The sequence below is a fragment of the Labrus mixtus genome, chromosome 21 (assembly GCF_963584025.1).
Source record: "Labrus mixtus chromosome 21, fLabMix1.1, whole genome shotgun sequence".
In the NCBI taxonomy this organism is placed as follows: domain Eukaryota; kingdom Metazoa; phylum Chordata; class Actinopteri; order Labriformes; family Labridae; genus Labrus; species Labrus mixtus.
Window position 1 is genome coordinate 11,772,259 of NC_083632.1, and position 53,869 is coordinate 11,826,127.

General features: G+C 36.5%; 4 protein-coding genes and 3 long non-coding RNA genes across 8 annotated transcripts; all 7 read left to right on the top strand.

The window, feature by feature from the left end:
- Positions 1 to 3,743: 3,743 nt before the first annotated feature.
- Positions 3,744 to 10,621, top strand: fkbp10b (FKBP prolyl isomerase 10b). Its single transcript, XM_061028854.1, has 10 exons — positions 3,744 to 4,148; positions 4,390 to 4,535; positions 6,663 to 6,852; positions 7,106 to 7,251; positions 8,126 to 8,315; positions 8,449 to 8,594; positions 8,811 to 9,000; positions 9,098 to 9,240; positions 9,884 to 10,047; positions 10,148 to 10,621. Exons 1-10 carry the CDS (start codon positions 3,952 to 3,954, stop codon positions 10,340 to 10,342), a joined length of 1,707 nt encoding a protein of 568 aa, XP_060884837.1. The 5' UTR covers positions 3,744 to 3,951; the 3' UTR covers positions 10,343 to 10,621.
- Positions 10,622 to 18,581: 7,960 nt separating this feature from the next.
- LOC132955300 (uncharacterized) lies at positions 18,582 to 20,144 on the top strand. The gene is made up of 2 exons (XR_009665918.1): positions 18,582 to 18,900; positions 20,046 to 20,144. It is a non-coding gene; the product is annotated as an uncharacterized LOC132955300 (long non-coding RNA).
- Positions 20,145 to 20,460: 316 nt separating this feature from the next.
- On the top strand, positions 20,461 to 38,351 carry LOC132955296 (mucin-13-like). Its single transcript, XM_061028093.1, has 11 exons — positions 20,461 to 20,662; positions 21,486 to 21,592; positions 21,804 to 21,862; positions 22,002 to 22,174; positions 22,530 to 22,658; positions 22,799 to 22,841; positions 23,010 to 23,047; positions 24,254 to 24,338; positions 24,584 to 24,848; positions 25,226 to 25,304; positions 37,416 to 38,351. Exons 1-11 carry the CDS (start codon positions 20,476 to 20,478, stop codon positions 37,523 to 37,525), a joined length of 1,275 nt encoding a protein of 424 aa, XP_060884076.1. The 5' UTR covers positions 20,461 to 20,475; the 3' UTR covers positions 37,526 to 38,351.
- LOC132955301 (uncharacterized) lies at positions 23,054 to 23,442 on the top strand. The gene is made up of 2 exons (XR_009665919.1): positions 23,054 to 23,256; positions 23,300 to 23,442. It is a non-coding gene; the product is annotated as an uncharacterized LOC132955301 (long non-coding RNA).
- Positions 31,028 to 37,411, top strand: LOC132955297 (mucin-13-like). Of its 2 annotated transcripts, XM_061028094.1 has the most exons (11): positions 31,033 to 31,178; positions 32,617 to 32,856; positions 32,978 to 33,100; positions 33,924 to 34,030; positions 34,242 to 34,300; positions 34,440 to 34,612; positions 34,972 to 35,100; positions 35,241 to 35,283; positions 35,452 to 35,489; positions 36,695 to 36,988; positions 37,367 to 37,411. In XM_061028094.1, exons 1-10 carry the CDS (start codon positions 31,124 to 31,126, stop codon positions 36,880 to 36,882), a joined length of 1,155 nt encoding a protein of 384 aa, XP_060884077.1. In that variant the 5' UTR covers positions 31,033 to 31,123; the 3' UTR covers positions 36,883 to 36,988; positions 37,367 to 37,411. The 2 variants fall into 2 exon arrangements, with proteins under 2 accessions (XP_060884078.1, XP_060884077.1); XM_061028095.1 differs by lacking the exon at positions 34,972 to 35,100 and having other exon boundaries at positions 31,028 to 31,178.
- Positions 38,352 to 42,974: 4,623 nt separating the features above from the next.
- On the top strand, positions 42,975 to 44,663 carry LOC132955852 (uncharacterized). Its single transcript, XR_009665957.1, has 2 exons — positions 42,975 to 43,185; positions 44,564 to 44,663. It is a non-coding gene; the product is annotated as an uncharacterized LOC132955852 (long non-coding RNA).
- A 459-nt stretch (positions 44,664 to 45,122) lies between these two features.
- LOC132955298 (mucin-13-like) lies at positions 45,123 to 49,562 on the top strand. The gene is made up of 9 exons (XM_061028096.1): positions 45,123 to 45,650; positions 45,772 to 45,894; positions 46,718 to 46,824; positions 47,036 to 47,094; positions 47,235 to 47,407; positions 47,766 to 47,894; positions 48,035 to 48,077; positions 48,246 to 48,283; positions 49,372 to 49,562. Exons 2-9 carry the CDS (start codon positions 45,831 to 45,833, stop codon positions 49,557 to 49,559), a joined length of 801 nt encoding a protein of 266 aa, XP_060884079.1. The 5' UTR covers positions 45,123 to 45,650; positions 45,772 to 45,830; the 3' UTR covers positions 49,560 to 49,562.
- The last annotated feature ends 4,307 nt before the right edge of the window (positions 49,563 to 53,869 follow it).

Genomic DNA, 53,869 nt, shown 5'->3' on the forward strand with positions numbered 1-53,869 from the left:
ACACTATATGTCTTCATGGCCGATCTTAGCTGTAAAAAAAAAAAAAAGGATGATCCTGGTAGATTATATGCAGCTTGTAAATCATTAAAGGCTCGTAACCCATTGTCGTTATACAAGTCTTTTAAAACATGAATACCCCTGCTCCTCCAACGTGGGAAAGAGAAAGGTATATTACCAGTAAGAAGCGAGAAATTGTTGAATATAGGTGAATGATTGTGCCATTTAAGGTCTGAGTGGACATGTCTCATGACAGTACGGCAGGTTGTAAGCAGAAATGAAATTATAGGTCCAAGACGCAATTTGGCTTTTTTCAAAGGAATGTTGGAATACACTAGGTCCTGCAACCTATGAGGTCGCGAAATATTCTCCTCAATTGGTCTCCAGGCGACAGAGGAGCTAGGATTGAACCATGTAGAGAGAGGACGTAACACTAAGGACCAAAAGTACACCTTAAAATTTGGCAGGGCCAGCCCTCCCTGTATCTTCTCACGCTGGAGAGTTGTGCATTTCAAACGGGGCCTCTTAGCTTTCCATATAAATTTGGAGACTAATGAGTGAAGCCTTTCCCAATACCCTATTGGGGGAGCAAGACGGACCATAGACGAGTAAAAGTTAAGACGAGGTAGTACATCCATTTTAACTATTGATATATGAGCTTGGAGTGAGTTCGGGAGATTAGACTAGCGTTCAAAATCTTTCTCTATACGACTGTATATACCTTGAAAATTTTTCATTGCAATGGTGGCTGTAGAGGGAAAGATATCAACGCCAAGATATCTGAAACTCTTAACTATTGGTATATGTGAAGGCAGTGGAGTTAGAGAAGTAACTGAGTTCAAATGCATTAACTCCGACTTTGTCCAGTTAATTTTATATCCAGATAGCAAGCTGAATGAATCAAATGTAGAGAGCAAATAGGGTATTGAAGAGCCTGCATTGCCTACATAAAGGAGAATGTCATCAGCATACAATGATATCCGGTGCTCTGTATTGCAAAAAGTAATCGGAAGCACTAATGGATGTCGTCTTATTTTCTGAGCCAGTAGCTCAAGGGAGAGAGCGAATAACAGCGGTGACAGGGGGCAACCCTGACGAGAACCCCTAGATACTGGAAATTGGGTGGAGCAAATATTTCCTGTGCAGACCATTGCTAAAGGGTTTGCATATAAGACTTTGATCATACTAATAAACTGTCTACCTAGTCCGAATGTATCCAATGTAGTCCAGAGATACTCCCATTCTAACCTATGGAAGGCTTTCTCAGCATCGAGTGATAGAACCGAGCAGGGAGAGTCAATACTGTCTGCTGCGTGAATGATGTGCAACAGGCGACGTACATTGTCAGAAGCCAGACGGGTTTTAATGAAGCCAGTTTGATCATTATGTATTAATTTTATCAAATGTACTTCTAAACGGGTTGCTAGAGCTTTAGCATACAATTTAATATCTGCGTTCAAGAGTGAGAGAGGTCGATAATTACTGCATTGAGTCAGATCTTTGTTTGGTTTGAGCAGAACTGTAATTATGGCTGTGTTGGCACTTGAATTGAATGCACCCTTATCAATGGCTGTATTGATCATATCTAGCAGAGGTGGACCCAACTCGTCCCAAAAGAAAATATATAACTCTGGAGGAATTCCATCCCACCCGGGGGCCTTACCTTTCTTCATATTAACTAGAGCCATCTTTAGTTCTTCTAGTTTAATAGGAGTACGGAACAACTCTGATTCATTGTCAGACAGAGAAGGCAGATCGAGTCCCTGTAGAAAGCGTGAGCATGTATCAGTATTGAGTGAAATTTCAGATTTATATAGAGTAGAATAAAAAGTTTTGAATTCAGCGTTGATATCACGAGGATCACTCAAAATACGGAAAGATGTTTTAATGGCCATTATATTTGAATATTTTTCATTACTTTTTAGTTGTAGGGCTAAAAGATGGCTCCGTCTGGCTCCGTTAAAGTATTATGTTCTTCTGGTTCTGTGCATCAGAAACTCTGCTCTACGTCTCAACAAAGAGTTCAATTCCGTCTTTGTCACTGCTATTCTCCCTTGTAAGGCCTCCGAGTATGTATGTGGCTTGCTGTTGTACCTCAAGCTGGGTGAGAGTATTCTCCAGCTCAGTTATTTTGCTCAGTCTTTTTTTTATTAAGGTGAGAAGAAAATGTGATTGAGGAGTCCCTAATACAGCCTTTTATGGCATCCCATAAAAACCTGGGGTCGTCCACTGAGCTTTCATTTAAATCTATGAAGGTGTTCAGTTTTTCCTTTAAGAAAGACGCAGAAATCTTCATTTTTGAGAAGTGAAGCATTAAATCGCCAATGCGGCGCTCTAGAGGGCATGCCTAAGAGTGTGAACTGTGTCAAGACAATACTGTGATCCGATAGAGAACAGGGTTTAATTACTACAGTATGTATCTCAGAAAAAGACGCAGGCGAAGCTAATATATAATCTATTCGTGAAAAACCTCAGAATGCTTTTCAGGAGTTTTGTCGAAGTCGGAAAGCACCAATACATACTCGAATCTCCTTGGAGGAACTTTCTGTTTGTTTAGCGCCCCCTGCAGGAAAAAGTGGACCTAATTTTGTCTATAACTTTTTGTTTGTTTGTTTGTTTGTTTGTTTTTAGAAAAAGTTTCATCATGTTGTCAAAGGTTATCACTCACAAAATCTTTGCTGTTGAAAATGTAATAGAGACTGTGCAGTGTTCAGTGAATTACTTTGTCTGGCGCCTACCCTGCAGCAGCAGTTTTAGGCATGAAGAATACTTAGTAAATCTTGGGGGGGGCCTGTTGGGATAGAGGTAAGCTTGCGTGCCCCATGTTCACAAGGTTTAAATTCAATAGCATACATTGAGTTCTGTGTAACTGAAAAACAGCAAACTTGATGCAAATCAATTCAATTTGAAATAACTGAAAATGAATATTCCCTTTACTGTGATTAATGAGTGATCACAGATTATGATACCTCCTTCATTTGTTTGTGTTTTTATATCTGGGTCGTGGGCATTTGGGCATTTCTTCTGTATAATAGTTTTGTACTCTTATTTTGAAGAGTTGCAAATATAATGCATTGTTCTGTGCTAGATAAGTGACACAGATGCTTTTTTCTTTTCAATTTTGGCTGTTTTTTTTTTCCTCAAGTAATTTGGAATTCTTAGAAACAGTGTTGTCCATTTTCACATGATGAAGTCTATGGCTGCTGGGCCGGAAGAGAGATTTTCTTCTGGCTTTATTGGGCCCCACAATTCAGTCTACTCTGCTACTTTAGAGCAGTTCACAACATTAATGAAAACGATGAAAGTTTGGGGCTGCCATGCTCCTTTACGGCTCCGAGAGGGAGAGGCGGGTCTCTGAGAAGTACCCTGAAGTTGTATACTTAACAGCGGAATTAGAGTCAAGTTACACTACACCATAGACGGTTTGCCTTTCAAAATAAAAGTAGAAATTTACAAATTTTAAAGGACAAAAATAGCTTACACTAGGCTATTTATTTTTGTTGTCACCAGAATTAAACTATCATCTACCCCAAATCCCATGTGCAGGCTGCAGTCACTTTATTGTCGGAAGTAGCACTAAGAAACATGCTCCAAATGATCTAACTTGATCCTTCAACGTAGTCCTGCAAAACTTCCTCTCTACTGGGATTGTCTTTTATTTTTTAAAGGAAGTAATGGGCTCTTCGTATTGTTGTTTCCTTAACAGCGGCGCTTCCCACTCCGAGCTCAGACATCCTTCTGGTTAAAAGTCCTCCCTGCAACCTGGAGATTGTCCACGTTTACAACCTTCAGACACAACTCTCCTGCTCCACATCAGCAGCCCAGCTCATCTGCGCAAGGCACGCAGAACTCTGCAGGACTCTTAATTTATTTATTTAGTGTCTATAGTTTTTTTTAGCCGTCTATTATTTTTTTTATCCCTAAAATCTATTTGACGTGTTTCTGCAAAAAAAAATGTTTGCCCGCTGCATTCTCCTTTTCCTCTTCTTTTCGTGGTCTTCCGTGGAGTGTAATCCAAGCCCTGTGCTTGGAGATGTAGTCGTGGACAGATACTTCATACCCAAAGTCTGTGCTAGAGAGTCCAAAAATGGAGATTATGTCCGCTATCACTACAACGCCTCATTTGTGGACGGGAAAGTATTTGATTCGAGGTAAGTTTGGTCCTAAATTCTTATTGCATTCATTTCAGTTTTCTACTTGCAAGATGAAACGGTGACGCAGAGGCCATTAAGTGATTGCAAACTTTGAGTGGACTTTCAGAGTTGTTTTTTTTTAGGAAGTCAGTATTACACATAGGATGTACATGCATGTCTGATATTATCCGTGCTTCGAACAGCTGACCCACTTCTAACGTTGCCTTTGTCCGTGTGAACATTCTGTTTCCCCTTGCAGCCATCAGAAAGGAGAGGCCAAGGTGGGCCTCATCGGGGAGGGTCGGCTCCTCGCTGGTATTGATAAAGGTCTGCAGGGCATGTGTGTGAACGAGCGCAGGACCATCACCGTCCCTCCTCACCTGGCGTACGGCAGCACCGGTGCAGGTAACTTCTACCGATGTCACACAAGTGAATGACGAGTGTTGGGATTTCTGTTTTAACAAACTTTTTAACTGAATGTTCCAGTTTATTCAGTGGTAATTAACATTTTTTTATTTTAAGGAGTCAGTCCTTATCAAAAACACTTAAAATACATTCATAGGACTACATTTCAGTAGACTTCATTTAATATGATCAAAATTATCAAACATAGTTATGGCAGTATTTAACATATAAGATATAAATGTAGATCTTTGGGGCTAAAAAAAAAGCCAAAACTTATTTTTATTTCAAAACCTTTTTATTTAATTTCCCATGCTCCTTCATTTTAGAGTTTGAATTTCAATAAAATGCAATGTGGCAATAAAAAAAACCTGTTAAATGACCATGGGGGAGGAGCTATAGCGAGGGATGATGGCAGTGATATTAGCCTCAATAGTGGTATCGTAAGATAAAGTGTTTATTCTACAAAAATAACACTTTTGCTTATGTTACTTTAGATAACAATATGTATTGCAATGGAATTAAATGTGAAGGGGAACACAGAGTTATAGTTAAGTTTCATGACAATTCAACATGCTATTAGTGAGAAAGTTTCAACCACAACCATAAATGCTAATGCTAGATTAAAGGTCACATATTATACCCCTTTTCAACGAATTTAAATAAATCTCAGAGATCCCTTAAACACGTATGTGAAGTTTCTTGCTAAAAATTCATGCTGATCCTTTATTTTATCATTCCTTTAAATTCCTCATTTTCAGCTCCACTCAGAACAGACTGTTTCTGTGTCTGTAGCTTTAAACGCAAGTGAGCTGTGTTTAAACACGCCCCTCTCTGGAAAGGAATGTGGCTTTGGCTTTCTCGCACATGTCCTATTGTTTACAGTGGAAAAGTGTACTCAGATGGCAGTACACACACCTATATGTGAGAGTGCCGCTCGGGGGAGGGGTGTCCTTTGTAATGTCATAAAGAGATAACCCCCAAATGGCCTGTTGTAGAGCAGGCAAAAGACAGAAAAAATGGACTTTTCTTATAATTGGGGGGTTTGTAGACAAGCTAGAGACACATTAGTGTTCGAAAAACATGATAAAGTGTACTTTGCATAATATGTGACCTACAATTCTACAATTCTACAATTCACTGAGCAGACGCTTTTTTCAAATAAGGAAACTTTTTTACAAAATGTAATGGATTGAGGGATGTTCCAAGCAAATCATTTCATAGTTGATGAAACAAAATTTCAGTTCTGACGAGTCAACTAGTCTAAGGATACGAAAATACTTAAGAAAAATGTGGAAATTCAGAAAAATTGGTTAGTGGTCAGTGCACGCGCCCCATGTACCGAGCCTACAGTCCTCCGGGCGGCCAGCTCGGTTTCGAATCCCTGTGCCTCCTTTTCCGGCATGTCATTCCCCACTCTCTGTCTCCCTGATATCTGTCCACTGTCCTATCTCTTCAATAAAGGCACACAAATGCCCCCCCATGTTGAAATGAGATGAGAAAGCCATCCAGATTGGGCAGACAATCATTTCATCTGCGGGCACTTTTTCAACTTTTTCCCAATTTTCTAATTCAAAATACTACCAAACCTTGCTGCTCCTACTAGCCGTTCAATGTGCTTGTTTACATCTGGGCAGTAGAGCCAGGAGGGGAAGTCCCATTGACCAGAGCTACAGCCCCAGCTAGTGGCGGTTTGCTGCATTACAGCTCAAACACCATTTAACTGGCATAATGGGTCTACATTGAAAAAAAATATTATTAGTTTAACCAACTAGTAATTCTGGTGCCGACTAGTTAGGGTGAAGACATTTAATTGGTTAGTTGACTAATCAAGCACATCCCTAATGGAAGTCCGATCAATCATTCTTATAACTTGGTCTTGACGTAATTTTGATATCTAACGACATACAGTTATCTTACTTACTTATTTAGAAAGCCAGTAGTCATGTATCTATTCAAAAGCAATTCATAACACATTTTGAGTGAGCTATAACCTCAAATTCTCCTTAATTTTCCAGCAGTTTTGCTCATTTAAAGAAACCCAACAATTTGGTGTGTTACTCATGGATTATAGTGTTTGTGTTTACCGTGAAAAAGCTCCTTTGACCTTTTATTTAACTTTGTTTACAGGCGAAGTGGTTCCTCCAGATGCCACCTTGGTGTTTGACATCCAAATGATGGATCTGTGGAACAAAGCTGACCTGGTTGTGACAAAGACCATCACCACTCCCAAAGATTGCAAACGCTCTGTGATGCGCACCGACTTTGTGCGTTACCACTTTAACGGCACTCTGCTCGATGGCACCGTCTTTGACTCCAGGTGAATTCTTGCTCGGACAAGAGTAGTTGACGGGATTTCCTGTCAAGAGTATTTAATAAATTGACAAGCTTTGATGTACCAATGAAGAAAGCTATGAAATTGTAAAACAAGTACCACTCTTTGTGCAGAAGTCATAGATTAAATCACATTCTTGTCTAGAATTGAAACCCTCTGTATGACAGCTCTGTGTTTACACTTGTGTTATCCAGGTGTGTTGTGTGTTTGACTTTGCGCTTGTATGAGCCCTACGTAGCTACACAAGGAAGCAGACCCACGACTCCCTAGTGGGCGAGGGCTGGCTGGTCAAGGGCCTGGATGAAGGGCTGCTGGGCATGTGTGTGGGAGAGATCAGAAATATTGTCATCCCGCCCTTCAAAGCCTACGGAGAGAAAGGATCAGGTCAGTAATAAACTAACTGCAGCAAACAGCAAAATTGAAACCATGGTTGAACTGAAAAAGCTTATGAAGGAGAGGCTAGATTATGTTTTTCTAGTTTGCAATCAAACCCTGCTTCTCCAATCAGCTGATAGATTGATAAAATAGTGTTAGCAGAACTTTCAAATGAAAGCGCCCCCCTGTGGAGTCTTTTGGGTTTGTTTACATGTATGAGGAGGACACACAAACATTTTTTATAAAGTAGTGGTAACAATTTAAATAATTTAAAAAACTTTGCAAATGATAAAAAATCTAAATTTATCATGTTCGATATGCCTTGAGGAAGAAGTGGTCAAAACACTGATGATGTAAACATGTGATTTTTGGTTTAAAAGTGACTTGATGGAAAACTTTTGTAGTATAAATACAGTATACTACACCAGGTTTGCAGGACAAGGGCAATGGCAAAATAATCCAACAAAATATTTATCTAGAAACCTGAGAAAAATACAATATGTTTAAAATGAGCAGTTCTTTTGTTTTTAAATACTTAGCAAGAGACACCAGCACAAACACAATGTAACATTAAACAAACAGAAAGTAAAAGGTTATCATGGGTACATTCAAAGGTATACTCTATGCATTGTTTTGCTCATCTTATGTGTTAATGTACATATCTTGTTCCATTATTGTTTTTAATGTTTAGCCTTTGGCTTTCTCAGATTTCCTTAAACGGCTGGAGAATATTTACCTTGTTCAATCAAAGTCGTTCAATTGTGTCCTTCCAAGACCAAATTTGGTGACATGATAATCATTATATTATGTTCTGTTAAGTGAATGGATCAAATACTCCAAAGACGCCTGGATGAAACAACTAATTGTTTAACTCTTCAACCAGGCACAGAGATCCCCGCTCAGGCGACCCTGGTGTTTGATGTCTTGTTGGTGGACATTCATAACCCCAAGGACAACCTGACCATTGCGGAGCAGGTCATCCCCGAGTCATGCACACGCAAGTCTGTGGTTGGTGATTATGTCCGTTACCACTACAACGGTACTTTCCTAAACGGGGTCACCTTTGATACAAGGTACAAAACTGCTGATGATATTTAATTTCTCAACACAACAGATACATTTTTTTTTTTTTTTTTTTAAACTCGAGAAGTGATATTAAAATCAAACCTAACCTTTTTTTTTGTGTGTGTGTTTGTCTGTCAACAGCTACCAGAGGAACAGCACATACAACACCTACATCGGGATGGGGTATGTGATAGCAGGCATGGACCAGGCTCTGATTGGAGTCTGCACTGGAGAGAGGAGGAGGGTCACCATCCCTCCACACCTGGCGTACGGAGAGCAGGGAGCAGGTACGTTACCGAGGCTTTTCCCTGCAGCCTGTTTGATGAAGGTCAACAAATTGCACTTGACTTGATAAAAAATACTCAATAAATAATATGCCAGAATAAATACATTTATGAGAAGTTCAATCTGTAGGTTCCTGAATGAGCTGTGAATCAAGATGCATGTAATTGAAAAAAAAACCGGAGTTACCATAAAGATGAAATATCCATCCCTCTGTTCAGGTAACGTCATCCCCCCTTCTGCCGTTCTGTTGTTTGACATTCACGTCATCGACTTCCACAACCCAAATGACACTGTGGAAATCCAGATCACACACAAACCTGAGCTGTGTAACGAGACGACGGGAGTGAACGACCACGTGCGCTACCACTACAACTGCACCCTGGTGGACGGCACTCCACTCTTCTCTTCGTGAGTCATCCACACATATTCTTAACGCTAATATTTTGGTACATTTCTAGAGCAGCATTATTCCAGCGGTCAAATATGTGGCACACTTCATCCTCAGACATGACTATGAGAACGTTCAGGATACAGTGTTGGGGGCAGACAAGGTGATTGACGGGCTGGATGAGGGCTTGAGAGGCATGTGTGTGGGAGAGAGGAGGCTGATAACGGTGCCGCCTCATCTCGGCCACGGAGAGAAAGGAGGTAAGATTTCTGCTTAGCTTCATAGAAACTTAGAGCTCTGACACACTGCCACACTGTGCTCTTCTCTATCATAAAGAACATTATTTCATTTTTTTGTCGAGAGAATACACAACCTGATTTACAATCCTCTGACAGCTAGTATGAGGCTGCATGTCAAACCTGCTAAAACCCTGGAGTGAAGAATGTATAAATATCAAAATCTTCTTTTGTTTGTAATTTATAATATTTTTAGTCAAAAGCAACACGTTTGCCTTGTTTTTGAATTTGTCCTTATTTGTGTCTACTTCTTTGACTCACTGTTTTGCATTTTACTGAAATATTTGATAACCTCTTATCAGCTGCCATATAGTTCTTTATTTGAACGTGTACATTTTTCACAAATGTTTCACATATTCAGCATTTTAGCACAGATTTGTTTACTTACAAATCAATCAAAGCAAAACCCCACAGAGCACCAAATAATGAGCTAATGACAAAAAAGTTCAAGCTCTGACTGAAAAGGTTTCTTACAATGTCTACCCTTCTACCAACAGAATTGTCACTAACAATAGACACCATCTAGACAACATTTTAAAAGGAAGTTGTGAAGATAATTTCACAGGTAATAAGACAAACAGTGTTTTCCTTGCTTCCTATCCACCAGCCAGTGGAGTGCCAAGCAGTGCTGTGCTGCTCTTCGACGTTGAAATGGTGAGCTTCGATAAGGGTGTGCCGCCAGGTTACCTGTTTGTGTGGCTCCAGGACAGCCCTGCTGACCTGTTTGAAGCTCTCGACAACAACAAGAACAAAGAGGTGGCCCAGGAAGAGGTTTGTTGATCTTTTTTAATAAAGAACTTACCATCAATGATCTATTGTAATTTTGTTTTTATTAATGTACTCTGATGTTGCTCTTTTATTCTTTTTTTAGTTTGGAGAATTCATCAAGCTGCAGGTGGCAGAGGGCAAAGGTCGTATCAGGCCTGGGCTGATCATGGATCAGGTTATTACCGACATGTTCCAAAACCAGGATAGAAATAAAGACGGCGTGATCACAGCTGAAGAACTCAAACTGAAGGTCGACGAGGACAGGGAAAGGGATGAAGGAAAGCATGACGAGCTGTGATGATCATAAATGCTTTCATTCTCTCTCAGGGAAAAACCCAAACACCTTAAAAACAAGCAACTTCCCCACACAGTATCATGGTTTAATACTTTCTGCACCACATTGAAATGTCTTCCGAATTTTTGTCGTATGAATTACCAAGAAAATAATGCAAAGAATTATTTTTATTGAGTTTTATATTGTATGTTTGTTTTTGATTGTTGTATTTTAGAAAACGAAACAAGCACCTTCATTTGTCCCTGAAAGATTGATTGATTAAAAGGTTTGTTAGAAAAAGGAGATTGTTTTCTTATTATTTTTCTATTCCCGCTAAATTCAAGGGGCTCGAGCAGCAGGGGGAATTTTTGTGGTTTAAAATTTCAGAAAGTTTCTGAAAATCCAGAATATTTGGGGGGTAAATTCCCAATCTTGTGTTCCCTACTTACAACAATCTTATATAATTGTACCCCCAAATTTCTTGTCAGAGTTTCTGAATAGTTCCTAAAACTTCTGAAAAGTTCTATTAAAAATGTGTATTTCCCAATGTTTAGGTGGTTAGCAGCAGGAAGCTTTGACTTGCAAACCTCATCCAAGTTTTATCTTAATGTACAGCATCATTACTACATGTTCACTACTACCATGTTGCAGGCACATGAAGTAACATTTACTCTGATTTTGTAAATTGCAAACAAAAGTTTTGAAAAATTTCAAATGAAAGTTCTATGAACATTTCAACGGTCTAAAATATTCAGTGGAAGGCGACTTACAAAATCAAATCAAAACATTTCTGTATGTATCCAAAAGTTATGTGCAAAACTTCCCGAAAGTTTCTTAAAATTTCCAAACAAAAAGTTTAAATTTCGAAAGAAAGACTCCCAAAAAACTTCCAATTAGAATTACCAAAAGTTTCAGGAAGTCTGGACCAACTTAAATTAAAAAACATTGTGAGCTCCTGAAAGTTTCCACAAAAATTCCCATTAAATTATGCTCAAAAATCAAAAAAATTACAATGAATAATTTTGATAAAATAAAATAAAAAAATTCAGAAGAATTTCCTCAAATTTCAGATGAAAGGCTCCTTAAATTCAGTCGGTCAGTCCCACTTTCCCCCCAGCTTGGACACCCATGTCCATGCATCCAATACGTCACATGACTTCACGTTCGTGATTTAGGATTTATCACCATAGAGATATGGCCTAAACGCTCATATTTTCATTTAAAGGTTACCAAACCAAAGCAGAGCTAGCTTACATTTTTAGCATTGCCTGTGTCCACTGCAGCAGAAGTGGTCTTGTGTCTCCTCTCTAGTTAAACTAAACAAAAAGTTTTGATAATCTTACAAACAATAATGCAAAGTCTTTAAAGATAAAAAAAAAACTGCATTCAGAACTTTGCAAATAAATAAATATAGTTAATGCAACAAAGTGTATTTGACTATAGGTTACATGAGTATTTTCAGGTGGACTACAGGACTTGAGTAAAAGTACTGGTAATTGGTTAATATACTTTGACATAATCAACAGTGGTATCTTGTTGCACTGTATAAAAATATTTTAAACCAGCTGTGAGCCATATTCTCTTTTTCACTATTTTTACTACTAAAGCTTCTCACCCTGACAGTTCAAAATACACGTCGACGTTTTGACGTTCAATGGAAAAACACTGATACACCATCAATGGGGATTCACATCGTTGTACTGTGTATGGCTCTAGTTTACAGTCATGTGATCCTTATCCCAACATTTAGTTACAAGGATCTGCTGCCAGAAGAGGGCGCTATTACATTGACATATAAATCAGTTAAATGAAGTGCCGTGCATGTTGTACAATAAATCATCTTAATCTCTTTTGTTTTGCTTGAACACACTTTAAAGTTACCTTACATTTGAAGAAGGAAGCAGACTGTGCTCTGTCTTTACTGGTGATGTTAAAGTCTGTATTGTATCCTGACCCAGACATCACTATTGTTGCCATGTGCAAAAAGTGTAAACAGACTAAAAAAGTGTTAAAACAATTGTTATTTTAATCAATGGTTTCCTGTAATTGCTTTACAGACATTACTGAACCAGGCTGTCAGCGGGTCTCAGCTTGACTCAAGTGACTTGTTCAGTCAAGCTGAGACCTGCTGGTTAGACTCGTGTCTCAGTTTATTCCGGCAGACTTTCAGATATTTGCTCTAAGCAAAGGGAGGACTGAATCTAATCTGCTCGTCAAATAGGGAAGGTCAGCAGCTCGGGCTGTAGAAGAAGAAATGTATCTCAGGGAATCCAAATGGGAAGACTTTCTCCTGTGCACATATCTTGCGTAGTTATGTTTTAAAAATATATTAATAATACAACATTTAACTTAAAAAATGATTGTGTTGTATTATAGATTAAGATATTCCAGAATCAAAGTAGTTTATTCTAAAGCTGGCAATTCTTTATAGGTAGTAACAAATTTAGCCACTTGTGTTGAGCTTTTAGCTGGTGATGTAACAGGCTGAAACTAATATTGATGCCTATTTATGATTTTAAAGCAAACAAGACCATCAACAACATTAATGATTTGTTTCCAAATTGTTTCATTTTAAATGTCTAAAAGCTGTGCACTGGTTAGTTGTCAGATGAAGTGACGCTGCCAAGACAGGCAGAGGTTCTTGATGACTGATACGTTTGACTGTTAAATTAAAGCAGATTGAAAAAACAAAACACTACTTTCAACTGTATTTTACAAAATCATCAACAGTATGAGTGGTACAACTTTGTCCATAGGGGCCGCCAAAATCAACACAATAAATGTTCCTTGTGTGAGCTTTTCGAAAATATTCCTTTTTTACAAAAGAGAACATTTAACATTTTTGAATGTATTATCTTTACAGTGATTTATTGCTGCCTTTAGTTAAATAGTACAAGTTAAAACCTTTTACAGCACAGCTCTGCACTTAACCTTGTTATTTTAACTCCTTTTGCATTTTTATACAGATACGTTTAGATGCATGAGTCTTGATGTTTTTGCTTTTCAGCCCTTCTGCTTCGGTGGTTTTTTCTAGAGGAAGCCCTGAGTCGAGGGTGCTGAGGGGAATGATTGGCACTGCAACCTTTGCTCAGTTGGCACAGTCTCCCTCCCTGAACACCCTGCCCTTACTTTAATAACAGACGTCGTTGTCGGGAACAGCAGGTTGGGTGGGGTTATGGACGGCCATATATGAGTGACTTTGGACTTACTGTAAGCAGGAGAACATAGAGGCAATTATTGCGGTGTGTTGCACCTCTGTTGACTCTCTTCATAGCAACATGTTCATAAAACCTGCTGCTGAAAAATGCTCTACCTTGTCGATGTCTTAACAAACAGGAATAGAGTGTTTCATAATAAGCTGCACTCCTATTCACATGTCAAACATTAACGTTTGGTGAAGTTAATATTCTTTAAATGATTTTTGTTGCTGAGTAGCCAAGCAAACAGTAAGCAGTGTAACAATTTCTATGTATGTCTATATTTTCATCCAAGAGGAGTTGCTGACAACAGACATTTTGACTTATAAGAGAGCACAGGTGAGACTCAGAACATTGTATCATTGATAGGTACTGGCAGGCTATGTACCAAAGTCATTTAAAGTAGCAGTAATCAAACCTCTACTCAAAAAACCTACTCTAGATTCAGGAACTCTAGCTAACTGCAGGCCTATATCCAACCTTCCTTTTATCTCAAAGATCCTGGAGAAAGTGGTAGCTAATCAACTGTGTGACTTTCTCCATGACAACAGTTTATTTGAGGAGTTTCAGTCAGGATTTAGAGTCCACCATAGCATTGAGACTGCACTAGTTAAAGTTACAAATGATCTACTTCTAGCTTCAGACAGGGGACTTCTCTCTGTGCTCGTCTTGTTAGATCTTAGTGCTGCTTTTGACACTATCGACCATCAAATCCTATTACACAGACTAGAACATTTACTTGGAATTACAGGGACTGCTTTAAGTTGGTTTGAATCCTACTTATCAGACCGATCTCAGTTTGTACATGTTAATGATAAGTCCTCTATGTACACCAAAGTTAGCCATGGAGTGCCACAAGGCTCAGTGCTTGGACCAATTCTCTTTACATTATATATGCTTCCTCTGGGAAATATTATGAGGAAACACTCCATACAGTTTCATTGTTATGCAGATGATACTCAGCTTTATGTATCAATGAAGCCCGATGGCACCAGTCAGTTATGTCAGCTAGAAACGTGCCTTAAGGACGTTAGGACCTGGATGACCAGAAATGTTTTGCTACTTAACTCAGAAAAGACTGAAGTTATTGTGCTATAGGCCCTAAAAACCTCAGAGAGACTTTTTCTAGTCCTCAATGACATCAGCCTGGCATCTAGCACCACTGTTAGGAATCTAGGAGTTCTATTTGATCAAGATATGTCCTTTACCTCTCACATCAGGCAAATTTCATGAACAGCCTATTTTCACCTTCGTAATATATCCAAGATCTGGAATATCCTGTCACAAAATGATGCAGAAAAACTAGTTCATGCATTTGTTACCTCCAGATTGGATTATTGTAATTCTCTCTTGTCAGGGTGCTCTGGTAAGTCTCTAAAGACTCTTCAACTAGTCCAGAATGATGCAGCTCGTGTACTGACTAGAACTAGGAAAAGGGACCACATTACTCCTGTGGTGGCTTCTCTGCACTGGCTCCCTATACAGTCTAGAATAGAATTCAAGATCCTTCTTCTCACCTACAAAGCTCTAAATGTCCAGGCACCATCTTATCTTAAGGAGCTACTAGTGCTGTACTGCCCCTCGAGAACATTACGATCCCAGAATGCAGGCCTGCTAGTGGTATCTACAGTCTCTAAGTGTACTATGGGGGGTAAAGCCTTCAGTTATCAGGCTCCTCTCCTCTGGAATCGCCTTCCAGCCGGGGTCCGGGAGGCAGACACAGTCTGTATTTTTAAGAATAGACTTAAAACTTTCCTTTTTGATAAATCTTATAGTTAGGACTGGTGCTAGTGTAGACCAGCTCCTAGTTATGCTGCTATAGGCTTAGACTACCGAGGGAACTGGCCTTGAGCTCCTCTCTCTCTCTCTCTCTGTGCATATACATTACATCATATTACTGCATGTATCTATCTGTAAATCTCAGTCACTAACCACCTACTTTCCTGGGAGCTCTTGAGCTCTCTTAGGCTCCTCGAGATCGTTGGTTGACGGCCTGCCAGAAACCCCCCCCCCCCACCTCCTTGCTCCCTGTCCCTCTTCCTGCATTTTATCCCATCTGTCCCCCTATCCCCTTCCAAGCTCGGCGCAGTCTTGGCTGTGAAGGCTGTTTCTTCATGAGCCGGGGATCCAGCCGAAGATTTCTGCCTTTTAATGAGGCAGTTTTTTCTTACCACTGTAACTTTTGCTGCTTTGCTAAAGTGCTCATGATGGATAGGCCGGGTCTTTGTAATATAGCAATAAGTAAGGTCTTTTACCTGCTTTTTGTAACATAACAATGACTATGGTCTTTTTACCTGCTCTTTTGTAATGTTAACAGACAAAGAGTAAGGTATTTTATCTGCTTTTTGTAAAGTTTCTCGAGATAACACTTGTTATGAGTTGACGCTGTACAAATAAAAATTGATTGATTGATTGACACCTGTAGTATACCCATTGTGACATGTTTATGTCTTCAGTCAAAGAGACCTTAGCCCCACTTTTACATCTCATACCTGACCGGCTTGATTCATAAAACCAGGATTATTCTCAACAAATTTCTTATTTCTTCACCATAAACATAAGGGAATCTAAGGAAGAAAAGTAAAACAGATGTTGTGTACAGTAAAGCAATGGGTCTCATGGGAATTGTGGTCTTAACAGTATTATTGATGTCAGGACATGGTCCATGTTGAGTAAGGATGTTTTTTCCTGCTTAATGCTAATAACAAATGTTTGCTATAATTATAGTATATTTGAAATTACAATGTATATAGCTGGAGTTTCAGTCTTTTTTCCCACAGTATTTTTTGAAAATGAAGTAAAGCCATCTGCGAAACCAAGCCTGACCCTCAATGTTTGGGAAAATGTTAGCTTTCAGCCAAATGAAGGGAGAGCGAGCAAATTCAGATTAGAAAATATGTAAAATAAGCACCATGATGTCTCCTTAAAGTCCTTCTTTTAAGGGGGAAAAAACCTTGAAACATTTACTGTAATCACTGCAGAGGAAGCATCTTTAAAAAGATAGTGGCATCCCAATTAAAATTCCATAAGAGAACTCATGTGTGCTATTCAATAGTTTGACATGAAGATTAAGAACAACACCATTTGAATTACACAACAAAACCTAAATCCCTAAAAGTTTCCCAGTCTGACATTAAAGCCTGGAGGGCCTTAAGCCTTTTTGAATTTTAATGAAAGTAAAACTGAAGTCATCGTGTCTGGACCCAGTGGGGCTGATGCCCCTCTTATGGATCTGGGCTATTTGCAACGTTGCCCTAAAAGCCACAGTATTTAAACTCTGGTTAAATCTAGTTTTTTACCATCTGAGAATACATTTCGTGAGTGATTCATGCTTTTATCTCAGCCCGTTTGGACTACTGTAATTTATGTTGGCATTAACCAGGCTTAATTCATAATTACAGTAAGCCCAGAATGCTGCAGCTCGTCTTTTTACATGTACCCTGTACATATACAACCTCACCTGACCTCCCTTTTTGTGCCTTGTAGAGATAGGACAGTGGACACAGTCAGAAATCAGGGAGAGAGAGAGAGTGGGGAACGACATACAGGAAAGAAGCCACAGGGCGGATTCGAACCTGGCTTTTATTAGTTTTATGTTTTTATGTGTTTTATATTTTTTAAGTGCTTTTATGGTTTTTTTTGGTGGTTTTTATATTATATTTCTGCTTTTTATGTGTACAGAATTTAAGAATTCAAGTTTAAAAAGTTTATAAATGAAGTGGAATGGATTGGATTAAAACAACGTGCTTATTTCACAATACAAAAAAACATTCCCTGTTTTTATCTATGAACCATTCTGTCATTTTTCCACTGATGCCCATGATGACGTTTAAATGTCGCAAGAGGGAAGCCATGTTAAAACAGACATATACGACCGGGATCAAAGTCAACTTGGAAACTTGGAGATAAAATCCTTTTATGGCTGTTGATAGGACGATAGCTTCATTCTTGTTAAAATGGGAAAGCATTTTAAAGCATGACTACAGACTACATTTCTTGTGAGGAAAGTATTAAACAGACTTTGATATATTTCACATTTGAACTTGTTAAAGTCTTGCTAACTTTTTTTTCCACAACTGTTTGTACTGAGATCATTTTATCTAACATCTTATGACGTTCATGCTGTCCTTGGTCCCACCCAGTTTTTATTGGCCCCCTCATTTCCTGATAACATTTGTTGTTGAATGTAGGTGAAGTGAGACATTGTTGAAGTTCTGAGACAATATGTTTACACCTTTGTTAGGTTACTTCATGGAAACAGCTTCTTCTGGGGTGTTGTGGGGGCCTTTTAAAACCTGTGAAAAAAACAGAGTATATGAGTTGTCTCAAGGTTGTTCAATAAATTCATAAACTCTTGGAGGAATGTTATCTTTGACCCTCCTTTTCCTCATTGCCCCATATCAGTAACTTATGCAGCCTAATGCGGAGAAGAACATTATAATCAGATATTTTTATTCTAAAAAGAAACTGAACCTTGGATGCAATACATATTTTTTCAATGATAAAGCTGAATTCTACTGTTTTTGTTTTGTTTTGTTATCTGTAGATTTGAGCAAACTCTGTTAAAAACGTTTACAGCTGTGGAGATAAAGTTCAGTCAGGAAATATGTTCGTGCCACTTGTGTTTAGTGTGTGATATCACGCTATCATAATAACATTTGTCTGTTAATGTTTTCCTCTGATTTGGAACAGAGTCTTGACTTGAGTGGACGTTTGCTCCAAAGGTGGTTTGATCCAGGCACACTGCAGATACAGGACATGACATATATGTGCCTATTCATATAATCTTAACATTTATTACTTAATGGCAGAGGCCGATGCTTCCTGTTGTGTTTCTCATCAGCTGGGTCCAATATAAATCCAGATATTAATATAATTTTGTTTAGCCTTTATGGTTTTCAAATTTATCCAAATTGGTCCAACTGTTGCTCTAACTGGTTGCATGAGTGTTAGCAATAACTGTGAACAACATTAATAACATGAATTTAAATAATAGTGCTGAATGCTATGTGAAAAATGACCATGATCATGCCCATATAAAAAAAAGCCTTGTGATCCATGACACACTTTCCTGAAATTAACACAAACAACGTGATTTAACCATGTCTATGTCATGGAAGACTACTAAACCCATTCTTCTTTTCTGGGCCAGGACATGTACTTTAGCACAGTGCCGCCCTCTGAGGAGTGGCTAATGATTAAAACATCCAGATGAGGACACCTCAGCTCTAAACAGCCAAGGTTTTAACGCGAGTGGTGAGCCATCCACTCACAGTCCTGATTGGCTTTTTTCCCCCTGTGTTTACATTTAATCCTTAAATTTTATTCCAATGGCTCCAAACTTCAAACTCTTCTCACTCATTTGGCTAGTTGCAGCCTGTCTTGGTAAGTAAGCCCTTAAGATTTTATTTAACCTTAAATGCTAAATTATTTCAAATCTCTGAAAAGGAAATTGTACAGGTGATTAGAAGTTGGGGGGTTGTGTGTTTTTTTAAATTACATCTTTAAAATCAAGATAACAATTAATTATTCAAGTAATTCCTGACAACCATTTTTACCTGACAGTTTGGTTTGGTGCACACACAACCAAATGTGAATGACTACAGTACCTTATTGTTGCAGATAATTTAAATTACCTTATGACCATTTTTGCTAACTTCCCTTTCTTTCTAAGTCTGTTGCAGTCAGGGAAGTCTCCCTCTCTTCCCCGTAACACCTCTTGTCTGGTTAATGCTTTACTTAAAGTCCTAAATGAGCTCAGGGAGACTGTTACAGGAAGGGTGAGGGACCTGTTTTTTGTTTCCAGGCTCATGAATGGGCAAAAATCATGTAATCTGGATACTTTAAAAGGACGTACACATACAAGTGTGTTTTAGTTTTAATGAATTGTTGGACAGTTTTCTCAAACAATAATTCAACCTGAATTTGGAAATTATTCATCTCCAACCCGTTTTGGCATGAATTACAGGATTGAGACAGTCCGATCATGATCTTAATGTCTTCCAAATCTTGATTTTTACCTCAGTACAAATATGTACATGTGCCTGTTATTGGGCAGAAGGCTGCAACGTATTAAAGGAGAAACTCTGATAACAATGAAACCAGTGGATCTGTTATTCGGGCTATATGTAGGAGTAAAACATAACATTCCACTATTCTCAGCTTTAAACACAGTGAACAGTCTGGTTTTTTTCTCACAATTTTTATATAAGATATGGCAGGGGTTAAGCCCCCCCAGGATCTGCCCTTTGTTAGACTGTACAAAATTGTACCTTGGCTTCTGTCAACAATTTAGGATGAGGCTAAACTTTCATTGTTTGTTTTCAAACTGATACATCAGTATAATTTCTTCCTCTCATCTATGATGTCTTATAGATTGCATTGCCAATGCAAGAAAAATCTGTTAAATATGTTATTTTAGTGCAGTAGTATTTTCCTTCTGTTTAATTTGTCAGTATGTCACATTCAGCAGTTGATGAAAAAACTATTGGCAGGTTATCAATGATCAGTGCTACAATTTGCTGCTATAGCCATCCTTTCCTCAAGCAACAACTGAAGCTGATGTGTGTCCATCCACAGCACCTCAAGAAACAACAGCCGCTGATGGTACACCAGTCCCACCAACTCAAGCAACAACAGCCGCTGATGGTACACCAGTCCCAACACCTCAAGCAACAACAGCCGCTGATGGTACACCAGTCCCAACACCTCAAGCAACAACAGCCGCTGATGGTACACCAGTCCCAACACCTCAAGCAACAACAGCCGCTGATGGTACACCAGTCCCAACACCTCAAGAAACAACGGCAGGTCCAGGTGGTTCATCGGCAACACCTCAAGTAACACCAGATGGTCCAGCCACAAAACCACCATTAACACCAGCTCCAACAAAACCACTTCCAGGTATATTTTCCATAGTCAAAAAACTGAAAATTTCAGTTTCCAAGGTGTCATTATTTTATGTTCTTATATAGCGCTGCAGACACTTATTGTTATCTGTATTTTTTCCCCTTTGCCTTCAAAGGCCCATGTGAGTCAAACCCATGCGGCGATGGTAGCACCTGTGAACCTCGTTTCGATCAAATGTTTGAATGCCTGTGTTTGCCTGGTAGGGTCTACAATAAAGACAGCAGCACTTGTGAGAGTGGTAAGTTTTTTCTTTTCTGCATACCACTTTTATGAGGTTGTTACTCAATGCAAAAGTTTTTAAAGAACACTTAATACAAAACCAAAGTGTATGTATCTTTGGGATATTAGAATATTTGGACAAACAGGAGAAGTGATTTCTCATATGTCCCCAGCAGTCATTTTGATGGAAGCTTATTTATGTGAACCTGTTGGTATCAGAATGTACAAAATTGAAGCAACTTTAGAGGACCTGTGCTACATTAGTCAATATCTTAAATACTGATGGTTATGCAAAATGTTTGGCAGTATCAAAAATTATTATTAAGGAAGATGTTAGACACAATTTTTCTGGTACATCTCCAAAGCCCAAGCTAGGAGACAGTTAGCCTAGTTTAGAATTACGGTGATAGTTTAGGTGTGCTTAACTATTGTGTTTACCATTTTATTTTACACTGTTACAAGTTTGGTAAAATAAAGTGCAATATCTTTGGTGATAACACTCCAGTGAGATGTCTTCATGTAATTGAAGGGGTTTTTGAGGCTTAGTGCAAGATAGCATACCCCCTTGTTGGAGTCTAGACCGGTGTTGGTGCTGGTGCGCTAAGACTGAAAAGAAAAACAGCTAGCCTGCCTCTGCTTAGAGGTCAGAAAATTACAACCATAATGCTAGGCTAAATTGCTGCTAGTTCTTGCCATATATAAATAGGACAGACATGAGTGGGTTCTTCTCATCTACCTATCAGCAACAACAAAAAAAGTGATCAAATGTATTTCCAAGTTGTTGTATATCCTTTCAAAAATGAATCTGACTATACTTCTTCCGACTATATTTCCTGTTTTAGCCAAGGTTTTCCCTGGACAACTGACCCTGACAAACCAGTACAATTCAAACCATGCAGACCCCACATCAGAAGACTTTCTGAATGTGTCTAAAGGCGTTGTTACAGAGGTTGGCAATTATTTCACTCCTCTTTAATCCACTGTGTGTTTATAAGGACAACCACTACAGTATAACAGTGCTTGTGCATCATACTTATCTGACATAGGTAGTAAACCTGATTTGTGTTGTGATAAATGTACCATGTTGCTGCACAATATCTATGAAAGTAATTTCATTCAAGTGAGCCTGAACACAATTATGTTTTCTTTCCAAAACACAGCTGGACAATGTTTTTAAGTCAACTACTGGCTACTCTAAATCTATAGTGCTGAAACTGAAGTAAGTGACTGATGATGGGTTTTTTATACCATCTGACTGTCTCTCCACCCAGAACAATACTTCTTGCATTACACTTAATTCCAAAGAACCTAAAAATTACAGAATATGATAATCATTACATGTATTTTTTTCCATAAAGGTCCACTAGTAGTGTCAGAGTGTGGTTCAGGGCGACGCCAGGTATCTTGGCTGAAGTAGAGAACATCTTTGAGCCAGCAGCTGTCATTGATACTAAAACAATTACAGAAGCATTGAAAAAGGCGATTAAAGACTCATCTAAAGACTCTATCCTGAATGGGGCAGCTTTTAAAGGTAAGTTTTTTACTCATATTCAGGTAGTAAGTCTGGGCATTTTGCTTGATGCTGGGAGTTATCTATGAAAAATTCAAGCAAGACATAGATTTTCTTTAAGAAAGACACAAATGAATAGTTTTGATGTGTTGTTGCAGTATAGTCTGAAATAAATTAACATTGACCCATATCAAGTATCAAACTAATTATGATAGGGGGGGGGGGCATTTTACATTGTTTTAACATTGTCAAGATATTTACTGTTTTTTAAATCACTATTTGAGCTAATAAATGCATTAAGTTTTTGTTGTGTGCGTATTGTATGCCTTATTTGCGTTAGATACTGTATGTTAATCTTATTTTCCTGTATTTAAAGAGGATGACCTGTGTACTTCAAAACCTTGTGATGTGGAAACCACTGATTGCACTGGCAAGGATGGATCTTTTGACTGTTCATGTAAGGACGGCTACATTAAGACGATCTACAGCGACAAAGTATGCGTTGGTAAGGAGGGCATTAGTGAGTGGAAGTGAGACAGAGAGAGAAAGAATGTGTCTGTGTGTCAGTGAGTGTGTGTGTCACAGAATGTAACAACCTTCCTTGGACTAAACTACAAACTATCTCCACTTTTTCTACTTTTGCAGCTTGTCCCAGTGGGCAAAAAGCTGGGCCCAGTGGTTGTGTCGCGTAAGTACTTCAGTGTCATATCATCTGTTCAAAAGGTTAAAATTATCTAGTCAGATTTTCAAAAGTCTTATGCCAAGCATAGTAAGGAGGTAAAAGCCAAGAGAGATGTTAATATGCTCTGTGTTTATAGAGAGTGAAATTGTAAAATGAATGATCTTTTTTTTCCAGTTGTACATTTGGTTATTCTGGCTTAAACTGCAATGAATGTGAGTATACAGTACAGTATGTTTGAATATGAATGAAAAAAAACAAAAACACAAGATGATATTAAAGTGAATCAGTTATGCCTCGTCATAAGGGACTTAATAACTTAAAGTTCCTGTGAGAAACTTTCAGTTTGTGTTGATTTTGGCGCCCCTTGTGGACAGAGCAGTATGTCTAATCTCTATGTTGATATTGTCCTGTACACATGAGTGTCTATTTTATTCCAAAAAAGTCATCCTGATTTATTTTAACAGTCAAATTTCTCACTCATTCTGTACATTTTCTGTAGATAATATAAAACAATGCTTTTTCTTCAGCGTGCTGTCAATTTTCCTGTCTGACATCTACCCTGTGTCAGCAGTTTCAGGCATTAAAAGTTACAATATAAGAAAAATAACCCCTGTCACTTATCGTTTTGTTTGTTTTTGGGAGCACATAAAGTGACATCAGTATTAATTTCAGTTTCTTTCATCACCAGCTATAATTTCCATATAGGAGCTTTAAGCTTTCCAAATGTAACTTTCTCCTGACATTCCCTAAAAAAAATCATGTTCATATGCAAAACCTGTCAAATGCAATACACGATCCTGCTGAAATATTTCAACTTATAAAATATCAAAATTGTCAAATTTGATCACATTAGAAGTGAAGGTTTAAATTGCTGTCAGAGACTTTTGCTCCTTTAGAACGAAGATGTTTAACATGAAAATCCTGGACTGCACGGGTCCTTAATATACAATTTTCAGTATTTCAGTGTAGGTCACATGGTTTCTACACTAATACACTTGAATAAAGGGAAGGTAATTTATCTACAAGTCTTCTTTGACTTTTAAAATAAACTCTCTTAAACTCTTTTGAGACCACTACAAATATTTAATGTGTAAAATAGAATGTCATATAAAACTTGGATCTCCTTTTTATGGGTTCTTTTTTAAACAGTTAACAGATTAAAATGAATTCTTGAGTCTCTTTATTACAATTACAAGAGCAAACCAGACCATCAGTGACATGATCAACTCTTTCTTAATGCCTTTTGATGCCTTAAACCACTGAAGCCAGCCAGACAAAGTGAATAACTACCAAAACAGCCTTCATTTACATTTAACTCTTGATTAGTGATACATTTGGCTGTTAAAAGAGAGCAGGATGAGATTGTTTTGAACCTGGCAAAGCCATGTTATTGATCTCCTTGTCTTGTGTTGTTTTAGCATGGCAACTTGCGCTGGTAGTCGTGTCTGTTGTTGGAGGACTGCTGCTCATCTCAGCCATTGTTATGGTTGTATTGGCACGCAGGTACGTTTTCCATCTACTCATTAAACAATTTGTCATTACTTTTTCATCTCTGTCATGTTTTTGTCATATTCTCTCTTCTTCATGCAAGTCATTAACCTTTTAAACCTTGACAGGGTAGCATTTATAACTAGTGTTATTTTCCATTTTAATTTGGACACATTAAAACACATCTTGCAAATATTTAAACTAAATTAAAATCTGTTTACCAATTTATCAATTATAAAATTATTGTTTTATCTTGTTAGATCTGGCAAGAAGAGCTCCAAGAAAATGAAAGATGAAGGCACGGCAAAGCCTAATGTCAGCAACTTTTCTGCAAAAGCACCATTGGTCAACAGCACAGCCAACACCCGAGCACCTTCGGTGAATGGATCAGCCAACGCCTATGCTAGCGCCGGGGTGCCTAGAATCCCTCGGGCCATGACAACAAGCAACATGGACCGCAGGACCCACCTGGAGATGACTCCGAGCAACAGCCGGCAAAACCTGGTCCCTAATGGGAGGAACCCGGTTAGTATAGCCTTTATCACAAATGCACAAAACTCCTGAAAATGTCACAAAGTTTTTGGATTGATATGCATTTGCAAACGTAAACGACCAAATCTTTCACCCTAACAGCTCTCTTGTACATTTTTTTTACAAGAAGTTGGGGTTACGCAATGTGAAAACACAGCAGGTCAAATTCAGGAAAATTAATTTGGAGTATGTGATAGCTGTGGCCCTGGGCCTTATAGTACATCTAAGCAATCCCCGCTCCTGAACATTTTGATATTTTCAGGAGCCTACGTGTGAAAAGTTATTTTGCCTCTGTTTGTGTTGGATATTGGTCGGTTAATATTTGTTTTGCACTTTACTAATCAAAACTAAATATACTCCTTTCATTGTAGCGGCTCTATGATGACCCTGACGACATAAACCCATACACACAGGCTCGATCCCAGAACAACCCGTACGCCCAGAATCGCCCTCAGAACAACCCGTACTCCGCCAAGGAGGGGTACACCAACCCTTACGTCACCAATGACAATGGAAGACGGTTATATTAATAAGGGTTAAATAACACAACCTCTTTAATTCCTTATTATAGCATTATGTATACAGAAACATGAATTAGATGTCCTTTCACCACAATGACTCGCAGAGCTTGAATGTAACTGTGATCAATTATAAGCTTCCAACAGTCATTTCAATTGTTTCCATGACACATGTACTGAACATCTGAAACTTTGGGATTTGGAAAAATGCAGGCCTATTCAAAGGTGTCAGTCAAACCTGAATTAAACTCAGGGACCAGTATATTTAAGATATAACTATTTTGTCCAGTTAATATCTTGCTCGTCAGTGAATTTACTAGATATCACTTTATATGTCAAATGTTTACGCTGTGTCATTATGTGTAACTCATTAACTCATCTTATTGTGAAGGAGACGAGTTTCTTAAAGTCTGATCAAATATTGTTCAAATGTTCATTATCTATCTATCTATCTATCTATCTATCTATCTATCTATCTATCTATCTATCTATCTATCTATCTGTCTATATATCTATCTGTCTGTCTATCTATCTATCTGTCTGTCTGTTTGTGTAAAAAGTTTATTATATTAAAAATGTTTGTTCTTCTTTTTTTGTATTTCTAAGATATATATTGTGTCAATTTTCATTTTGATTAATACTTAAGTATTATTCAACACCAATAAAATAAAGTTATAGGAAATATTTGATAGCTTATTGTACTGCCTTCAAGATAGTCATGTACGGATGTATTGATCAAACGTCAATATTTCAATTTAATGTATTTAATCAATAAATATGTCTTATTAATGTGAAAGGATAAGTGATTATTTGAATAAATTACTATCTCCATTACTGAGCAACTTGTCTCTCGATATGTATTATTATTAATATAGTAATAATAATGCTTATAATAGCATTATTAGTATCATTATTATTATTATTATTATTATTATTATTATTATTATTATTATAAGTATTATTAGTATCATTATTATTATTATTATTATTATTATAAGTATTATTAGGATCATTATTATTATTATTATAAGTATTTTTAGTATCATTATTATTATTATTATTATAAGTATTATTAGTATCATTATTATTATTATTATTATTATTATTATAAGTATTATTAGGATCATTATTATTATTATTATTATTATTATTGTTATTATGATAAGTATTATTAGGATCATTATTATTATTATTATTATAATAAGTATTAGTTTCTTTTTAAAATTATTAGTCAAATATGTTACCCTGCCCCAATCTGTCTATTTGATTGAAGAGTGAAGTGTGTCTTCTTTGTTGCTACCACTGGAGGGCGCTAACTTTTAACTCACAAACCGTAAAATAGTTCAAAGGAATGAGTAAAGGGTCGCTTTATGTTTATAAGTCTACATCATGAAAGAGTCTATAAACCTAATATCTTTCATTTCATGAAAAAACAGACAAACATCTTTTTAATTCATAAATTATTACTGGGTTTCTATTTTGGACCACTGTGCTTTTGAGAACAACAGTTTATATTCACAGTGTTCCAATGAAAAGAAGAGACATTGAGTCAAGTTGAGGTGATGTGTGACTAAATGCCCTTTAACCTGCTGCATCAGAGTAACACTACAGCAACCAGCAACAATAGCATGTTGTTTGAATGTTACATCTGAAATGTTCAACTTGTTGAATGTCTGACAATTTGTTTTAGGGATGAGGATAAAACTGACTGCAAAGAATTTTCATTATGCCCTTTACTCTTGCAGCATTTCCAATAAACAAGCAAAGCAGTTTTACTTTGGCAAGGTCACACGGGCTTAAATGCCATAAAGAGATAAATAGAAACTACTAATAAGGATTCTCAATATAATGTCTCAGATACATGGCAATGGTTTGATACTAGCATACCGCATATAGTATTTCTAAATTTATAACAGCATCACTGTCCACCTTAAACACATATGTAGCAGTTGTGAATAACATCTTCAACTAAAACAATGCATGCTGAATCAAATCAAAGATGAATCCTTTAGCATTTAAAAATGTATTTACAAAAAACTTAACTACAATAATACTATGATAAAATGATTGCAGGAATATTGTATTTGGCAGCAATTAATTTACAGCAAGTCAAATATGCAAAGCATGCTAAATGTTTCCAGAGCTTAAAACAATAAAACATTTGGATATAAATGGTTATCTAAGAAGTCTTTAACAAAGCAGCACTGATGGAAAACTGGTGAAAAACCTGCGTTAGGTTATCAAATAAAAAATGCAGGTCACTTGTGTGGAATTTCTATTCAAGACAAAATAATAAAACAATATTGTCTTGGTTTCAGAGAAAGACAGTTTGATCTTCCAGCTACATTGTTACACATAAATGAGTGGTTACTTTTTCTTGCTGATGTAGACAAACATAGCAAAAGGTGAAAGTTAATCTTAGATGAGTTTTATGTAAAGGAGTGAGCCATAAAAAGCTGTAATCCTCCCTGTCACATTGTTGGTCTGCTGGTTTCTCCATGGTCATACATCTCAATCCCAAAGTCAGTGTCTGTCCGAGAGCTCATTTGGATAAGCAGGCTCAGATTTAGCATGAGCGTACAAAATTTGTCAAACTAACACCCAAATTAATTATGGGCCTTAACGGTCTCCACCTTCTATGTCTTCTACTGGTGTCTCAAGGGATTCAGCTTACTCAAGGTGCTTATTCTTGATTTCACATTCAAATGTTTTTTTTCTTTACTTAAAACTTTGTTGAACTACGTATTGAGAGTGGAATAAGACTATAACAATTTTTAAAATAATGTGTTTTTGAACCATTATAGTGCTATTTCAAACACAATATGTACTTTTAAATGTTTAATAAATAACAAATAGGTAGATATAGACTTTCTGAGGTATAGTATAAGGGTTCATGCAAATGTGGCAATTGAGTATTTTGACACTCATTTTAAATAAATAATTACAATGGTGTACATTATAAAAACAATTAAGCAATCACTGGAAATTAAAATCGATTTAAAAAGTGTGCTCAAGCATGAAATGTAAATATGTATTGTGCAGAAAGTAATGGTAAAAGTGTTGCTATTTCAAAGTCTTTGATTACCGCTGTTATAGAAACATTACATTTACAGTACCTTAACTCATTTTTTCACATTTTAAGTCATAAAAGAAGCTATGAATGCAGAAAGATGGTCTATATACAAAGCACATCCCTGTATGCTTATTCAGACATATACTGTATTGCCAGTGAAGGGTTGTATCCTCCAAGGTCATAAGATTGACTGGGATTTCATGGTGAAGATTTAACTATCGTTTAATGGCCAAATCACATGTTTTAAGGTTCAAATGTTACACAGAGCGTGTCACTACAGGTGTCATAAACAAAGTAACTCATTTGTCAAGGAAACAGTAAAATACACTTTATTTTCAATTACATGGACATCTGACATGTTAAAGTGGCCCCCACATGATTTAAACCACTTTGGAGGTGTGAATGACCTCTTGGACTAAAACAATGAATGTTGAGCTTAATCAAAGTCCCTAAAAGATGAATGCTGATGTATGTTATAATGTACCATTCTGTCTTTGTGTTTGTATTTGTCAGGACGTTGTGGTAGTACAGAGTTTCAATGCACGAGCGGACAATGCATCGACATAGCTTGGAGATGTGATGGTACTAAAGACTGCACAGATGACTCAGATGAGCTGAACTGTCGTGAGTATTACAACCAATCAGCCGGACAGAAACTATTTTGTGGAAATTTAGAAACTCTATATATGTGTTTTTCTTTGTGTCAGCACCTCAACAATGCACCTCGCAAGAATTTAAGTGTGTGACGAGCGGTGAATGCATCTCTTCGGGATTTGTCTGCGATGGAGAGGAAGACTGCTCAGATGGCTCAGATGAACAAAGAACCTGTGGTACGCAGACTGTGCTGTTTAGGCCAGACTGAAAATATGAAACAATTGTCTTCAGGAAGATGTTATACACTCAAACACTTTGACTTGTCAATGAACAAGTAATGTGATTTTCAAAATCTCAATTCATTTCTCCTGGAAATTCGCTCAAAGTGTTAGGTATTTCATTATTTGTGTATCAGATGCTCAGTGCTCATGTTCACAAAATGTTCAGAGTTAAATCATCAGATGGTTTTTAAAATTTTAATTTTAAAATGGAGCATTATCTAAATAATTAAACAAATTGCACACAACATGATGCAATAAATATTTTCTTTTTTTAGAAAACAAATTAATGTAAATCCTAGTTATACTGTTATTTACTATTAAAACATTTTTAACAGGCAAACACATTATAATCCAAACATGGTCCTTTAATCCTTTGCTGAGGTTAAATTATGCCCTTATAGCACATTAAACATTCCATATAACAAGGATTATGCCCAATAGAGCCATTATATTGAAACAAAACCCACTAAAATGGTTTTTGGTTCAGGTGGGCGGACCTGCAGCCCAGACCAGTTCACTTGTCGGGAAGGCCAGTGTATCACCGGCAAATACAGATGTGACCATGTGAAAGACTGCGTGGAAACAGCTTCTTCTGGGGTGTTGTGGGGGCCTTTTAAAACCTGTGAAAAAAACAGAGTATATGAGTTGTCTCAAGGTTGTTCAATAAATTCATAAACTCTTGGAGGAATGTTATCTTTGACCCTCCTTTTCCTCATTGCCCCATATTAGTAACTTATGCAGCCTAATGCGGAGACGTACATTATAATCAGAGATTTTTATTCTAAAAAGAAACTGAACCTTGGATGTAATACATATTTTTTCAATGATAAAGCTGAATTCTACTGTTTTTGTTTTGTTTTGTTATCTGTAGATTTGAGCAAACTCTGTTAAAAACATTTACAGCTGCGGAGATAAAGTTCAGTCAGGAAATATGTTCGTGCCACTTGTGTTTAGTGTGTGATATCACGCTATCATAATAACGTTTGTCTGTTAATGTTCTCCTCTGATTTGGAACAGAGTCTTGACTTGAGTGGATTATATTCATATAATCTTAACATTTATTACTTACTGGCAGAGGCCGATGCTTCCTGTTGTGTTTCTCATCAGTTGGGTCCAATATAAATCCAGATATTAATATAATTTTGTTTAGCTTTTATGGTTTTCAAATTTATCCAAATTGGTCCAACTGTTGCTCTAACTGGTTGCATGAGTGTTAGCAATAACTGTGAACAACATTAATAACATGAATTTAAATAATAGTGCTGAATGCTATGTGAAAAATGACCTGAAGATGTATCATGTGAAAGAATAATTTCAAGCTGCAGATCTTTTGGTATATCTGGCGATTGCAGGCATTACAAATAATAATAAAGAAATAGTCATTGATGGTCTTGTTTGCTTTTCTGGGTCATAAAGAGGCTTCAGGATTCACTTCAGTCTGTTTCATAACCTTTTTAAAAACGTCTCACAGGAGCTTTAATATGATTATTTTGTCAACATTATCTCAACTCATATTTCATGGTAATTTGTAGAGGGTTCATGGGGATTTATTCAACAGAAAGTAAAGTGATTTAACCATGTCTATGTCATGGAAGACTACTAAACCCATTCTTCTTTTCTTTTCTGACATGTACTTTAGCACAGTGCCGCCCTCTGAGGAGTGACTAATGATTAAAACATCCAGATGAGGACACCTCAGCTCTAAACAGCCAAGGTTTTAACGCGAGTGGTGAGCCATCCACTCACAGTCCTGATTGGCTTTTTTCCCCCTGTGTTTACATTTAATCCTTAAATTTTATTCTAATGGCTCCAAACTTCAAACTCTTCTCACTCATTTGGCTAGTTGCAGCCTGTCTTGGTAAGTAAGCCCTTAAGATTTTATTTAACCTTAAATGCTAAATTATTTCAAATCTAGATTTGTTAGATACAAATCTCTGAAAAGGAAATTGTACAGGTGATTAGAAGTTTGGGGGTTGTGTGTTTTTTTAAATTACATCTTTAGATAGATAGATACTTTATTGATCCCAAGGGAAATTCAAAGCATCCAGTAGAAGGTACAAGACGTACATGACATGAAACATTTGTTACAAGGAGCTACTGGATAGGCGGCCACTCGCGTCGGCGCTGGAAGTTATAATATTGTTATATAATATATAATATATAATATAGTTTAAAATCAAGATAACAATTAATTATTCAAGTAATTCCTGACAACCATTTTTACCTGACAGTTTGGTTTGGTGCAGATAATTTAAATTACCTTATGACCATTTTTGCTCACCTACCTTTCTTTCTAAGTCTGTTGCAGTCAGGGAAGTCTCCCTCTCTTCCCCGTAACACCTCTTGTCTGGTTAATGCTTTACTTAAAGTCCTAAATGAGCTCAGGGAGACTGTTACAGGAAGGGTGAGGGACCTGTTTTTTGTTTCCAGGCTCATGAATGGGCAAAAATCATGTAATCTGGATACTTTAAAAGGACGTACACATACAAGTGTGTTTTAGTTTTAATGAATTGTTGGACAGTTTTCTCAAACAATAATTCAACCTGAATTTGGAAATTATTCATCTCCAACCCGTTTTGGCATGAATTACAGGATTGAGACAGTCCGATCATGATCTTAATGTCTTCCAAATCTTGATTTTTACCTCAGTACAAATATGTACATGTGCCTGTTATTGGGTTTAAAAAACAAAAAAAAGAACATCAGTGTGTTAATTCTTTCAATGCATAGTCTCAGCTTTATTGAATGCAACACTGGATTGTCCCATTACCTCCTGTTGGTGCCAGAAGGCTGCAACGTATTAAAGGAGAAACTCTGATAACAATGAAACCAGTGGATCTGTTATTCGGGCTGTATGTAGGAGTAAAACATAACATTCCACTATTCTCAGCTTTAAACACAGTGAACAGTCTGGTTTTTTTCTCACAATTTTTATATAAGATATGGCAGGGGTTAAGCCCCCCCCAGGATCTGCCCTTTGTTAGACTGTACAAAATTGTACCTTGGCTTCTGTTTAGGATGAGGCTAAACTTTCATTGTTTGTTTTCAAACAATCAGTATAATTTCTTCCTCTCATCTATGATGTCTTATAGATTGCATTGCCAATGCAAGAAAAATCTGTTAAATATGTTATTTTAGTGCAGTAGTATTTTCCTTCTGTTTAATTTGTCAGTATGTCACATTCAGCAGTGGATGAAAAAACTATTGGCAGGTTATCAATGATCAGTGCTACAATTTGTTGCTATAGCCATCCTTTCCTCAAGCAACAACTGAAGCTGATGTGTGTCCATCCACAGCACCTCAAGCAGCAACAGCCGCTGATGGTCCACCAGTCCCAACACCTCAAGCAACAACAGAAGCAAATGGTACACTAGTCCCAACATCGCAAGAAACAACGGCAGATCCAGGTGGTTCATCGGCAACAACTCAAGAAACAACGGCAGGTCCAGGTGGTTCATCGGCAACACCTCAAGTAACACCAGATCGTCCATCCACAAAACCACCATTAACACCAGCTCCAACAAAACCACTTCCAGGTATATTTTCCATAGTCAAAAAACTGAAAATTTCAGTTTCCAAGGTGTCATTATTTTATGTTCTTATATAGCGCTGCAGACACTTATTGTTATCTGTATTTTTTCCCCTTTGCCTTCAAAGGCCCATGTGAGTCAAACCCATGCGGCGGTGGTAGCACCTGTGTACCTCATTTCAATCAAATGTTTGAATGCCTGTGTTTGCCTGGTAGGGTCTACAATAAAGACAGCAGCACTTGTGAGAGTGGTAAGTTTTTTATTTTCTGCATACCACTTTTATGACGTTGATACTCAATGCAAAAGTTTTTAAAGAACACTTAATACAAAACCAAAGTGTATGTATCTTTGGGATATTAGAATATTTAGACAAACAGGAGAAGTGATTTCTCATATGTCCCCAGCAGTCATTTTGATGGAAGCTTATTTATGTGAACCTGTTGGTATCAGAATGTACAAAATTGAAGCAACTTTAGAGGACCTGTGCTACATTAGTCAATATCTTAAATACTGATGGTTATGCAAAATGTTTGGCAGTATCAAAAATTATTATTAAGGAAGATGTTAGACACAATTTTTCTGGTACATCTCCAAAGCCCAAGCTAGGAGACAGTTAGCCTAGTTTAGAATTACGGTGATAGTTTAGGTGTGCTTAACTATTGTGTTTACCATTTTATTTTACACTGTTACAAGTTTGGTAAAATAAAGTGCAATATCTTTGGTGATAACACTCCAGTGAGATGTCTTCATGTAATTGAAGGGGTTTTTGAGGCTTAGTGCAAGATAGCATACCCCCTTGTTGGAGTCTAGACTGGTGTTGGTGCTGGTGCGCTAAGACGGAAAAGAAAAACAGCTAGCCTGCCTCTGCTTAGAGGTCAGAAAATTACAACCATAATGCTAGGCTAAATTGCTGCTAGTTCTTGCCATATATAAATAGGACAGACATGAGTGGGTTCTTCTCATCTACCTATCAGCAACAACAAAAAAAGTGATCAAATGTATTTCCAAGTTGTTGTATATCCTTTCAAAAATGAATCTGACTATACTTCTTCCGACTATATTTCCTGTTTTAGCCAAGGTTTTCCCTGGACAACTGACCCTGACAAACCAGTACAATTCAAACCATGCAGACCCCACATCAGAAGACTTTCTGAATGTGTCTAAAGGCGTTGTTACAGAGGTTGGCAATTATTTCACTCCTCTTTAATCCACTGTGTGTTTATAAGGACAACCACTACAGTATAACAGTGCTTGTGCATCATACTTATCTGACATAGGTAGTAAACCTGATTTGTGTTGTGATAAATGTACCATGTTGCTGCACAATATCTATGAAAGTAATTTCATTCAAGTGAGCCTGAACACAATTATGTTTTCTTTCCAAAACACAGCTGGACGATGTTTTTAAGTCAACTACTGGCTACTCTAAATCTATAGTGCTGAAACTGAAGTAAGTGACTGATGATGGGTTTTTTATACCATCTGACTGTCTCTCCATCCAGAACAATACTTCTTGCATTACACTTAATTCCAAAGAACCTAAAAATTACAGAATATGATAATCATTACATGTATTTTTTTCCATAAAGGTCCACTAGTAGTGTCAGAGTGTGGTTCAGGGCGACGTCAGGTATCTTGGCTGAAGTAGAGAACATCTTTGAGCCAGCAGCTGTCATTGATACTAAAACAATTACAGAAACATTGAAAAAGGCGATTAAAGACTCATCTAAAGACTCTATCCTGAATGGGGCAGCTTTTAAAGGTATGTTTTTTTACTCATATTCAGGTAGTAAGTCTGGGCATTTTGCTTGATGCTGGGAGTTATCTATGAAAAATTCAAGCAAGACATAGATTTTCTTTAAGAAAGACACAAATGAATAGTTTTGATGTGTTGTTGCAGTATAGTCTGAAATAAATTAACATTGACCCATATCAAGTATCAAACTAATTATGATAGAGAGGGGGGGGGCATTTTACATTGTTTTAACATTGTCAAGATATTTACTGTTTTTTAAATCACTATTTGAGCTAATAAATGCATTAACGTTTTTGTTGTGTGCGTATTGTATGCCTTATTTGCGTTAGATACTGTATGTTAATCTTATTTTCTTGTATTTAAAGAGGATGACCTGTGTACTTCAAAACCTTGTGATGTGGAAACCACTGATTGCACTGGCAAGGATGGATCTTTTGACTGTTCATGTAAGGACGACTACATTAAGACGAGCTACAGCGACAGAGTATGCGTTGGTAAGGAGGGCATTAGTGAGTGGAAGTGAGACAGAGAGAGAAAGAATGTGTCTGTGTGTCAGTGAGTGTGTGTGTCACAGAATGTAACAACCTTCCTTGGACTAAACTACAAACTATCTCCACTTTTTCTACTTTTGCAGCTTGTCCCAGTGGGCAAAAAGCTGGGCCCAGTGGTTGTGTCGCGTAAGTACTTCAGTGTCATATCATCTGTTCAAAAGGTTAAAATTATCTAGTCAGATTTTCAAGAGTCTAATGCCAAGCATAGTAAGGAGGTAAAAGCCAAGAGAGATGTTAATATGCTCTGTGTTTATAGAGAGTGAAATTGTAAAATGAATGATCTTTTTTTTCCAGTTGTACATTTGGTTATTCTGGCTTAAACTGCAATGAATGTGAGTATACAGTACAGTATGTTTGAATATGAATGAAAAAAAAAACAAACACAAGATGATATTAAAGTGAATCAGTTATGCCTCGTCATAAGGGACTTAATAACTTAAAGTTCCTGTGAGAAACTTTCAGTTTGTGTTGATTTTGGCGCCCCTTGTGGACAGAGCAGTATGTCTAATCTCTATGTTGATATTGTCCTGTACACATGAGTGTCTATTTTATTCCAAAAAAGTCATCCTGATTTATTTTAACAGTCAAATTTCTCACTCATTCTGTACATTTTCTGTAGATAATATAAAACAATGCTTTTTCTTCAGCGTGCTGTCAATTTACCTGTCTGACATCTACCCTGTGTCAGCAGTTTCAGGCATTAAAAGTTACAATATAAGAAAAATAACCCCTGTCACTTATCGTTTTGTTTGTTTTTGGAGCACATAAAGTGACATTAGTATTAATTTCAGTTTCTTTCATCACCAGCTATAATTTCCATATAGGAGCTTTAAGCTTTCCAAATGTAACTTTCTCCCGACATTCCCTAAAAAAAATCATGCTCATATGCAAAACCTGGCAAATGCAATACACGATCCTGCTGAAATATTTCAACTTATAAAATATCAAAATTGTCAAATTTGATCACATTAGAAGTGAAGGTTTAAATTGCTGTCAGAGACTTTTGCTCCTTTAGAATGAAGATGTTTAACATGAAAATCCTGGACTGCACGGGTCCTTAATATACAATTTTCAGTATTTCAGTGTAGGTCACATGGTTTCTACACTAATACACTTGAATAAAGGGAAGGTAATTTATCTACAAGTCTTCTTTGACTTTTAAAATAAACTCTCTTAAACTCTTTTGAGACCACTACAAATATTTAATGTGTAAAATAGAATGTCATATAAAACTTGGATCTCCTTTTTATGGGTTCTTTTTTAAACAGTTAACAGATTAAAATGAATTCTTGAGTCTCTTTATTACAATTACAAGAGCAAACCAGACCATCAGTGACATGATCAACTCTTTCTTAATGCCTTTTGATGCATTAAACCACTGAAGCCAGCCAGACAAAGTGAATAACTACCAAAACAGCCTTCATTTACATTTAACTCTTGATTAGTGATACATTTGGCTGTTAAAAGAGAGCAGGATGAGATTGTTTTGAACCTGGCAAAGCCATGTTATTGATCTCCTTGTCTTGTGTTGTTTTAGCATGGCAACTTGCGCTGGTAGTCGTGTCTGTTGTTGTAGGACTGCTGCTCATCTCAGCCATTGTTATGGTTGTATTGGCACGCAGGTACGTTTTCCATCTACTCATTAAACAATTTGTCATTACTTTTTCATCTCTGTCATGTTTTTGTCATATTCTCTCTTCTTCATGCAAGTCATTAACCTTTTAACACCTATGCCTTCCTGAACCGCAGAATGAGCATGAGATGCAGGACCAACATGTAGATGACTCCTAGCAGCAGCCGGCAAAACCTGGTCCCTAATGGGAGGAACCCGGTTAGTATAGCCTTTATCACAAATGCACAAAACTCCTGAAAATGTCACAAAGTTTTTGGATTGATATGCATTTGCAAACGTAAACGACCAAATCTTTCACCCTAACAGCTCTCTTGTACATTTTTTTTTACAAGAAGTTGGGGTTACGCAATGTGAAAACACAGCAGGTCAAATTCAGGAAAATTAATTTGGAGTATGTGATAGCTGTGGCCCTGGGCCTTATAGTACATCTAAGCAATCCCCGCTCCTGAACATTTTGACATTTTCAGGAGCCTACATGTGAAAAGTTATTTTGCCTCTGTTTGTGTTGGATATTGGTCGGTTAATATTTGTTTTGCACTTTACTAATCAAAACTAAATATACTCCTTTCATTGTAGCGGCTCTATGATGACCCTGACGACATAAACCCATACACACAGGCTCGACCCCAGAACAACCCGTACGCCCAGAATCGCCCTCAGAACAACCCGTACTCCGCCAAGGAGGGGTACACCAACCCTTACGTCACCAATGACAATGGAAGACGGTTATATTAATAAGGGTTAAATAACACAACCTCTTTAATTCCTTATTATAGCATTATGTATACAGAAACATGAATTAGATGTCCTTTCACCACAATGACTCGCAGAGCTTGAATGTAACTGTGATCAATTATAAGCTTCCAACAGTCATTTCAATTGTTTCCATGACACATGTACTGAACATCTGAAACTTTGGGATTTGGAAAAATGCAGGCCTATTCAAAGGTGTCAGTCAAACCTGAATTAAACTCAGGGACCAGTATATTTAAGATATAACTATTTTGTCCAGTTAATATCTTGCTCGTCAGTGAATTTACTAGATATCACTTTATATGTCAAATGTTTACGCTGTGTCATTATGTGTAACTCATTAACTCATCTTATTGTGAAGGAGACGAGTTTCTTAAAGTCTGATCAAATATTGTTCAAATGTTCATTATCTATCTATCTATCTATCTATCTATCTATCTATCTATCTATCTATCTATCTATATATCTATCTGTCTGTCTATCTATCTATCTGTCTGTCTGTTTGTGTAAAAAGTTTATTATATTAAAAATGTTTGTTCTTCTTTTTTTGTATTTCTAAGATATATATTGTGTCAATTTTCATTTTGATTAATACTTAAGTATTATTCAACACCAATAAAATAAAGTTATAGGAAATATTTGATAGCTTATTGTACTGCCTTCATGTTATACACTTCTTATATAAGATAGTCATGTACGGATGTATTGATCAAACGTCAATATTTCAATTTAATGTATTTAATCAATAAATATGTCTTATTAATGTGAAAGGATAAGTGATTATTTGAATAAATTACTATCTCCATTACTGAGCAACTTGTCTCTCGATATGTATTATTATTAATATAGTAATAATAATGCTTATAATAGCATTATTATTATCATTATTATTATTATTATTATTATTATTATAAGTATTATTAGTATCATTATTATTATTATTATTATTATTATTATTATAAGTATTATTAGGATCATTATTATTATTATTATTATTATTATTATTGTTATTATGATAAGTATTATTAGGATCATTATTATTATTATTATTATTATAAGTATTAGTTTCTTTTTAAAATTATTAGTCAAATATGTTACCCTGCCCCAATCTGTCTATTTGATTGAAGAGTGAAGTGTGTCTTCTTTGTTGCTACCACTGGAGGGCGCTAACTTTTAACTCACAAACCGTAAAATAGTTCAAAGGAATGAGTAAAGGGTCGCTTTATGTTTATAAGTCTACATCATGAAAGAGTCTATAAACCTAATATCTTTCATTTCATGAAAAAACAGACAAACATCTTTTTAATTCATAAATTATTACTGGGTTTCTATTTTGGACCACTGTGCTTTTGAGAACAACAGTTTATATTCACAGTGTTCCAATGAAAAGAAGAGACATTGAGTCAAGTTGAGGTGATGTGTGACTAAATGCCCTTTAACCTGCTGCATCAGAGTAACAGTACAGCAACCAGCAACAATAGCATGTTGTTTGAATGTTACATCTGAAATGTTCAACTTGTTGAATGTCTGACAATTTGTTTTAGGGATGAGGATAAAACTGACTGCAAAGAATTTTCATTATGCCCTTTACTCTTGCAGCATTTCCAATAAACAAGCAAAGCAGTTTTACTTTGGCAAGGTCACACGGGCTTAAATGCCATAAAGAGATAAATAGAAACTACTAATAAGGATTCTCAATATAATGTCTCAGATACGTGGCAATGGTTTGATACTAGCATACCGCATATAGTATTTCTAAATTTATAACAGCATCACTGTCCACCTTAAACACATATGTCGCAGTTGTGAATAACATCTTGAACTAAAACAATGCATGCTGAATCAAATCAAAGATGAATCCTTTAGCATTTAAAAATGTATTTACAAAAAACTTAACTACAATAATACTATGATAAAATGATTGCAGGAATATTGTATTTGGCAGCAATTAATTTACAGCAAGTCAAATATGCAAAGCATGCCTAATGTTTCCAGAGCTTAAAACAATAAAACATTTGGATATAAATGGTTACCTAAGAAGTCTTTAACAAAGCAGCACTGATGGAAAACTGGTGAAAAACCTGCGTTAGGTTATCAAATAAAAAATGCAGGTCACTTGTGTGGAATTTCTAATCAAGACAAAATAATAAAACAATATTGTCTTGGTTTCAGAGAAAGACAGTTTGATCTTCCAGCTACATTGTTACACATAAATGGGTGGTTACTTTTTCTTGCTGATGTAGACAAACATAGCAAAAGGTGAAAGTTAATCTTAGATGAGTTTTATGTAAAGGAGCGAGCCATAAAAAGCTGTAATCCTCCCTGTCACATTGTTGGTCTGCTGGTTTCTCCATGGTCATACATCTCAATCCCAAAGTCAGTGTCTGTCCGAGAGCTCATTTGGATAAGCAGGCTCAGATTTAGCATGAGCGTACAAAATTTGTCAAACTAACACCCAAATTAATTATGGGCCTTAACGGTCTCCACCTTCTATGTCTTCTACTGGTGTCTCAAGGGATTCAGCTTACTCAAGGTATGTGCTTATTCTTGATTTCACATTCAAATGTTTTTTTTCTTTACTTAAAACTTTGTTGAACTACGTATTGAGAGTGGAATAAGACTATAACAATTTTTAAAATAATGTGTTTTTGAACCATTATAGTGCTATTTCAAACACAATATGTACTTTTAAATGTTTAATAAATAACAAATAGGTAGATATAGACTTTCTGAGGTATAGTATAAGGGTTCATGCAAATGTGGCAATTGAGTATTTTGACACTCATTTTAAATAAATAATTACAATGGTGTACATTATAAAAACAATTAAGCAATCACTGGAAATTAAAATCGATTTAAAAAGTGTGCTCAAGCATGAAATGTAAATATGTATTGTGCAGAAAGTAATGGTAAAAGTGTTGCTATTTCAAAGTCTTTGATTACCGCTGTTATAGAAACATTACATTTACAGTACCTTAACTCATTTTTTCACATTTTAAGTCATAAAAGAAGCTATGAATGCAGAAAGATGGTCTATATACAAAGCACATCCCTGTATGCTTATTCAGACATATACTGTATTGCCAGTGAAGGGTTGTATCCTCCAAGGTCATAAGATTGACTGGGATTTCATGGTGAAGATTTAACTATCGTTTAATGGCCAAATCACATGTTTTAAGGTTCAAATGTTACACAGAGCGTGTCACTACAGGTGTCATAAACAAAGTAACTCATTTGTCAAGGAAACAGTAAAATACACTTTATTTTCAATTACATGGACATCTGACATGTTAAAGTGGCCCCCACATGATTTAAACCACTTTGGAGGTGTGAATGACCTCTTGGACTAAAACAATGAATGTTGAGCTTAATCAAAGTCCCTAAAAGATGAATGCTGATGTATGTTATAATGTACCATTCTGTCTTTGTGTTTGTATTTGTCAGGACGTTGTGGTAGTACAGAGTTTCAATGCACGAGCGGACAATGCATCGACATAGCTTGGAGATGTGATGGTACTAAAGACTGCACAGATGACTCAGATGAGCTGAACTGTCGTGAGTATTACAACCAATCAGCCGGACAGAAACTATTTTGTGGAAATTTAGAAACTCTATATATGTGTTTTTCTTTGTGTCAGCACCTCAACAATGCACCTCACAAGAATTTAAGTGTGTGACGAGCGGTGAATGCATCTCTTCAGGATTTGTCTGCGATGGAGAGGAAGACTGCTCAGATGGCTCAGATGAACAAAGAACCTGTGGTACGCAGACTGTGCTGTTTAGGCCAGACTGAAAATATGAAACAATTGTCCTCAGGAAGATGTTATACACTCAAACACTTTGACTTGTCAATGAACAAGTAATGTGATTTTCAAAATCTCAATTCAGTGTTAGGTATTTCATTATTTGTGTATCAGATGCTCCTTGCTCATGTTCACAAAATGTTCAGAGTTAAATCACTAGATGGTTTTTAAAAAAATTATTTTAAAATGGAGCATTATCTAAATAATTAAAGAAATTGCACACAACATGATGCAATAAATATTTTCTTTTTTTAGAAAACAAATTAATGTAAATCCTAGTTATACTGTTATTTACTATTGACTGTAAATGGAAACATTTTTTTTAACAGGCAAACACATTATAATCCAAACATGGTCCTTTAATCCTTTGCTGAGGTTAAATTATGCCCTTATAGCACATTAAACATTACATATAACAAGGATTATGCCCAATAGAGCCATTATATTGAAACAAAACCCACTAAAATGGTTTTTGGTTCAGGTGGGCGGACCTGCAGCCCAGACCAGTTCACTTGCCGGGAAGGCCAGTGTATCACCGGCAAATACAGATGTGACCATGTGAAAGACTGCGTGGAAACAGCTTCTTCTGGGGTGTTGTGGGGGCCTTTTAAAACCTGTGAAAAAAACAGAGTATATGAGTTGTCTCAAGGTTGTTCAATAAATTCATAAACTCTTGGAGGAATGTTATCTTTGACCCTCCTTTTCCTCATTGCCCCATATTAGTAACTTATGCAGCCTAATGCGGAGAAGAACATTATAATCAGAGATTTTTATTCTAAAAAGAAACTGAACCTTGGATGTACTACATATTTTTTCAATGATAAAGCTGAATTCTACTGTTTTTGTTTTGTTTTGTTATCTGTAGATTTGAGCAAACTCTGTTAAAAACATTTACAGCTGCGGAGATAAAGTTCAGTCAGGAAATATGTTCGTGCCACTTGTGTTTAGTGTGTGATATCACGCTATCATAATAACGTTTGTCTGTTAATGTTCTCCTCTGATTTGGAACAGAGTCTTGACTTGAGTGGATTATATTCATATAATCTTAACATTTATTACTTACTGGCAGAGGCCGATGCTTCCTGTTGTGTTTCTCATCAGTTGGGTCCAATATAAATCCAGATATTAATATAATTTTGTTTAGCTTTTATGGTTTTCAAATTTATCCAAATTGGTCCAACTGTTGCTCTACTGGTTGCATGAGTGTTAGCAATAACTGTGAACAACATTAATAACATGAATTTAAATAATAGTGCTGAATGCTATGTGAAAAATGACCTGAAGATGTATCATGTGAAAGAATAATTTCAAGCTGCAGATCTTTTGGTATATCTGGCGATTGCAGGCATTACAAATAATAATAAAGAAATAGTCATTGATGGTCTTGTTTGCTTTTCTGGGTCATAAAGAGGCTTCAGGATTCACTTCAGTCTGTTTCATAACCTCTGTTTCATAACGTCTCACAGGAGCTTTAATATGATTATTTTGTCAACATTATCTCAACTCATATTTCATGGTAATTTGTAGAGGGTTCATGGGGATTTATTCAACAGAAAGTAAAGTGATTTAACCATGTCTATGTCATGGAAGACTACTAAACCCATTCTTCTTTTCTTTTCTGACATGTACTTTAGCACAGTGCCGCCCTCTGAGGAGTGACTAATGATTAAAACATCCAGATGAGGACACCTCAGCTCTAAACAGCCAGTGGTGAGCCATCCACTCACAGTCCTGATTGGCTTTTTTCCCCCTGTGTTGACATTTAATCCTTAAATTTTATTCCAATGGCTCCAAACTTCAAACTCTTCTCACTCATTTGGCTAGTTGCAGCCTGTCTTGGTAAGTAAGCCCTTAAGATTTTATTTAACCTTAAATGCTAAATTATTTCAAATCTAGATTTGTTAGATACAAATCTCTGAAAAGGAAATTGTACAGGTGATTAGAAGTTTGGGGGTTGTGTGTTTTTTTAAATTACATCTTTAGATAGATAGATACTTTATTGATCCCAAGGGAAATTCAAAGCATCCAGTAGAAGGTACAAGACGTACATGAAACATTTGTTACAAGGAGCTACTGGATAGGCGGCCACTCGCGTCGGCGCTGGAAGTTATAATATTGTTATATAATATATAATATATAATATAGTTTAAAATCAAGATAACAATTAATTATTCAAGTAATTCCTGACAACCATTTTTACCTGACAGTTTGGTTTGGTGCAGATAATTTAAATTACCTTATGACCATTTTTGCTCACCTACCTTTCTTTCTAAGTCTGTTGCAGTCAGGGAAGTCTCCCTCTCTTCCCCGTAACACCTCTTGTCTGGTTAATGCTTTACTTAAAGTCCTAAATGAGCTCAGGGAGACTGTTACAGGAAGGGTGAGGGACCTGTTTTTTGTTTCCAGGCTCATGAATGGGCAAAAATCATGTAATCTGGATACTTTAAAAGGACGTACACATACAAGTGTGTTTTAGTTTTAATGAATTGTTGGACAGTTTTCTCAAACAATAATTCAACCTGAATTTGGATTAATCTCCAACCCGTTTTGGCATGAATTACAGGATTGAGACAGTCCGATCATGATCTTAATGTCTTCCAAATCTTGATTTTTACCTCAGTACAAATATGTACATGTGCCTGTTATTGGGTTTAAAAAACAAAAAAAAGAACATCAGTGTGTTAATTCTTTCAATGCATAGTCTCAGCTTTATTGAATGCAACACTGGATTGTCCCATTACCTCCTGTTGGTGCCAGAAGGCTGCAACGTATTAAAGGAGAAACTCTGATAACAATGAAACCAGTGGATCTGTTATTCGGGCTGTATGTAGGAGTAAAACATAACATTCCACTATTCTCAGCTTTAAACACAGTGAACAGTCTGTTTTTTTTCTCACAATTTTTATATAAGATATGGCAGGGGTTAAGCCCCCCCAGGATCTGCCCTTTGTTAGACTGTACAAAATTGTACCTTGGCTTCTGTTTAGGATGAGGCTAAACTTTCATTGTTTGTTTTCAAACAATCAGTATAATTTCTTCCTCTCATCTATGATGTCTTATAGATTGCATTGCCAATGCAAGAAAAATCTGTTAAATATGTTATTTTAGTGCAGTAGTATTTTCCTTCTGTTTAATTTGTCAGTATGTCACATTCAGCAGTGGATGAAAAAACTATTGGCAGGTTATCAATGATCAGTGCTACAATTTGCTGCTATAGCCATCCTTTCCTCAAGCAACAACTGAAGCTGATGTGTGTCCATCCACAGCACCTCAAGCGACATCAGCTGCTGATGGTACACCAGTCCCATCACCTCAAGCAACAACAGAAGCTAATGGTACACCAGTCCCAACATCGCAAGCAACAACAGCCGCTGATGGTACACTAGTCCCAACATCGCAAGCAACAACAGAAGCTAATGGTACACCAGTCCCAACATCGCAAGCAACAACAGCCGCTGATGGTACACCAGTCCCACCACCTCAAGCAACAACAGAAGCTAATGGTACACCAGTCCCAACATCGCAAGCAACAACAGCCGCTGATGGTACACTAGTCCCAACATCGCAAGCAACAACAGAAGCTAATGGTACACCAGTCCCAACATCGCAAGCAACAACAGCCGCTGATGGTACACCAGTCCCAACATCGCAAGCAACAACAGCCGCTGATGGTACACCAGTCCCACCACCTCAAGCAACAACAGAAGCTAATGGTACACCAGTCCCAACATCGCAAGCAACAACAGCCGCTGATGGTACACTAGTCCCAACATCGCAAGCAACAACAGAAGCTAATGGTACACTAGTCCCAACATCGCAAGAAACAACGGCAGATCCAGGTGGTTCATCGGCAACACCTCAAGAAACAACGGCAGATCCAGGTGGTTCATCGGCAACACCTCAAGAAACAACGGCAGATCCAGGTGGTTCATCGGCAACACCTCAAGAAACAACGGCAGATCCAGGTGGTTCATCGGCAACACCTCAAGAAACAACGGCAGGTCCAGGTGGTTCATCGGCAACACCTCAAGAAACAACGGCAGGTCCAGGTGGTTCATCGGCAACACCTCAAGAAACAACGGCAGGTCCAGGTGGTTCATCGGCAACACCTCAAGAAACAACGGCAGATCCAGGTGGTTCATCGGCAACACCTCAAGAAACAACGGCAGATCCAGGTGGTTCATCGGCAACACCTCAAGAAACAACGGCAGGTCCAGGTGGTTCATCGGCAACACCTCAAGTAACACCAGATCGTCCATCCACAAAACCACCATTAACACCAGCTCCAACAAAACCACTTCCAGGTATATTTTCCATAGTCAAAAAACTGAAAATTTCAGTTTCCAAGGTGTCATTATTTTATGTTCTTATATAGCGCTGCAGACACTTATTGTTATCTGTATTTTTTCCCCTTTGCCTTCAAAGGCCCATGTGAGTCAAACCCATGCGGCGGTGGTAGCACCTGTGTACCTCGTTTCAATCAAATGTTTGAATGCCTGTGTTTGCCTGGTAGGGTCTACAATAAAGACAGCAGCACTTGTGAGAGTGGTAAGTTTTTTATTTTCTGCATACCACTTTTATGAGGTTGTTACTCAATGCAAAAGTTTTTAAAGAACACTTAATACAAAACCAAAGTGTATGTATCTTTGGGATATTAGAATATTTAGACAAACAGGAGAAGTGATTTCTCATATGTCCCCAGCAGTCATTTTGATGGAAGCTTATTTATGTGAACCTGTTGGTATCAGAATGTACAAAATTGAAGCAACTTTAGAGGACCTGTGCTACATTAGTCAATATCTTAAATACTGATGGTTATGCAAAATGTTTGGCAGTATCAAAAATTATTATTAAGGAAGATGTTAGACACAATTTTTCTGGTACATCTCCAAAGCCCAAGCTAGGAGACAGTTAGCCTAGTTTAGAATTACGGTGATAGTTTAGGTGTGCTTAACTATTGTGTTTACCATTTTATTTTACACTGTTACAAGTTTGGTAAAATAAAGTGCAATATCTTTGGTGATAACACTCCAGTGAGATGTCTTCATGTAATTGAAGGGGTTTTTGAGGCTTAGTGCAAGATAGCATACCCCCTTGTTGGAGTCTAGACTGGTGTTGGTGCTGGTGCGCTAAGACGGAAAAGAAAAACAGCTAGCCTGCCTCTGCTTAGAGGTCAGAAAATTACAACCATAATGCTAGGCTAAATTGCTGCTAGTTCTTGCCATATATAAATAGGACAGACATGAGTAGGTTCTTCTCATCTACCTATCAGCAACAACAAAAAAAGTGATCAAATGTATTTCCAAGTTGTTGTATATCCTTTCAAAAATGAATCTGACTATACTTCTTCCGACTATATTTCCTGTTTTAGCCAAGGTTTTCCCTGGACAACTGACCCTGACAAACGAGTACAATTCAAACCATGCAGACCCCACATCAGAAGACTTTCTGAATGTGTCTAAAGGCGTTGTTACAGAGGTTGGCAATTATTTCACTCCTCTTTAATCCACTGTGTGTTTATAAGGACAACCACTACAGTGTAACAGTGCTTGTGCATCATACTTATCTGACATAGGTAGTAAACCTGATTTGTGTTGTGATATATGTACCATGTTGCTGCACAATATCTATGAAAGTAATTTCATTCAAGTGAGCCTGAACACAATTATGTTTTCTTTCCAAAACACAGCTGGACGATGTTTTTAAGTCAACTACTGGCTACTCTAAATCTATAGTGCTGAAACTGAAGTAAGTGACTGATGATGGGTTTTTTATACCATCTGACTGTCTCTCCATCCAGAACAATACTTCTTGCATTACACTTAATTCCAAAGAACCTAAAAATTACAGAATATGATAATCATTACATGTATTTTTTTTCCATAAAGGTCCACTAATAGTGTCAGAGTGTGGTTCAGGGCGACGCCAGGTATCTTGGCTGAAGTAGAGAACATCTTTGAGCCAGCAGCTGCCATTGATACTAATATAGTTACAGATACATTGACAGCGGCGATTAAAGACTCATCTAAAGACTCTATCCTGAATGGGGCAACTTTTAAAGGTAAGTTTTTTACTCATATTCAGGTAGTAAGTCTGGGCATTTTGCTTGATGCTGGGAGTTATCTATGAAAAATTCAAGCAAGACATAGATTTTCTTTAAGAAAGACACAAATGAATAGTTTTGATGTGTTGTTGCAGTATAGTCTGAAATAAATTAACATTGACCCATATCAAGTATCAAACTAATTATGATAGAGAGGGGGGGGGCATTTTACATTGTTTTAACATTGTCAAGATATTTACTGTTTTTTAAATCACTATTTGAGCTAATAAATGCATTAACGTTTTTGTTGTGTGCGTATTGTATGCCTTATTTGCGTTAGATACTGTATGTTAATCTTATTTTCCTGTATTTAAAGAGGATGACCTGTGTACTTCAAAACCTTGTGATGTGAAAACCACAAATTGCACTGGCAAGGATGGATCTTTTGGCTGTTCATGTAAGGACGGCTACATTAAGACGATCTACAGCGACAGAGTATGCGTTGGTAAGGAGGGCATTAGTGAGTGGAAGTGAGACAGAGAGAGAAAGAATGTGTCTGTGTGTCAGTGAGTGTGTGTGTCACAGAATGTAACAACCTTCCTTGGACTAAACTACAAACTATCTCCACTTTTTCTACTTTTGCAGCTTGTCCCAGTGGGCAAAAAGCTGGGCCCAGTGGTTGTGTCGCGTAAGTACTTCAGTGTCATATCATCTGTTCAAAAGGTTAAAATTATCTAGTCAGATTTTCAAAAGTCTAATGCCAAGCATAGTAAGGAGGTAAAAGCCAAGAGAGATGTTAATATGCTCTGTGTTTATAGAGAGTGAAATTGTAAAATGAATGATCTTTTTTTTCCAGTTGTACATTTGGTTATTCTGGCTTAAACTGCAATGCATGTGAGTATACAGTACAGTATGTTTGAATATGAATGAAAAAAAAACAAACACAAGATGATATTAAAGTGAATCAGTTATGCCTCGTCATAAGGGACTTAATAACTTAAAGTTCCTGTGAGAAACTTTCAGTTTGTGTTGATTTTGGCGCCCCTTGTGGACAGAGCAGTATGTCTAATCTCTATGTTGATATTGTCCTGTACACGAGTGTCTATTTTATTCCAAAAAAGTCATCCTGATTTATTTTAACAGTCAAATTTCTCACTCATTCTGTACATTTTCTGTAGATAATATAAAACAATGCTTTTTCTTCAGCGTGCTGTCAATTTTCCTGTCTGACATCTACCCTGTGTCAGCAGTTTCAGGCATTAAAAGTTACAATATAAGAAAAATAACCCCTGTCACTTATCGTTTTGTTTGTTTTTGGGAGCACATAAAGTGACATCAGTATTAATTTCAGTTTCTTTCATCACCAGCTATAATTTCCATATAGGAGCTTTAAGCTTTCCAAATGTAACTTTCTCCCGACATTCCCTAAAAAAAATCATGCTCATATGCAAAACCTGGCAAATGCAATACACGATCCTGCTGAAATATTTCAACTTATAAAATATCAAACTGGACTGCACGGGTCCTTAATATACAATTTTCAGTATTTCAGTGTAGGTCACATGGTTTCTACACTAATACACTTGAATAAAGGGAAGGTAATTTATCTACAAGTCTTCTTTGACTTTTAAAATAAACTCTCTTAAACTCTTTTGAGACCACTACAAATATTTAATGTGTAAAATAGAATGTCATATAAAACTTGGATCTCCTTTTTATGGGTTCTTTTTTAAACAGTTAACAGATTAAAATGAATTCTTGAGTCTCTTTATTACAATTACAAGAGCAAACCAGACCATCAGTGACATGATCAACTCTTTCTTAATGCCTTTTGATGCCTTAAACCACTGAAGCCAGCCAGACAAAGTGAATAACTACCAAAACAGCCTTCATTTACATTTAACTCAGGATGAGAGCAGGATGAGATTGTTTTGAACCTGGCAAAGCCATGTTATTGATCTCCTTGTCTTGTGTTGTTTTAGCATGGCAACTTGCGCTGGTAGTCGTGTCTGTTGTTGTAGGACTGCTGCTCATCTCAGCCATTGTTATGGTTGGATTGGCACGCAGGTACGTTTTCCATCTACTCATTAAACAATTTGTCATTACTTTTTCATCTCTGTCATGTTTTTGTCATATTCTCTCTTCTTCATGCAAGTCATTAACCTTTTAACACCTATGCCTTCCTGAACTGCAGAATGAGCATGGACCTCAGGACCAACCTGGAGATGACTCCTAGCAGCAGCCGGCAAAACCTGGTCCCTAATGGGAGGAACCCGGTTAGTATAGCCTTTATCACAAATGCACAAAACTCCTGAAAATGTCACAAAGTTTTTGGATTGATATGCATTTGCAAACGTAAACGACCAAATCTTTCACCCTAACAGCTCTCTTGTACATTTTTTTTTACAAGAAGTTGGGGTTACACAATGTGAAAACACAGCAGGTCAAATTCAGGAAAATTAATTTGGAGTATGTGATAGCTGTGGCCCTGGGCCTTATAGTACATCTAAGCAATCCCCGCTCCTGAACATTTTGATATTTTCAGGAGCCTACATGTGAAAAGTTATTTTGCCTCTGTTTGTGTTGGATATTGGTCGGTTAATATTTGTTTTGCACTTTACTAATCAAAACAAAATATACTCCTTTCATTGTAGCGGCTCTATGATGACCCTGACGACATAAACCCATACACACAGGCTCGACCCCAGAACAACCCGTACGCCCAGAATCGCCCTCAGAATAACCCGTACTCCGCCAAGGAGGGGTACACCAACCCTTACGTCACCAATGACAATGGAAGACGGTTATATTAATAAGGGTTAAATAACACAACCTCTTTAATTCCTTATTATAGCATTATGTATACAGAAACATGAATTAGATGTCCTTTCACCACAATGACTCGCAGAGCTTGAATGTAACTGTGATCAATTATAAGCTTCCAACAGTCATTTCAATTGTTTCCATGACACATGTACTGAACATCTGAAACTTTGGGATTTGGAAAAATGCAGGCCTATTCAAAGGTGTCAGTCAAACCTGAATTAAACTCAGGGACCAGTATATTTAAGATATAACTATTTTGTCCAGTTAATATCTTGCTCGTCAGTGAATTTACTAGATATCACTTTATATGTCAAATGTTTACGCTGTGTCATTATGTGTAACTCATTAACTCATCTTATTGTGAAGGAGACGAGTTTCTTAAAGTCTGATCAAATATTGTTCAAATGTTCATTATCTATCTATCTGTCTGTCTATCTATCTATCTATCTGTCTATCTATCTATCTATCTATCTATCTATCTATCTATCTATCTATCTATCTATCTATCTATCTGTCTGTCTATCTATCTGTCTGTCTGTTTGTGTAAAAAGTTTATTATATTAAAAATGTTTGTTCTTCTTTTTTTGTATTTCTAAGATATATATTGTGTCGATTTTCATTTTGATTAATACTTAAGTATTATTCAACACCAATAAAATAAAGTTATAGGAAATATTTGATAGCTTATTGTACTGCCTTCATGTTATACACTTCTTATATAAGATAGTCATGTACGGATGTATTGATCAAACATCAATATTTCAATTTAATGTATTTAATCAATAAATATGTCTCAATATGTATTATTATTAATATTAATAGCATTATTAGTATCATTATTATTATTATTATTATTATTATAAGTATTATTAGTATCATTATTATTATTATTATTATAAGTATTATTAGGATCATTATTATTATTATTATAAGTATTTTTAGTATCATTATTATTATTATTATTATTATTATTATTATAAGTATTTTTAGTATCATTATTATTATTATTATTATTATTATTATAAGTATTTTTAGTATCATTATTATTATCATTATTATTATTATTATTATTATTATTATTATTATAAGTATTATTAGGATCATTATTATTATTATTATTATTATTATTGTTATTATAATAAGTATTATTAGGATCATTATTATTATTATTATTATAATAAGTATTAGTTTCTTTTTAAAATTATTAGTCAAATATGTTACCCTGCCCCAATCTGTCTATTTGATTGAAGAGTGAAGTGTGTCTTCTTTGTTGCTACCACTGGAGGGCGCTAACTTTTAACTCACAAACCGTAAAATAGTTCAAAGGAATGAGTAAAGGGTCGCTTTATGTTTATAAGTCTACATCATGAAAGAGTCTATAAACCTAATATCTTTCATTTCATGAAAAAACAGACAAACATCTTTTTAATTCATAAATTATTACTGGGTTTCTATTTTGGACCACTGTGCTTTTGAGAACAACAGTTTATATTCACAGTGTTCCAATGAAAAGAAGAGACATTGAGTCAAGTTGAGGTGATGTGTGACTAAATGCCCTTTAACCTGCTGCATCAGAGTAACAGTACAGCAACCAGCAACAATAGCATGTTGTTTGAATGTTACATCTGAAATGTTCAACTTGTTGAATGTCTGACAATTTGTTTTAGGGATGAGGATAAAACTGACTGCAAAGAATTTTCATTATGCCCTTTACTCTTGCAGCATTTCCAATAAACAAGCAAAGCAGTTTTACTTTGGCAAGGTCACACGGGCTTAAATGCCATAAAGAGATAAATAGAAACTACTAATAAGGATTCTCAATATAATGTCTCAGATACGTGGCAATGGTTTGATACTAGCATACCGCATATAGTATTTCTAAATTTATAACAGCATCACTGTCCACCTTAAACACATATGTAGCAGTTGTGAATAACATCTTCAACTAAAACAATGCATGCTGAATCAAATCAAAGATGAATCCTTTAGCATTCAAAAATGTATTTACAAAAAACTTAACTACAATAATACTATGATAAAATGATTGCAGGAATATTGTATTTGGCAGCAATTAATTTACAGCAAGTCAAATATGCAAAGCATGCTAAATGTTTCCAGAGCTTAAAACAATAAAACATTTGGATATAAATGGTTATCTAAGAAGTCTTTAACAAAGCAGCACTGATGGAAAACTGGTGAAAAACCTGCGTTAGGTTATCAAATAAAAAATGCAGGTCACTTGTGTGGAATTTCTATTCAAGACAAAATAATAAAACAATATTGTCTTGGTTTCAGAGAAAGACAGTTTGATCTTCCAGCTACATTGTTACACATAAATGAGTGGTTACTTTTTCTTGCTGATGTAGACAAACATAGCAAAAGGTGAAAGTTAATCTTAGATGAGTTTTATGTAAAGGAGTGAGCCATAAAAAGCTGTAATCCTCCCTGTCACATTGTTGGTCTGCTGGTTTCTCCATGGTCATACATCTCAATCCCAAAGTCAGTGTCTGTCCGAGAGCTCATTTGGATAAGCAGGCTCAGATTTAGCATGAGCGTACAAAATTTGTCAAACTAACACCCAAATTAATTATGGGCCTTAACGGTCTCCACCTTCTATGTCTTCTACTGGTGTCTCAAGGGATTCAGCTTACTCAAGGTATGTGCTTATTCTTGATTTCACATTCAAATGTTTTTTTTCTTTACTTAAAACTTTGTTGAACTACGTATTGAGAGTGGAATAAGACTATAACAATTTTTAAAATAATGTGTTTTTGAACCATTATAGTGCTATTTCAAACACAATATGTACTTTTAAATGTTTAATAAATAACAAATAGGTAGATATAGACTTTCTGAGGTATAGTATAAGGGTTCATGCAAATGTGGCAATTGAGTATTTTGACACTCATTTTAAATAAATAATTACAATGGTGTACATTATAAAAACAATTAAGCAATCACTGGAAATTAAAATCGATTTAAAAAGTGTGCTCAAGCATGAAATGTAAATATGTATTGTGCAGAAAGTAATGGTAAAAGTGTTGCTATTTCAAAGTCTTTGATTACCGCTGTTATAGAAACATTACATTTACAGTACCTTAACTCATTTTTTCACATTTTAAGTCATAAAAGAAGCTATGAATGCAGAAAGATGGTCTATATACAAAGCACATCCCTGTATGCTTATTCAGACATATACTGTATTGCCAGTGAAGGGTTGTATCCTCCAAGGTCATAAGATTGACTGGGATTTCATGGTGAAGATTTAACTATCGTTTAATGGCCAAATCACATGTTTTAAGGTTCAAATGTTACACAGAGCGTGTCACTACAGGTGTCATAAACAAAGTAACTCATTTGTCAAGGAAACAGTAAAATACACTTTATTTTCAATTACATGGACATCTGACATGTTAAAGTGGCCCCCACATGATTTAAACCACTTTGGAGGTGTGAATGACCTCTTGGACTAAAACAATGAATGTTGAGCTTAATCAAAGTCCCTAAAAGATGAATGCTGATGTATGTTATAATGTACCATTCTGTCTTTGTGTTTGTATTTGTCAGGACGTTGTGGTAGTACAGAGTTTCAATGCACGAGCGGACAATGCATCGACATAGCTTGGAGATGTGATGGTACTAAAGACTGCACAG

Coding starts and splice junctions, on each gene's coding strand:
- LOC132955298 (XM_061028096.1), top strand. CDS start 45,831: ATGTTTGAATGCCTGTGTTTGCCTGGTAGGGTCTACAATAAAGACAGC. Junction 47,408..47,765: donor GAATGGGGCAACTTTTAAAG/GTAAGTTTTTTA, acceptor CTGTATTTAAAG/AGGATGACCTGTGTACTTCA. Junction 47,895..48,034: donor CAGCGACAGAGTATGCGTTG/GTAAGGAGGGCA, acceptor CTACTTTTGCAG/CTTGTCCCAGTGGGCAAAAA.
- LOC132955296 (XM_061028093.1), top strand. CDS start 20,476: ATGTTCTTATATAGCGCTGCAGACACTTATTGTTATCTGTATTTTTTC. Junction 22,842..23,009: donor GGGCCCAGTGGTTGTGTCGC/GTAAGTACTTCA, acceptor TTTTTTTTCCAG/TTGTACATTTGGTTATTCTG. Junction 24,339..24,583: donor ATGGTTGTATTGGCACGCAG/GTACGTTTTCCA, acceptor TTATCTTGTTAG/ATCTGGCAAGAAGAGCTCCA.
- LOC132955297 (XM_061028094.1), top strand. CDS start 31,124: ATGGCTCCAAACTTCAAACTCTTCTCACTCATTTGGCTAGTTGCAGCC. Junction 33,101..33,923: donor CAGCAGCACTTGTGAGAGTG/GTAAGTTTTTTA, acceptor TTCCTGTTTTAG/CCAAGGTTTTCCCTGGACAA. Junction 35,490..36,694: donor TGGCTTAAACTGCAATGAAT/GTGAGTATACAG, acceptor GTGTTGTTTTAG/CATGGCAACTTGCGCTGGTA.
- fkbp10b (XM_061028854.1), top strand. CDS start 3,952: ATGTTTGCCCGCTGCATTCTCCTTTTCCTCTTCTTTTCGTGGTCTTCC. Junction 6,853..7,105: donor GGCACCGTCTTTGACTCCAG/GTGAATTCTTGC, acceptor AGCCCTACGTAG/CTACACAAGGAAGCAGACCC. Junction 8,316..8,448: donor GGGGTCACCTTTGATACAAG/GTACAAAACTGC, acceptor GTCTGTCAACAG/CTACCAGAGGAACAGCACAT.